Source organism: Gobio gobio (genome assembly GCF_949357685.1).
Source record: "Gobio gobio genome assembly, chromosome: 4".
NCBI classification, from domain to species: Eukaryota; Metazoa; Chordata; class Actinopteri; order Cypriniformes; family Gobionidae; genus Gobio; species Gobio gobio.
Genome location: NC_137100.1, coordinates 32,379,389 through 32,451,477, shown reverse-complemented (window position 1 = coordinate 32,451,477; position 72,089 = coordinate 32,379,389). Strand labels below are relative to the sequence as shown.

General features: G+C 43.3%; 1 protein-coding gene across 2 annotated transcripts; it reads right to left on the bottom strand.

Moving 5' to 3' along the window:
* Nucleotides 1–43,187: 43,187 nt before the first annotated feature.
* npr3 (natriuretic peptide receptor 3) lies at nt 43,188–70,384 on the bottom strand. 2 transcript variants are annotated; one of them, XM_079814351.1, is made up of 8 exons: nt 69,340–70,384; nt 60,470–60,592; nt 59,870–60,045; nt 48,038–48,173; nt 45,832–45,926; nt 45,553–45,673; nt 45,258–45,342; nt 43,188–45,055 (listed from the first exon to the last, which is right to left on the bottom strand). In XM_079814351.1, exons 1-8 carry the CDS (start codon nt 70,007–70,009, stop codon nt 44,944–44,946), a joined length of 1,518 nt encoding a protein of 505 aa, XP_079670477.1. In that variant the 5' UTR covers nt 70,010–70,384; the 3' UTR covers nt 43,188–44,943. The 2 variants fall into 2 exon arrangements, with proteins under 2 accessions (XP_079670477.1, XP_079670476.1); XM_079814350.1 differs by having other exon boundaries at nt 45,258–45,345; nt 69,340–70,334.
* Between the last annotated feature and the right edge of the window lie 1,705 nt (nt 70,385–72,089).

The following is a 72,089-nucleotide window of genomic DNA, read 5'->3' as shown; positions in this document are numbered from 1 at the left end:
GGGCCATTTTATGATTAATTGAAAAACATTTCTTACATACAGTTCCTTTAATTATGAATATCTGTGGTTACCAGCCCAGTAGTTTTCAGCAGGTGATTGTGTTTATAAGTGAATCCTTAAAGGGATAGTTCACCCAAAAATGAAAATTTGATGTTTATCTGCTTACCCCCAGGGCATCCAAGATGTAGGTGACTTTGTTTCTTCAGTAGAACACAAATTAAGAACTCCAACCGTTGCAGTGTGCCAGTCGTACAATGCATGTAAATGGGGTCAAATTCTATGAGAGTAAAAAAACATGCACAGACAGCTTCAAATTAAACCCTGTGGCTCATGACGATACATTGATGTCTTAAGACACGAAACGATCGGTTTGTGTGAGAAACTGAACAGTATTTATATAATTTTTTACCTCAAATACAACACTATGTCCAACAGCCTTGAACGTGCATTACTCACGGTAAGGGAGGTCAATGTACACGATATGGCGTAGAGATACTTGCGAGAAATCACTTCTGCCGCTTGTCCCATTGAGATACGCTGTATCGTGTACATTTGACCTCCCTCACCGGAATTGATGGCGCGTTCAAGACTGGTGGACATAGTGTTGTGAATTCCTAACTCCTAACTTCCTAACTTCATAACTCAATGAAAGTTAAGCTTACATAGGCATGAACTGAAAACGCACCAAACTGGACACACACTGTGCAGCCGTGAATGACTGACAGTGCGGCCATGAATGAATGCCAGTCGTCCGTGCTCATTTTAGTTTCAGTTTAAAATTAGTGCCATTTCGGGGCGGGTTGCTTGAATTGTGGGTTCATGAAAACACAACAACAAAACGGTACAATGACAAACTCACTTAAATAGGCGCATTTCGCTTTGAAACCAAATCTTTCACGATCATCTGGTCTGTTAACTCCTCTCTCTCCTGATGAATGAAATCTGACTCCTGCTGCGTTTGTGCTGTGACACTCATTCGGCTCGTGAGCAGACACGTTCAGTTTTTAATTGCAGTGTCTGTTCTCTAACTGAACTAAATGATTTTATTACTATACAAATCAAAATGACGGTGGGGTGGTGCCACGGTGGACAGGAGATGTGACCGGTAGGCGTTGTTTGGGATTGGCCTCGTAGGGCAGCGAAGAAAGTGCATTCTGGTAGTAGTTGTTTTTCATCCACATGAGCCAAAAATACATTTTCTGGCTTTTCTCAGTCTAGAAGGCACTAACTTCTAAAATAATTGTACATTTCTACTAAATAAATGACCCAATTTAAAACACACATTCATCTTTCCAGTGCTGAAGTACCCTTTTAACACTGGGGAAGTGAACCTAGTCCAGGTGCTACGGTAGCCACATCCTACCCGATGGAAATACACATATGGACTGACAGTGCTACATATGGAAACTACTGCCCAGGGAAAGGCATGGGTTTACCGTCAGGTAATAGACATATGGGATTACCAAGGGGGAATCACAACATATGGGGCATCTAGCCAAGTACAAGGGCTGACCGACGGCCTGGCGTCGGACGCCTCTGCCATGTCTGACTGCCTCACCTGGAGAGCAAAGAAGGCACTTGTATCCCCCTTAGAGGGGAGTGGTACTGCAAGCAAGACACAAAGCCTGATGACCAAGTCAAGTTTTCCATGAACTGCAACGTGAGGTTCCATAGGTCCGGACGTGGGCGCCATATAGTGCCCCATCCTCTTCATCCCCTAGTGCCCCCAAGGTCCTTCCTCAGGGGAATCCACCGGACAGAGGCTAGCTGTGTTCTAAAGTGTCTGTGCCAAGGGGGGCCTTGGTCAGGGAGTAAAAGAGCTGGCAGTGGGAGGACTCCTGGGAGGCAAACAGGTCTACCTGTGAAACGACTACCTGAAACGACTCCAGATAAGCTGGACCACCTGGGGATGGAGTCTTCATTCTCCCGGGAGCATGAGCTGTCATGAGAGCCTGTCTGCCACACAATTGAGCTCGCCCAGAATGTAGATGCCGGGAGTGACCTGAGCCACTGCAGACTCCAGAGGTGGAGATGGTGGGCAGGTTTAGATATGCAGCGTGAGCTGACACCGCCTGATGGTTAATATACGCAACTGTCGCAGTGTTGTTTGTCTGGACCAAGACATGCTTGCCCTGAAGCAATGGCCAAATTTTGCCGCAGGACGAGCAGCACTGCCATCAACCCTAGGCAAGGCAAGGCAAGTTTATTTGTATAGCACATTTCATACACAGTGGCAATTCAAAGTGCTTTACAGAAATGAAATTAAAATATTCGTAGGTGAATAAAATAAAATAAAAAAATATATAGTATAACACAGAAATGAAATTAAAATATTCGTAGGTGAAAAAAAATAAAACAAAAAATGATATATAGTATAACCCGTATCTGGAGTGGAAGAAAATGGAGTCAAAAATATTTTTAAAAATATTTGTCAGGTAACTGTGCATTTAAACATTACCCTTACAGACAAATCTTCCTGGACTGAACCACCAAGGCTATACAGATCTATCCATCAGAGCAGATCTAAACGGATCATCCTCGCGCCGGAGGGATTTCGATTTATCGCTCCCCCGTCTCTCAACTTCTTCCACCCAGACAGCCTTAACAAAATAAAGAATAATAAAAAATAAAAATAAAAAGTATAATTAAAAATAAAAATAAAATAAAATTGAAACATAAATTAAAATGCAAGCAGTTCGGACAAAGCACAGAGCTCATTCAGTAAATGCATAGCTAAACAGATGTGTTTTGAGTCTGGATTTGTCAATTCACATCTGATCTGTTCAGGAAGCTGGTTCCAGCTACGGCTGGCATAATAGCTAAAAGCAGACTCTCCTTGCTTTGAGTGATCAACCTTGGAATTTCTAACTGACTTGATCCTGATGATCTGAGTGATCTGTTGGGTTTGTATTCGATCAGCATATCTGCAATGTATTGAGGTCCTAGGCTATTAAGTGATTTATATACCAATAATAATACTTTAAAATCTATTCTGAATGTAACTGGAAGCCAGTGTAAAGACCTGAGGACTGGTGTGATATGGTCATATTTTCTGGTTCTGCTCAGAATCCTGGCAGCAGCATTCTGTATGAGCTGAGAGTTGTCTAATGGTCTTTTTGGGAAGGTCGGTGAGAAGACCATTACAATAGTCCACCCTACTGGTGATAAAAGCATGAACGAGTTTCTCTAGGTCTTGCCTGGAAACAAAGCATCTAACTCTTGATATATTTTTGAGATGATAGTATGCTGATTTACTTATTGCTTTGACATGACTACTGAAACTCAGGTCTTACTCCAAAATCACACCCAGATTCCTGACTTGATCTTTAGTTGTTTTACCCCTAGCTTCAAGGTATGCGTTCACCTTGAGAATATCATCTTTGTTTCCAAATGCAATAAGTTCGGTTTTGTCTTTGTTTAACTGATGAAAGTTTTGGCACATCCAGTTGTTAACTTCATCAATGCATTTGCAAAGGGAGTCAATGTGGCTGTAGTCATTAGGCGATAGGGCTAAGTAGATCTGTCAATTTGGTTCTCTCTCATTATTTGGCTCAGTGGGAGCATGTACAGGTTGAATAGGAGTGGTGCAAGAATTGACCCTTGTGGGACTCCGCTTGTCATGGATGTCCACTCAGACTTATGGTCCCCTATACTCACATAATAACCTCTTCCTTCTAAGTACGACCTGAACCATTTAAGGACCATCCCAGAAAGCCCGACCCAGTTTTCCAGCCTGTCAAGAAGTATGTTGTGATCGACAGTGTCCAATGCAGCACTGAGGTCAAGTAGCACCAGCACTGATAATTTACCTGTTTCAGTATTTAAGCGAATATAATTTATTATCTTTATGAGCGCTGTCTCTGTGCTGTGATGTGGTCGGAAACCGGATTGAAAATTGTCAAAGTATCCGTTTGAGCTTAAGAATTTGTTCAGCTGATGGAAAACAATTTTTTCAATAATCTTGCCTTTGAAAGGAAGATTTGAGATTGGTCTGTAGTTGCTAAATATGGTGTTATCCAGGTTTCTCTTTTTCAGGAGGGGCTTAACTACTGCGGTTTTAAGCGAGTTTGGAAAAGTCCCAGAAAGAAGTGAGGAGTTTACCACTTCTAGGAGATCTGCTTCTAAACAGTTAAACACACTTTTTGAAAAAAGAAGTGGGGAGTGTGTCAAGGGCGCAGGTTGATGTTTTAAGGTGCTGTACCGTTTCTTCTAAAGGTTTACCATCAATTGCTTCGAAATCAGACATAGTAACTTTCTGAGGTTGTGGTCTGATCTGACTCACCCCAGAGCAACTCAAGGATGTGCTGATTGCCTTTCTGATATTATTGATTTTCTCAGAGAAGAAGGAAGCAAACTCACTACATTTGCTGTCTGAGAGCATTTCACTGGGAATGTGACTCGGGGGGTTTGTTAGTCTCTCGACAGTAGCAAAAAGAGTGCGCGTGTTGTTTATGTTTCTGTTTATAATATTTGAAAAGAAGGTCTGTCTAGCTTTGCCTAGTTCCACATTGAAAGCACTTTTTAGGCAATTGATATGCCACCGCAGTCAAGGTCCCGTCCAGGAGCCAGAAACTGTGCTCGTTGCATACATGCCCCAACCCATTCTCAAAGTGTCTGTTGTCACAACAACGTGCCTGGACACTTGTTCTAAGGATATGGATTCCATATGCCCCAGGAGCCTCTGAAATGGTTTTAGTGGAACCACTGTTTTGCCCTTGAACATATTCAGACAGTTCAGCACTGACTGTGCATGCTCATTGGTGAAGCGCGCCATCATATTGACTGAGTCCAACTCCATACATAGAAAAGAGACGCTCTGCAAAGGGCAGAGCTTGTTCTTTTCCCAGTTGACCTGCCTGAGCACCAGGTCCCTGCTTAGACAGGGACAGCCCAAAGGGGAGAACCTTGTAGTGTACTGTAAGCCTTAGCAGCCAGAGCTGCCATCGTCTTACAGGCATAGAACGGGAGACAAGGAAGGACGGTTCTGCCAGGTTGCGGCACTTTGCGGGCACAAGGTTGGTTAACCATACTCGTGACTCTGGTTTGAGCAGAGGCAGCAGGCTGGGTAACATCAGAGGGGACTCTAGCCTTCACAAGGAAGGAGACCCGTGATCCACGAATGCCATCTCACCATGCTGAACTGTTGTGTAAAAGCAATATCACACTCGCAATCTCAAATTAAAAACTACGCTTGTTACTCTCTGTGGTCGTTTCCGAGCTCTTGTGTTGCTCTTTGACTATAGATCCATATTTAGGTTGTTATTCCTCCCATTTTCATGTCAAAACATTACGTTTTACTCTGAACCAACTCATTTGCTGACGTTTCATGTAATAAAACTGTGGCCATTATGACTAATTTTAATTTCTCTGTTTATCCTAAATTTCCTATTGGCTGCTTGTACAACCACAGACAGCACATTCTAGAATAAAAAATTGGTCAGTGCAGGTTTCTGACACTGTCTGTACTGATGGACCATTCTGAGCCTTCCAGCACTATCATCCCTGATTTGAACATGCTGCTGAAATATCTTATTACATGCAGCCCAGATCGATAAACACATACCTGTCAACACTTCAGTTACATATCATTCAGCAAACATTTTTTATCCAAAGCAATTTACAGTACATTTACTGACGGGCCAGTTCCCACTAGAGTAAATAATTTTTTTCTCTTTTTCATTTTAGAATGGAAAGTCAGTTTAAAGAGAGCACTGATATTATACATTTCCCAGTTGTTGTCCCTTCTTTCCTGTATAGACTGGCTGCTGGGTGATAGTTGTCTACCCAGTGGAGTTGCAAACATTTTTGTTTACAAATATTATGATTTGTCTGACTGGGGGGTCCCAGATCACAAAAGTAAATTTTTATGCAGGCTGTACACATTTTCCGTAGATTTGGTGATTTGTTTCTGTAGATTTTTATCAGCATATAAACAAAAATGACTCTTGACATGCTGTTCTAAATATTGCTTATATTAATAGGCTTCTATATCAGCACCAATCATCTGCTCACTATGAAAATACAATGACAGTTTCAAAACATGTACGCTTGAACAACAGCTACAATATGTGAAAACTACAACAAAAAGGTCCAGACAGGATTGTTCATCACATGATGGTCACAGATGTTTTTTCCCATTTATTATTATTATTATTATGAAAAACATGTGGCAAAACACAAACAGATTATATGTGACATTAAATTGTGAATAAACAGCTGGTGATCAAATTGAAAAAAATTGTTAAGACATACAAATTATAATTTTTTTAAGACAAATGTCTCATTGTTAAAGTCAAAACATTTTTTAAGGTTAATCTATTTCATACACAAGGCATTTTTGATTTGTTTAAAGCAATCAATGATAAAAATATAGACTTTTATTATTAGCCATAGTGTGTAGTAGTAGTGTATTATCTCTCAGATAATTGTTTATTATATTATAATTATAATTGGTTGCAATCTGTTGTTCCCATGAAGTAAATTGTACATTTCTGTCATTTTACTTGCCTTTGGCATCAAATATTTCTATTTATGACATGATTTTGCAGCATTGCTAAACACATGAAGACATCAGTGGTCAATTACAGCCAAATAATTAATCCCATCAATACTGATCTAAACACTCAATATAAACCAGTAAGGCACTGACATTATGTAAATAAAAGATTCATTCTCAGGACTTTTTTCAAGAACTGAGACGTTATGTCGAAGACTGGCAATCAGGGTCTCACTTGGGACATTTAACATCCAAGATGGCGGCGCGAGTAGTTCGCGAGGCTCTGGGTCTCTCCAGATTCTGCAATTTTGCGGTATTTTTCCTGCTCATCTCGGGTCTGTTCGTTCAGAATAGTTGTGCCTTAACATCGTACACCCGTGGTGAGATTTTGGATATTGGCTTGCGAATTTCCGACAGTTTTATGGACAATCTTCGACTCCTTCCTGAGATCGCTAGGACACCCGAGGCTATGCACTCTACCCGGCCGGGCGGAAGTGCTCGCAAGCGGCGCCGAGATTGTAAACAAAGGCGGGGGATACGAAAGCTAAGCTAAGGCTAAAGCTAAGGCTAACCCCACATTGGCTCTCTTTACCCAGTATTTTCCTTGCCAATGTACGGTCGCTAGTGAACAAAATGGAGGAGATTCGACTCAGCATTTCACACAGCAAGAAACTTTTGAACTGTAACGTCCTAATCTTCACGGAAACCTGGCTAAACGGCGGAATACCGGACACCGCTATTGAGCTAGCGGGATGCCACATGCTCCGGGCGGATAGAACATTAGATGGCTCCGGTAAGACCAGAGGTGGTGGATTGTGCATTTACATTAACAAAGCCTGGTGCACAAACTCTGCTATTGTTGGGAGTCATTGTTCAGCTAACCTCGAGTTTCTCATGGTTAAATGTAGACCGTTTTATCTACCGCGGGAGTTCACTTCCACCATTATAACTGCAGCCTATATTCCCCCGGATGCTGATGCCAAGCTTGCTATGAAAGAACTTCATGCAGCCATCAGTAAACAACAGACTGATCACCCGGAAGCTGCCTTTATTGTTGCAGGTGACTTTAATCATTCAAACTTAAAGTCAGTGCTACCCAAGTTTCACCAGCATGTTTCCTGCCACACCAGAGGATACAAAACCTTAGACCATGCTTACACAAACATGGCTGGCGCTTACGTTGCGACACCCCTCCCCCACCTGGGACAGTCAGATCACCTTTCTTTGTTCCTCATCCCCAAATATGCACCCCTCATCAACCGTGTGAAGCCATCAGTGAAGACCATCAAGGTGTGGCCTGCGGGGGTTGATTCCACACTCCAGGAAAGGTTTCTAAACACAGACTGGAGTGCGTTTGCTTCTCAAGCCACCAGTGGCGCTCACACAGACATTGACTCCTACACCTCCTCTGTATTGGATCATATCAATACCACCATTGACAGTGTTACAACCCAGAAACAGATCACCACATACCCAAATCAGAAGCCATGGATGAACAGGGAAGTGCGACTCCTGCTGAAGTCACGCAATACTGCACTCAGATCAGGAGATCCACAAGCCTACAGTACATCCAGAGCAAACCTGAAGAGGGGCATCAAAAAGGCCAAGCACTGCTACAAGCTAAAGATAGAGGGTCACTTTTCCAACTCTGACCCTCGACGCATGTGGCAGGGCATCCAGGCCATCAGTGACTACAAACCCACCCACTCCACCCCCGCAGCCACTGATGTCAACTTCCTGAACGAGCTAAATCACTTTTATGCTCGCTTTGAAAGAGACAACAAAGAAACTGCCACCAAGCTCAAACCCTCAGCTGACCCACCAATAACACTCTCCACCACAGATGTCTGCAAATCACTGAGCCGGATCAGCACGCACAAGGCTGCTGGACCAGACAACATCCCTGGTCGTGTTCTCAGGGCATGTGCGGAGCAGCTCGCTGGGGTTTTTACAGACATTTTCAACCTGTCTCTTGCCCAAGCAGCTGTACCTTCATGCTTTAAACGCACTTCCATTGTGCCAGTGCCAAAACACTCTAACCCGAGGTGCCCTAATGACTACCACCCTGTAGCACTCACACCCATCGTCATGAAGTGCTTTGAGCGGCTGGTCCTGGAACACCTAAAAGACTCTCTACCATCCACATTGGACTCACACCAGTTTGCCTACCGCAGCAATAGGAGCACAGAGGATGCCGTTTCCATGGCACTGCACTCTGTGCTCACTCATCTGGACAATAAAAACACTTACGCACGCATGCTGTTTGTTGATTTCAGCTCAGCATTCAACACTGTAATCCCAACCAAGTTAATAGCCAAACTTGGAGACCTGGGCATCAATACCTCAATGTGCAACTGGATTTTGGACTTCCTAACTGACAGACCCCAGAATGTTCGTTCAGGATTCACCTGCTCCACATCCATCACACTCAACACTGGTGTACCACAGGGCTGTGTGCTAAGCCCGTTTCTCTACTCCCTCTTCACCGCCGACTGCAAGCCTGTGTATGGATCTAATTCTATCGTCAAGTTTGCGGACGACACAACGGTGATTGGTCTCATCAGCAACAACGATGAGACTGCCTATAGGGAGGAGATCCAGCACCTGGCCACTTGGTGCACCGAAAATAACCTGCTCCTCAACACCACCAAAACGAAGGAGCTCATCGTGGACTTCAGGAAGGAGTCAAGAGGCACACACGACACCATCCACATCAATGGAATGGCCGTTGAACGTGTCTCCAGTTTCAAGTTCCTGGGGATCCACATCTCGGCGGACATGTCGTGGACGACCAACACCTCCAGCCTGGTCAAGAAGGCTCACCAGCGCCTCTTCTTCCTGAGGACACTGAGGAAGAATCAGCTCTCCTCGGCTATCCTGGTGAACTTCTATCGCTGCGCAATAGAAAGCATCCTGACCAACTGTGTCGCAGTGTGGTATGGGAGCTGCTCTGTTGCGGAGCGCAAGGCACTGCAGCGGGTGGTGAAAACTGCCCAGCGCATCACAGGGACTCCACTACCTGCCATCGAGCACATCCAGAGGAAACGCTGCCTGCATCGAGCTCGCAGCATCCTCAAGGACTCCTCTCACCCAGCCCACAGACTGTTTTCTCTCCTGCCCTCCGGCAGGCGTTTCAGGATCCACCGGACCAGGACCAGCAGACTAAAGAACAGTTTTTTCCCCAGAGCTGTCTCCTTACTGAACTCAAACCCCCGTTGATCCACTCCCCTCATATACTGATAACTCTCCTACCTCACATCCACCTTCACTTTGTTATTTGCACTACCGACTGTTTATTAGAGTCACAACTGTTTACTTATGCATTTTGCACTACCATACCATAACTGGATTATGCTCATTTGCACTGCCGACTGTTATTTACAGTACCAACTGTTTACATTTGTATTTTGCACCGTACTTCTAACTAGCACTCTAGCTTCTGTCCATAATTTATTGCATTACCTTAATCCACTGCCATATTCCTCATTTTAGCCTAACATATCATTGTATACCTCTATCTGTAAAATTCTGTTTATAGTAATAGCCATCTGTATGTTATATTATATTCATAGTACATATCCACCTGTAAATTCTGTTTATAGTATTAACCATCTATATATTATTCACTGTACATATTCACCTGTAAATTCTGTTTATAGTAATAACCATCTCTCTATTTATAGATATATTTATATATACTCAGTACATATCCATGTCCTGCACTTATGCAAACGTTGTATATCCTGCACTTGCTGCTATTGCACTTCTGGTTAGACCTAAACTGCATTTCGTTGCCTTGTACTTGTACTTATGTAATGACAATAAAGTTGAATCTAATCTAATCTAATCTAATCACCTCTGAGCTTTTGAAAAATGGCCAATGGAATTGGTGAGTGGAATTTTTAAGTCGAGTCACTCCACCATACATACAGGTATATAAGATGGCAGCACACATCTACACATTCAGGTTTATGCTGAGGAGCCAAGACAGGGGTCCCGGCCATTCAGCAGTGATTCAGGGTTGTGGAAGGAGAGACATAACATCTCCGTTCCCTCTAACAGGGAACGAGGGTTACATCAGTAACCAAGACGTTATCTATCTGTCAATCACGTTCAATAAAGACTGACAAATGGGGTCCCTATGGAAAGTTCCACAACCACTGAACTGTGTTATGAGTGTTGGAGACGCAGATGCTGGCAAGCTGTTCTGTGCCCTTTTGGCAACTGCTCACGTAAAGTCATAACCTACCCAGCATCCCACGTAAGCCAAAATATATAGTCCTCCATTCCAACAGGATGGAAGGGACCAGGCTTACTATAGAGATGGTCGTAGCTGCTGTTCCTGATATATTAGTACATCAGAAGTTTAGCTCTCTCCCTATTTCCCCTTACAGCCATGACCAGAGTTGTTAACACTGGGGAAGCGAACCTAGTCCAGGTGGAGAGGGATGACAGGAAGGCCACATCCTACCCGTAGTGAGGAAGTTGTGGAAATACATACATGGACTGACCCTAGGGGCAGTGTTACATATGGAATATCTCTGCCCTGCCTTGATAGGGATGGAACTACTGCAAACGCAGAGCAGAATCTGCCCAGGGAAAGACATGGGTTTGCTGACAGAGAAAACGCACCGTGGAAGAACATGACTGACCGAGCATGCATCTCAAGTCTGGGCCTGACATCGGATGCCTCCATCTGACTGCCGAAGGATGCTCGGAGGAAACTCAATCCAGGGTACATCAAGTGGAGAACTCCCCTGAAGAGCAAATAAGGTGATCATATCCCCTCCTTAGAGGGAAATGGTGCTGCAAGCAAGATAAGCTATAGCCTTACCCCACTTTATATGTTTGTACCCAACATACGGGAAGAAACTGGCTTAACCCGGAGATTGTAGAATCTTGCAAAGGTATTAGGTACAAGCACGTCTTGGGATTGGTACGCTAAGGCGATGGTATCCACTATCCAGTGGGCCAACCTCTGTTTGGAGACAGCCTTTCCATTCTGCTGACTTCCAAAGCAGACAAAAAGCTGCTCAGAGCTTCTGGGTCCACATAAATAGGACACAGCGAGGGCTGGGTCTACCTCTTCGAGGGGGCAGTGCTTGAAAGTTCACCACCTGGTCCTGGAAGGGAGTGAACTTTGGGCACATATCTGGGCCGGGGTCTCAGGATCACATGAGAAGAGGCCAGGCCGAACTCAAGGCACGATTCGTTGACCGAAAATGCCTGCAGGTCCCCCACCCTCTTGATGGAAGTGAGCACCATCAGTTGTACTGTCTTTATGGATATAAGAAAGATATGATCCATATCGAAGTGGCAGACCCAGCCCTCGCTGTGTCCTGTTCGCGGCCTGCATATTTATGCAGGCCCTAAATTGGTTCAAGTCATACTTGACTGACAGAAGCATGGCAGTACGATTTGGATCATATACATCGAGAGCGACATCGCTTATATGTGTTGTGCCTCAAGGCTCCATCCTGGCCCCCACACTTTTTTCACTTTACATGCTCCCATTGGGGGATATTTTTAAAAAACACAATATAGCATTTCACTGCTATGCGGATGATTTACAAATATATCTACCGTTAACTAATAGAAATAGTCTAGAACCTTTAATGTCCTGCCTCTCTGATATTAAAGCATGACTGACTTCTAATTTCTTATATCTTAATGAAAACAAGATGGAGGTTGTAGTGTTCGGCCCCAGAGGAGCTAAGGGCCCACTGTCAATGAACGTTAAAGAATGTGTTCAAACTTGGGCGTTTTTATTGATAGCTCTCTAAAGTTGAACACACAGATAAATCATGTTGTAAAGTCTAACTTTTTTCATCTGAGAAATCTGGCCAAGATGAAATCTTCTCTGACATTTAAGGGTCTCGAAATCGCAATTCATGCTCTCATATCATCAAGACTGGACTACTGTAATTCTTTAAATAAAGGAATTAGTCAAGCCTCTATCTTACGGCTGCAGAAGGTTCAATGAATATTAAAAAACATGAACACATCACTCTCCCTACATTGGCTTCCAGTAAAGTACAGGATTGGTTTGAAGTTACTTTTACTAGTATATAAATCTCTGCATGGCCTTGCACCGTCTTATTTATCAGATTTGTTAATTGAACATCAAACGGGAAGAACACTGAGATCAACAACTTAAAATGTACTTAAAATTCCAAGGACGAAGTTAAGCCGGATAGGGGATCGTACATTTGCGGCAGTAGCGCCTAGACTTTGGAATAGTTTACCCATGTATGTCAGGGATGCTTATTCTGTACACGTTTTTAAAATACAACTTAAGACACACTTGTTTTCCATGGCGTATCCCTCTTGTTGAATTTTTTTAAATTATTATTATGGTTAATGTGTGTATTGTTATTATTAATATTGTATTTATTTATTTTTATACCTAGATGTTGTAAAGCACATTGGTCAACATGTGTTGTTTGAATGCCGCAATGGCGGCAACATACACTTTCAAGGGGGAGGGGGACAGTCTCCGGTCCGACCCTTCTTGCAAGAAGGAAAGCACAGAGCCGATCAGGCATCACTGGGGCTCTTCTCTGCGGGAAGAGTACCACTTAGGTCCAGACGCGAGTGCCATATGGTGCCCTGTCCCTGAGAAAGAATGTCCTTCCTCAGGGGAATCGACTAGGGAGGGGCTGTAGCGAGGAGCATCAGGTCTGAATATCAGGTCTGGGTGGGCCAAAAGACACAACTAACAAGACCTGCTACTCATCCTCCTTGACCTTGCACAGTGTCTGTGCAATCAGGCTCACTGGGGGAACCCATTCTGGAGGCATCTGTTGTCACAACAACTTGCCTGGACACTTGTTCTAAGGGCACTCCGGCCCATAGAAAAGCAATGTCTGACCAAAAGCTGAAAGATCGGTGACAGATCGATTTGAGGGAGTGCAGATGCCATATGCCCCAGGAGCCTCTGAAACTGTATCAGTGGAACTGCTATTTTCCCACTGAATGTATTCAGGCAGTTCAGCACTGACTGTGCGCACTCATTGGTGAGACGTGCCGTCATATTATCAGAGTCCAACTCCGTACCTAGAAAAGAGATGCTCTGCACAGGGAAAAGCTTGCTCTTTTCCAAAGTTGACCTGAAGCCCCAGATGGCTGAGGTGCTCAAGCACCAGGGGCCGGATTCACAAAACATTCTTAAGACTAAAATGATTCTAAATCGCTAATTTCTTCTTATTTTATAACTTTTTTCAAAGATTGCTCTTAAGATAACATTTAAGAAGTATTTATATTCCTGAAAATAATGTTCTTAAAAATCATCGTAAATAACTTCTTAAAGTTAGGATAACCTCCAACCTATCTTAAATAACCAAATGTAAGATGTTTAATGAATTTATTGGGTTGTTTCAAATATTGACCATTACAACATAACAGCAGCTAGATAAGCCGCTGCATCTTGAGACAGGCTCTTTTAAAATAAAATTTTTAATGACACGGTGCATTAAAAACACGATGCCGAGTGATTAACTCCCGTCAAGCCAGTCATGACGAAAATAGTCTGCACACTTATTATGATATCTACGGTAATGTGCAGGCAGCACAAAAAGATGGCTTTGAGGTGTTTTTCATTCAGCGAGTCTTCAGCAATACACACCTTTCAATCAAATAACACCTTTCATTTTCTTCTTAAGTAAAAAATTAAGATGATGTTCTTAAGAAAATATTTGATAACTTATTACGAATTTTTCAAGAATTGCACTTAGGAACATTCTTATGAACTTCTTAGAATTTATCTTAAGAATTTTCTTAACTTCATTCTTAAGAAGATTTTCGTGAATCTGGCCCCAGGTCTCTGTGTTCACACAACAGATCTCGAGAGTGAGCTAGATTTAGCCAGTGTTCGAGATAGCGGGGCAAGGGCAGCCTCATTACTTTGGTAAAGACGTGGGGAGACCACCCAAAGGGGAGGACCTTGTACTGGTACGCCCAACCCTCGAAGGCAAAATGAAGAAGCTGTCTGTGTTGAGGCAGAGTTGAGAGGTGGAAGTCATGTTTATGCATTCGAATCTTAAACAGGAGCTTGTGAATGTCCTTGTTCAAGATCCAAGATCGTTTGTAACTGCCTTTCTTGGTTACAATGAAGTAAGGGCTGTAAAACCGACTTCATCTCTGCTGGAGGGACAAGCTCTTTTGCCTTCTTCGCCAGTAGGACCACAATGTCCATTCGCAGGAAAGGGGCGTCTCGAACCTGGGGGATGCCTGGCAAACTGAATCACATAGTCGAGCCTGATTGTTCGCAAAAGTTAGCGGGACAGGCAGGGAAGTGCTAGCCAGGCTCCGTGTGAGCGGCACCAAAGGGACAACCGACATGTCCACGGAGGGGTCAGTGAGGAGGAATGCTGGGGCCCAACCCAGGAAGCTTCTCGAAGTATAGGCAGTGACTGTGGTGTGACATTTACCTGGCTCCAAGGAGGGTTTGGAGGGTTTAGCAGCCTGAGGGACAGGCTGCGTCGCCTTTCTGCATGAAGCTTGACGCTGTGATAGCTAGCTTGATACTGTCAAGCTTGATACTGTCAAAAAGCACCTTCCTTAGGATGAGACGTTAAACAGAGGTCCTGACTCTCTGTGGTCATTAAATATCCCAGGAAGGGGATCAAAAAAGAGTAGGGGTGTAACCCAGACATCCTGGCCAAATTTGCCCACTGTCCTCCATCATGGCTTCCTAATCATCCCCATATACTGATTGGCTTCATCACCCTGTCTCCTCTCCACAAATCAGCTGGTGTGTGGTGAGTGTTCTGGCGCAATATGGCTCCAAGTGGATGCTGCACATTGGTGGTGGTTGAGGAGATTCCCTCCTTCTATATGTAAAGTGCTTTGAGTACCCAGAAAAGCTTTTTATAAATGTACAAATTATTATTATTACTATTGAGTGTAGTGAGAGTGGAGGAGGCTGCGAAGCGGCTTTGATGAGTAAAAGGTGCCTTCCACAAATTCTGAACCTCTTTATGCACTTCCAGGAAGAAAGGCACTGTGGTGGAACACAGCTGTGAACCACGTGCCGCACCCAGGAACCAACCATCCAACCGCAGGTGCTCAGGACAAGGTTGAGGGTTCCACTTGAGGCTGATGCCTGCGGCTCTCCGATGCAGATCATCAACATCTGGTCCTCACCCAGAGCGCTAAATGACATGCGGGGTCCCCCGTGGGAAGGACACGCGCCCTTATTTGTTAACTCGACGGCATACACCATGCTAGAGGAGCAGGAGGTCCTTGGGAACTGGCCTGGTGGTAACACTCCCACTGTAACCCTCAGATCTCCCAGAGTGTAAACCATGTTAGTGGCTCTGTTTTCTGCAGAAGTAGCAGGCTGGGTAACTGCAGAGAGGACTCTAGCCTTTACAAGGATGGAGAGTTACGACCACAGTGACATCATGGTCATGTTCTCGCAGTGAGGATTTTTTTTTTTTTTTTAATTGGTGATTGAATGATATTAATAAGGCTGTGTGGCCTATGTAGTTCCACACTCAAAAATATTTTAAAGAGCCCATATAATGCCCTTTTACAAAGTCTTGATTATGTTTTTGGGGTCTACTAGATTATGTTTTAATGATTAAAAGTAAAAATAAAAAAAAACATATTTCTGTTATTAATGCTCTGTTTAGTTACTGTCTCCTATGAAGCCCTTCCTTCCGAAAAGTGCAATGTACTCTGATTGGTTGGCTGGACCAGTGTGTTGTGATTGGTTAACTGCTTTGAGTGTGTTTTGGAAATGTCACGCCCCTTACCATAACTGCGAGTTTCAACACAATTCTTATGCAACTAAACCAGGACTTGCACCTTTTTTTTGCATATGCCTTGGGTGGGAAATATTAAAAGGGGGAATATTGTGGCATGTACATTCCCGGAAGAATAAATATTAAGAATATTGAAATATCAATAAATTGAGGCATTCCAGGGAGTGCAGAATGAATTTCTTGAAATTGACTTTTTAATTTTGCTGACCTATTCATGCTCAAACAACAACATTACACACTTAAGAAAGTTGAAAATGTAAAAACGCATAATAGGTCCTCTTTAATTCTTCTAATCAACATTAATCACAATACAGTGACAAGGCAAATAAATGACAACTGTGATTTAATACATTCATAATACATTAAGATAATACATTCAAAGTATAGAAGGGAAACTCAATAAAAAAACTGGCTATTTCAGGTAGTAGCTTATCTATAAATAGGCTTTGAATACTCTTTGGATGTATCTCAGCACACTGAACTTTACCTTGAAAAACATGGTGGTTCAGTTCATGTTTTGCTCAGTATTTTGTATGGAAAACCACTTATACAGTGAGTCTGTTCCAGTGTGTTTGGACTTAATGCATGAAACAGGAAGCCTTGATCAGTTTAGAGACATATCGTATCTGGTCAGATGTAGACAATGTAATAGTTAGAAGGAATTGTTTTTCTGTACTGAAATTCCTCATTAAAAGAGCAATGTTTTTGAAGACATTCTCAGAGAGGACTCTGGGAAATTGCATGTAGTCTAAAATGTCAAATAACCAAAGATTTGAATTAAAGTGCAGACTGATCTGAAAAGAAATAAATCACAAACTTCTAAGCAAGACCCAGCACAAAAGGGGCAGTGACACTTTAATTAATTTACATGGGATTGTGTGCAATTAAGGCTGGGCCAGTGTTGTGCTTCCAATTACCCCTGCTATAAATATTAATAATCGGGGACAAAGAAAGTTATGGATGTAATTTAATTGAAACATCTTGACCACTCCCAGGCGGTTCCCATGCACTTTTAATAAAATCCAAACCACGGCCATCATGGGAATGTGTCAGGTAAACCTTCCAAAATTTCAATCTACAAAAAAGCACAGCCTGGCAATAAAATAGGGTGGATCAGACACATTCTTAAAGTGTGAGTACTTTGTGGATTTTCATCCCATAATGCAGTTTTAAAGTCAGATGTTATTTGCTTTAGATGTTAAAGCCTGGTCTTTTCCCCCCAGGCTTCACTCTCAAGTATTTTAGGGGAGCAAGGGAGCACTCCTCAATGAAAATCTCAAATGATCTGAAGCAAATGGAGTTTGACATCGGAGTTGCTGTACCCACGAGATGTCTGATGGTGTGGCGTGCTGGTTGCTCTGAATTAAGATCATGTTTTAAAAGAACATTTCAAAGCTTGAAAACAGCCCAAGCTGAGTACCGAGACACGAATTGCATGACTCTCTATGGAACATTTGTGCATAAATCGAATTACATAGCCATGAATATAATTCCCATGTTTTCTTTTCCTCGTCTGAAGTCCTTTCCATAAGAAAATAAGCCATCTGAATCTTTGTTCCGTTTTGAAATGTCCATGCAGTTTGCTGAATGAGTTGTGCTTGGAATGCATAGATAATGTTGACTATTTCATTGAGGTCTTGCTTCTTATGTTTAGGCAAACTGAGAGAACTGAGCCAGTATGCTGATTTTAAACATGACTTATTTGTTTGAGACAGAACAATAGCCTGTCTAACAGAAACTACGATAACAGACACATTACTGTTCAAATTAGTTGCCCTTTGCCTAAATGTGTTGCCCTTTGTCTTCGTTGCCCAGCAACATGTCCACAAAGCTGGGGTGCATTTCTCAAAAGCCTAAGTAGATCGTAGAACCATTGCCACCAATGGTTTCTACAATCAACTGTGAAACGCAGCCCTGGTCATCACCTGAAGATATAGGCATAGGTGTATAGATTTATGGCTTTATTGTGATAATGTTATCCACAAATGCCACACATCCACTACATTAACAGATGACATGAAAGAAGATCAATAGTTTCAGTGTTAAAAATAAATAATGTCATTAGGACAGGATATGTCAATACATCACCTAACTCTTAGGGAATCCATATTAGACTGTTGATTTGCCCTATAAATGAGTGAGAACAAAATGGACAACTATTGAAGTTAGTTTACACCAAGAAAACGTCTCTGGTTACGTATGTAACCTATGTTCCCTGAGAACAGGAAACGAGACGCTGCGTCAGCTGACGCTACGGGGAACGCCTCCAGCGTGACAGGTGCCTGAAATCACAATTACAAAACGTCAATCCTATTGACCGGCGACAGCCTATGACGTCATCAAGGTGCAACCAGGAAGTATAAAAGGGCGCCTTGCCAACATGACAGTATCTAAACGTCTGAAGGGACTGTTTGGCAGGCAAGCCTTGCGGCATGGCAAAGCGACGCAGCATCTCGTTCCCTGTTCTCAGGGAACATAGGTTACATACGTAACCAGAGATGTTCCCTTTCGAAAGGGAACTCGCGCTGCGTCAGCTGACGCTACGGGGAACGATATACCAACGCCGCCATGCCGAAAGGAGTGCATGCCCACTGGCAGTGACAACTGTCAGGACAAGCAAATTCAACTGAAAAGCCTGAACCACTCCCCTTCTGGTCACATTAGGCTGTCAGTGACAGCGCTCCCTACGGTCAAAGCCCAAGCTATAAACCTGAGAAGGAAACTTCGCATACTACATGAAGTCCTACCCTGGCCGCTCGAAGGCCTGGAACCAGCCCGTTCGACACAACGGGTTCCTTTAAGGGAACGTGGCAGGGGGACCCGAGGGAACCCGCGCCAGTCACTATTCAGGAAGAATTCACAGAATGCCACCAGGGAGGCCTGACCTAGCGACCTCTATGTGGGACACGTCAGTTCGGCCAACCCCTGTCTGCTTAAGTACAGAGCCTCTGGTACTTGCCTCCGGAGAGACATCCTGCTAGGGTACTGCAAAAAGGCAGTGTCCTCCACCAGCCGGACCTCAGAGACGGGTTATCCTGGAGAGCAGCGCTCAGTGAAGTGCTTTCTAACCCTTGCTAGCGAGGGGAGTTTAGCCACTCGATCCTAGGATCTACCAAGCACTTATTTTAAAACGTGCTCAGGAGGCCAAACAGGCCTACAGGCTGATCCTTGCTGGGAGGCCTCGATGGGCCTACAACCGACGGATCAGTGCCAAGTGGCTATCAGCTCAGAGAAGACTCTCACTTGAGAGGAGCTTCCAAGCCTGCCTGGTAGGTAACCATGCTGTAGGCGATCTATGAGAGTCCCTTCCTGTAGGGACCGCATAGTAGCAGCGTCGTCTCGTCATGCTAGGGTATGAACACCGCCTTCAGGTGCTACCGGCTAGAAACCGGCGCCTGATAGCAGGTGACCACCAGCTGTCAGCGTAAAGCCAGTTATGTGTTCCCTCCTAGGGAACTCGTCCCCCAGGGAGGCCAGAAGGGGCCTCCACCTGGTAACCTGTGCCGACTGCTCGCGTGTCCAAACCATGGAGCTCGCCCTCAGGGAGGCCTAGCAGGCCTACCACCTGACCGCAGTCGAGCTAGCCCTCGAGGTAGCTGGGAGAACAGGGACTCGCTCCGTCAGGGAGGCCTAGTGAGGCCTACCACCTGTTTAGTCGTTGGGCGTTCCTTCAGGGAGGCTTAGTTAGGCCTGCCACCTGACAATAGGTGCGCTAGATAGCTTTTCCACAGTGACTAGACTCATCTAGTAACTGCGAGACCGGAACATGCCCTTAGAGGTGGCCAGGTGAGGCCTACAATCCAATAGCGAATCCCCCAGGGAAGCCCGTGCCGCTTGCTACCTGTTAGCAACCCGTGCTACCGTGAGGTACCGAAACTGGGGACCGGGGAACGATCTCAGGGAGGCTCGCCGCCACCTGATAGCAGAACGTGCTAGTCCTCCAGTGAGGCCTAGTGAGGCCTACTACCTGCTAGCACTCCGTGCTCACCGCCACAGAGACTGGGAACCGGGAACTTGCCCTCAGGGAGGCCGGGTGAGGCCTACTACCTACTAGCAGCTCGTGCTAGCCATCCAGTGACTGAGGCCCGGGACCAACCCCTCAGAGGAGGTCCAGTGAGCCTGCTTACCCCACAGCAGGCCCTTAGGGAGGCTTGGTAGCGCCTACCACCTACTAGCAGCTCGTGCCAGCCGTCGAGGGACTTATGCTCAGGAATACCCCCTCGGGGGAGACCAGGCAAGGCCTGCTACTCACAGCAGGCTCTCAGGGAGGCCTGATGGGGCCTACCATCTGAGCCAAGGTAACCCAAAAACGGGAGCCTACCCCTCAGGGAGGCCTGGCAGGGCCTACCTCCAAATACTGGTTGACGAGGTTTCTGCTGAAGTTGACGTCGACGGAAAGAATCCTCGGGGGCCCACCTATGGGCCACGACGTTGAGACTCCCTTGTCCTGGAGTCCGCTGCCCAGACTGCCCAAGCTGGCTACTCACAACCAGCTGGCCTTCATATGCCCGCACCTGGGGCTGGCTCCATCCCAGAGGCTAAAGGGCCTCCGCGATAGCGCAGTCTCACAGGGCAGTGCCTACAGACATGAACCTAATCACATTGCCAACAGCAGTGTACTCAGCAAACAAACGCTTAGGAACCCTCTAAAGCGAGGGGAGTACAACTTACGTCACCTGCTTCAGGGCGGCCGCCTTACTTTCTCATACAACAGTCTGCCGTTCGTGCAAGGACGTCAGCCATTGGTAATGCTCGGGCCTCAGGGGAGCATTCGATCAAACCGCCACTTTTTGCAGAAGTTTGCGATGTTCAGTACCATACTCCAGGATGAGGCCGGGGGCCACCAGAAGGTGGTGGCCACATCAGCTCTGAAAGGCGGGGCACAGCAAAACTAAAGTCTTGGACGCACACAGCGAAAGACGCTCAGCCCGGCCCCACGACCACTGGCAAGGTCGCTATCCCTGCTGCAACACCTACACTGCATTACTAAATAACCCCAGAACGCAGAGAAGGGGGCGGGCCTTGGCCGGACTACTCTGTAATAAGAGGAGGCTGACTCAAGGATGCAGAAAAACATGCACTGTTCTTATACTTAAAGACAGGCCTAGGGCGACAAACCTGCTTTTAAAGGAAGCGCCCCCCATCCTTAGCAAAGCCTAGGCCAAGTGGTGCGGTGCTACACCTGCACTAGATCTACCCAGGGCTCAGGAAAGAAATATTATCACCCCTTACATAAACAACGGGGCCCCGAAACCCATTTAAAAGCCCAACATGGCTGGGCGCAGATCTCACTACAGCTCACGCATTGGTACTTAACCCGGTCATAATGCTACTTTATACTTAAAGCTAGGAAAACAAACAACTCGCCCCCGCGCGCCACAAGCCCGCGAGCAAGAGCGGCAACACAAACACTCACATAAGTGATAGAGATAACACGGAGAGGCGGTAGATCTCTACTAGCTAAAGTATAGCATTATGCACAAACATATAATGTTGCAAAGAAGATTGTTCTTAGCTTACTCACGGGGAGCTGCAGGCCCTGCGATGTCCAGCGATGTTCCATAATCCCCCGAGCCCTCTCAGGAGAGCGAAAAACGGAGTCCTGAGAACATTAGTAGAAAATGTTTCACCCTTCTCGAGGGGGACTCACCACTCGCTCTTCTCGGCGCTTCAAACCAGCCATCAAGCTAGTATACGACCACCATCCTGAGGGGGGTGATTTCACCAAACAAACCAGGCGGGCCGTCAGAATCTTACATTTTCTGCTCATCATTGGCCCACCGGCCTGATGTAAAGCGCCCAGGGGAATTTCACAGGAGGAAGGGAAAAAGGCAGCGCTCATCTGCGCGCCCTGGGAGGCGGAGTCCGCTGCCTACGCTGGTTCCGGTTACCAGCACCGGCTTCCTTCCTCTTCTTGTTGCGGGTGTCCCGCCTTCTCTGCGCACCAGTCCTCCACGGAGGGGGCGCTCGAGAGGTGACGCTGGTTCGCTGGTCCCGTCTCCAGTCCTCAGACCGTGACGGGCCAGGGACACCCGGCTGCCTGGGCGCGGTCCCGGACCTCAGCGGGATGCATGTTCTAAATGCCGCCGAGCGCGCCTTCGCCTCCCTGAACTTTCCGACCACCGCCTCCACGGAGGTGCCGAAAAGTTCAGAGGGCGAAACCGGGGCATCCAGGAGAACGGACTTCTCTTTCTCCCCAATGTCCGCCAGGTTCAACCACAGATGTCTCGCCGTGGCTACCATCGCCGCCATCGAACGACCGATGGCAAACGCAGTTTGTTTGGCAGCCCGGAGAGCGAGATCCATGGTCCGGCGCAACTCGGTCACCGCATCAGGGGTTAGTCCCTCCCCCTGATCGAGGTCCCTCAGCAGGTCCGCCTGGTAGGCTTGTAACACCGCCATGGTGTGTAAAGCCGCCCCAGCGTGACCCGCTGACATGTACGCCTTGCCGTTCAACCGTGATGTTGTCCTAAGCGGTTTGGTCGGCAGGGTGGGAGACCTCAGTGTCGATGGCCGCCCAGAGGCGAGATAGTTCGCAAACGTCTCGTCCACGGGCGGCAACGACACATATCCAGCCTCAGCCAATCCCTCGACATCAGCGAAGTTAGCTCGCTGATGCCGATGGATGCGGGCTGAATACGGCTTCTTCCATCCCTTCGAGATCTGTTGATGGAGATCCGGAAGAAATGGAAGACTCCCGGGAGCTGGGCGGTCATGAGCGGAGAGAAACCGGTCATCCAAACGATTTGGACGCACGACCTCTCTCCTCGCGCGCTGCCACGGCAGCTGCAGTCTACCTGCAGCGCGCTCCATGACCTCCACCAGCTCCCCGTACATGGGACAGGATGGATGCGAGGTTTCAGCCTCAGCTGACTCACCAACCTCTTCATCCATCCTTTGCTCGGTTGGAAGAGCCGCAGACGAGGAGGAGGAGCTCAAATCCCGCTCCTCCTCCGATGTCTGCCCCTCGTGATCTGGATCGTCATCTGCGGGCACCACACCAGTCTCCAGACGACGAGCCAGATCCATCTGGGAACCCCAGGACTTCAGACGCCGCTCAGCCTCAGCTCGAGCGGGGCCGTCCCCAGATGCTGAATTCTCTCCCCTCGAGAAGAGAGCCAGACGAGAGCGGAGCGTCTTCAGGGGAAAACGCTCGCAGTTTGCACAGGAAGCTCCCTCGAGAATTTCCCGTGCATGCTCCTCACCCAGACAGTACACACAGAGTGTGTGTGTATCCTCAGGTGTAAGATACCTGGTACACAGGTCTACACATCTGCGGAAGTGGCGTTGTTTCTGGGCACACTTCATCTTTGATTGCTTACTTGACGCTTTACGTGAAAATCGGCAAACAGTCCCTGAAGACGAAAAGATACTGTCATGTTGGCAAGGCGCCCTTTTATACTTCCTGGTTGCACCTTGATGACGTCATAGGCTGTCGCCGGTCAATAGGATTGACGTTTTGTAATTGTGATTTCAGGCACCTGTCACGCTGGAGGCGTTCCCCGTAGCGTCAGCTGACGCAGCGAGAGTTCCCTTTCGAAAGGGAACTAAATCTTAATATTAAAACAATACCAAAAATTGAACATGATCTCAAAATTCACAGTTATTCACACAAGTAAAGTTTGATTCTAGTACACATACATTTTTGTATGTTTGCATACACATGGAAACATAGCTATATTATTAACTTTCTGATAGCATCTAAACACTGTAAAAAAAAATTTTTTGGAAAAATTTTGAAAATTTATCATTACATATTGGCCCAATAAATGACTTCCAAATAATTATCCCCATGCAAAAAGATGCATTGTACTAATCATAGCTTAAGGTCTTCACTCAAAATTAAAATGGTATATTCACCGAACATATTTAATTGTGTTTAGTCAATCTATGAAGTCGAAGTGAAAAATCTTCTCAGGTTACGTATGTAACCTCTGTTCCCTGAGAACAGGGACCGAGACGCTGCGTCAGAAAGACACAACGTGGAATGCCTCCAGCGTGACAGGTGTCTGAACTACTATCGAATCACGGCAATCCTATTGACCGGCAACAGCCTATGATGTCATCAAGGTGCGACCAAGAAGTATATAAGGGCGCCTAGCAAACATGACACCGCTTTTCGTCTGAAGGGACTGTTTGGCAGGCAGGCCCCGAGGCATGGCAATTAGACGCAGTTCTCAGGGAACAGAGGTTACATACGTAACCTGAGACATTCCCTTTCGAAAGGGAACTCGCGCTGCATCAGAAAGACGCCACGGGGAACGATATACCCACGCCGCCATGCTGAGGGGTGTGCATGCCTACTGGCAGAGACAACTGTCAGGATAAGCAAATTCCAGTGAAATGCCTGAAACACTCCCCCTCTGGTCACACAAGGCTGTCATTGACAGCATTTCCTACGGTCATAGCCCAAGCTATAAGCCTGAGTAGGAAACTTCGAACACTAGAGAAGTCCTACCTAGGCCGCTCAAAGGCCTGGATCCAATTCAACAGAAGGGGCTCCTTTAAGGGAATGTGGCGAGGGGGCCCTAGGGCGCCTCAGCCAGCCATTAATGCCACCAGGGAGGGCTGGCCTGATGCCGCTTCCGTGGGATACTTCGGCTGGGCCATCCTTGTCTGTTTGAGAACAGAACCTCTGGACACTTGCCTACTGGAGAGGCATCCAGCCCAAGGTACTGCGAACTGGCAGTGTCCTCCTCAGACCGGATCTCAGAGATGGGCATCCTGGAGAGCAATACTCAGCATAGCGCTTTCAACCCTTGCTAGCGAGGGGAGTTAATCTGCTCATTCCTAGGATCTACTGAGCTCTTATCTTTATAGAAACACTCGGGAGGCCAGATTGGCCAAAAAGCTGATCTAATCGGGAGGCCTCGCGAGGGGCCTACGACCGTCTGATCAGACCCCGGCAGCTTCGGGCTCACAGACGACCCTCAAAGAGAGGGGAGCTCAAAAAGGCTGCCTGGTAGGTAAACCAGGGTGTAGGCTGAATTCCCTCACTTGGGGACCAAGTAGCAGAAGCAACACTAGTCGCGCTAGGGTAAGAACGTCCTCAGATGCTGCCGGCTAAAGGCCAGATTACTGATAGCAGGTCCCCACTAGCTGTCAGCGTTATGCCAGTTAACAGTTCTCGATCTGAGAACCCAACCCCTTAGGGAGGCCAAGTGAGGCCCATTATCTGATAGCAGCCGAGAATCCAACTCAGAAACTCGCCTAAAGGGAGGTCTGGTGAGGCCTACTACCTGATAGCAGCCGAAGCCAACTGTCAAAATAGCTGGATAACAGAAACTCGTTTTCTCAGGGAGGCCTAAAGAAGGCCTACTACCTGATAGTCAAGCTACGCCAGTTAGCCGAGGATCCTGACACGAGAACTCTCCCTCAGGGAGGCCTAGTGAGGCCTACTACCTGATAGCAAGCTTTTAGGGAGGCCTGGAGGACCTACTACCTGATAGCGAGCTATGCTAGCTACCCGAGCATCCTAACTCGGGAACTCGCCCTCAAGGGAGGCTAAGTGAGGCCTACTACCTGAAAGCGGGCCTGCAGGGAGGTCTGGTGAGGCCTACTACCTCACAACAGGTCTTCAGGGAGGCCTAGTGAGGCCTACTGCCTGATAGCGGGCCTTCAGGGAGGCCTGGTGAGGCCTACTACCTGCCAATTGCTCATGCTAACCGCCAATTGACTGAAGCCCAGGAGCGTGTTCTCAGGCGAGGCCTGGCGAGGCCTTCTACCCAATGGCAAACCTTCAGGGAGGCCTGGTGAGGACTACTACCTGATAGTCCCACATGCCTGCTGCCAGAGGCATCCTGATCCCAGGGCTCACCCCTAGGGAGGGTCCAGGAACTCGCATCCAGGGGAGGCCTGGTGAGGCCTACTACCCGATAGCGAGCTCATAGGGAGACCTGAAGGGGCCTACTACCTGCTAGCAATCCATGCTGACTGTCACGGCGACTGGTGTCCGGGAGCCCATTTTCAGGGAGGCCTGGTGGGGCCTACTAAATAATAGCAGGCCTGCAGGGACGGCTTCCTGGTGGCAGGCATGAAAAACTGGCTGCTATAACCCTGGACTGACAGTAGCTTCTCTGCTGGCTGACAAAAATAACATCCAACTACTAAGTAGGGTTATTAGTTGGGAATTCTGCTACTTGAAGCCGACATCATTGGGGAGTAAAAACATATCGCAATACACAAGGGGCCGATTTTGCAAGAGGCCCACCAAGGCTGACTACCTATCTAGGTTGCAGCTATTAATTTGCTAACCTCCCCAAACGTCGGGACTCGCTCGCAAGGAGGCCTGCTGAGGCCTACTACCTGTCCTGGAGTCTACTGCCAAGACTGCCCAAGCTGGCTGCTCACAGCCGACTGGTTTTTAATATGCCCCATCCTGGGGCTGATCCATCCCAGAGGCCTCGGATTGACAAACGCTCAAATTATACAAACAAACAAACAACTCCATAAGAGCTGACTGTGCATGCTCTTGATCCCAAGCAGAAAAACACACGGCTCCTGTGTATACAATAATGAATTTGGATTACCTTAACTCAAAGCATTCAGACAGAACAGTCCCTGAAGACAAAAAAGTGGTGTCATGTTTGCTAGGCGCTCTTATATACTTCCTGGTCGCACCTTGATGACATCATAGGCTGTCGCCGGTCAATAGGATTGCCGTGATTCAATAGTAGTTCAGACACCTGTCACGCTGGAGGCGTTCCCCGTAGCGTCTTTCTGACGCAGTGCGAGTTCCCTTTCGAAAGGGAACCATGTTGGATGAACAAGTCCTACGTCCGAAAAACTGTATATGCATGTGCAAAATGCGCTTGAGGAAAACCGTTTGTGTGGAGATTTCAAATGCGGAGCATGGGAGCGCGAGCGCGAGCCGAACCAGCTGGTGCTGAAGACCGAAACAAACATTCCCAAGAGAATAGAGATATTCATCGTCACAAGATGTTGGTGAGTACTGAGCACTGAAATTATTCTCCAGAGTTTTGGTTCATGACCCGGTATGAAGTTTAAAAGACATTTTGTATAATCACGAGTTCATGCATTCATTGGTTTGATGAGTGTGTTCTCGTTTACCATATACACTGTAAAAAATAATTGGGGGGGGGGGGGGGGTTGTGAAAATTGATCATTAAATATTGGCCCAATAAATGACTTCCAAATAATTATCCCCATGCAAAAAGATGCATTGTACTAATCATAGCTTAAGGTCTTCACGCAAAATAAAATTCTATATTCACCGAACATATTTAATTGTGCTCAGTCAATCTATGAAGTCGAAGTGAAAAATCCATGTTGGATGAACAAGTCCTACGTCCGAAAAACTGTATACGCATGCGCAAAATGCGCCTGAAGAAAACCGTTCGTGTGGAGATTTCAAATAAGGAGCGCGGGAGCGGGAGAGCGCAAGTGCGAGCTGCAGAACCAAACCAGCCGGTGCTGAAGACCGAAACAAACATTCCCAAGAGAATAGAGATATTCATCGTCACAAGACGTTGGTGAGTATTGAGCACTGAAATTATTCTCCAGAGTTTTGCTTTATGACCCGGTATGAAGTTTAAAGACATTTTGTACTATAATCACGAGTTCATGCATTCATCGGTTTCATGAGCGTGTTCTCGGTTATCGCATATTTATCTAATGGTAGGCAATAGTTTTATTTTCCTCATGTCTTATATGTCTAAAATAATAGGTAATAAGTAAATTAAGTCATTTGTGTGATATGTGCCATGCGACCGTTGAACACGGTGCCGTTATTGCATTTGGCCTCTTTCAGGGCTTAAGTTATTGCCTTTTAATATCAAACACGTCAAGCTCGTGATTTTCTTATTCGTCCATTCATTCGTCTCATCCTCATTATATAATGAAGTAACTTCTGTTCTGTCACTTGCCAGATGTGATGCAGGGCAACTTTGTAATTAATGTTAATTTTAAATTTTATTTGCAGGTTTTTAGCCTATGCAGTGCAGCGTTTTCTTCACCACATTAAGACATCCTGTTATGCAGAAGACTTCTTGAATATTCAGAGTTTTTCCTTATTGAAAATAAGGTATTTTCACCAAATATCCTGTGTTGGAATTGACTTGTTAAAAAAAGTAATGTGATAAAAGGTCAACCCTGTTGTCTGTGTTCTGTATTTTGCTTAATATATTTATGTTTTTAGTCATTTTTGTCTTTTGGGACAGTGAGAAATAAACAATTGTTACTACAATTTAAAACATTTTATTTGACCAACCTCACAGTTTCACTGTAAAACATTTCTCCAGTTTAAAATTTTCTAGTGACTGGTCACATCGAAATTTTTTAGTTGGCCAAATTGAATTTTTGTGAATTAAATTGTATCAATTCACAGAAATTCAATTTGGCCAACTGAAGAATTTAGATTTGACCAGTCACTAGAAAATTTTTAATTGGAGAGGCCTGACATTTTTTACAGTGTAATTGGCTAATGGTAGCCAATAGTTTTATTTTCCTCATGTCTTATATGTTTAAAATAATAGGTAATAAGTAAATTAAGTAATTTGTGTGATATATGCGGCATGCAACCATTGAACACGGTGCCTGAGATTGCATTTGGTGTCTGCCTCTTTCAGGGCTTAAGTTATTGCCTTTTAGTATCAAACACATCAAGCTCGTGATTTTCTTATTCGTCCATTCATTCGTCTCATCTTGATTATATAATGAAGAACTTCTGTTCTGTCATTTGCCAGATGTGATGCAGGGAAACTTTGCCATTGATGTTAGTTTTTGATTTTTACTTGCAGGTTTTTAGCCTATGCAGTGCCACATTTTCTTCACCACATTAAAGGTATAGTTCACCCAAAAATGAAAATTAGTCCAAAGTTTACTTGATAAAGTTTTAAATATGGATATTTTTCTTACACAAAAGCGTCGATTTGCTTCAGAAGGTCTTTATTAACACCCCGGAGCCGCGTGGAGCAGTTATTTGACGGACAGATGCACTTTTTATGGACTTCAAAAACAGAGCAACTATAAATCCAATTCTAATGCTTGGATTAGCCTGGACTTTTGTAATATAACTCTGATTGTATTCGTCTGAAAGAAGAATGTTATACACACCTAGGATGACTTGAGGGTGAGTAAATTATGGGCTAATTTTAATTTTTGGGTGAACTATCCCTTTAAGACATTGTGCAGAAGACTTCTTGAATATTCAGAGTTCCCTTTCAGTCGGTCACGTTCGACGTACGTCGGAACTGACCGACAAATTGGGGATCTGATTTCACAGACCAATCTACTTCAAGTGTTAAAAACGAGCCAATGAAGATTGGCCTGTCATTCGCGCATTCCACGCTCCGCCCCGCGGCACGAGTATAAATAAGTAAGTGTAATGCCGAATCATTGCTTTCTACTTCGGAGCCGAACAGTGAATGTTTCTTCCTGTTTCTACGGAGAGTGTTTCTACGAACAAGTCTCGTGAGAAGGTCTACTGCTGTTTCCAGTGCGGGTGTGACGGCGCGCTTCAGCGGGTGGTCGCTTCAGAGAGAGAGAGAGAGAGAGTCTGTCGGTTGGCTGGGCGTTCCCTTCTGAGTGCTCACACAGGCTTGCACTTTTGAACTGTGTGAGCCGCGGCCATCTCCTGAGTGCTTCAGCACTATAAAAGAGCAGTTTCCTTTTCTAAAAGAGCAACACGGTTTGACCCTGCGGTTTTTTCAAGATGTCATTCAAACCGTGTGTTTCTGGATGCAGTCGATTTCTGTCCCTGGTTGACGGTCATGATCGTTGTCTCACGTGTTTTGGCGTTCAGCACGCTGAGGCAGCGTTCGTGAATGACTCATGTTCCCACTGCGGGAACATGACCATCGCAGTGCTACGGTCTAGGCTCCAATACCTCAGGGCAGGTGGAGTCCCATTGCGCATCCCCCGATCTAGTGGTCCTCCCGCTGCAAAGCAGAGGGCTGCTACTTTGGCTGATGGCCTTGGTGGAGACCTGAGGGTTACTGTGAGGGCTTCCCCGATGGGTCAAACAGCTCCTCGGGCCCCTCCCCCGTCCGCTGCGCCGGTGGAGTTTTCAGAAGAGCGCGCTGGTCCTTCCCATGGGGGGCCAGTCGTTACTTTTGGGGCTCCGGCTGGGGACATGATGTCGATTGCTGCATCGGAGGACGAGCTAATGGGCTCCGGGGATGAAGACTCGGCTGCGTTGCCCCCTTTCGGGTGAGGTAGCGTTGCCCGAACCGTGTCCCGAACCATGATTGGATGATTGGTTTCTTGGGACGGCCCGTGCTGGTTTTCAGCGCCCCGCCCCAGTACCTTTCTTCCCGGAAGTGCATCAGGAGATCACAAAGTCGACGACGACGCCCTACTGCGCCAGAAACCGATCGACTGACGCCTCCGTCCTCACTACCCTCGATTTTCGGTGCGACTAAGGGGGTAATCCCCCCAGTTTAGCGGTCTGTGGCGATGCAACTGTGTCCCAAGACTGCTGCGGACTGGCTCCGCGTCTCCCCTCCCGGGCATGTAAGTTCTCATCCGCACTAACGGGCAAGGCTTACACTGCCTGTGGAGAAGCCACATCATCTCTGCATGCCATGGCGCTCCTGCAGGTCCACACTTGTGGTCCACACTTGTGGTCCAGGAACGCCACCTGTGGCTGAGCCTGGCAGACATGCGTGATACCGACAAGGTGCGGTTCCTCAACGCCCCTGTCTGTCAGGCCGGCCTCTTCGGCGACGCCATTGAGAGCTTCGCCCAGCAGTTCTCGGTGGCCCAGAAGCAGGCGGAGGCGATCAAGAATATCCTGCCCCGACGACCTGCTGCTGCCTCCACCCAGTCGTTGGCCGCAGCGTCTCCGCCAGCTCGTTGCCGAGGGTGTCCCCCTGCGTCCGCCTCCGCCCCTGCGAAACCCAAGCAGCAGCCTCCATCCGGGAAGCAGGGTGCCGGACGTAAGGGAGGGATTCCGCTCAGGATTCCGCTTAACCCCCAAGCAAGCGGAAGGGCAAGTGGCCCTGAGACGGGCAGCCCAGGGAGATCAGGACCTGCTCTGAGGGAGATGGTGTCCGCACCCCTCCCCCACCCCCCGGAGGAGGACCGGGGGGCCCCGACTGGTTACAACATTCTGCCGCTGGCTCTCCGGAGCAGTTTCCTATTTCCCTGGGCCCCAAGAGGGCCAGGTTAGCGGTGCATGATGCCTCCGGGGCTTGTCACTCCTTTCCTCCCCTCTCTTCGCCAGGGGGCAGCAGTGTGCGGCTCGAGGACGCTCCCCGGCCTTCTCACCCACACTCTGCCCCACCCTGGAATACTCAGACAAAACTCTGGGTCGCCTCCGGGCCTCCCGAGTCGGGTCTGTCTATTCCACCTTGCTGCCCCACCCCGGGTACGTCTGTGGTGCCATTGGTCCCGCTTGTGCGGTCTCTGGGGGCTTGGCTACAGCTCCCCAGGCCGTCTCGCTGGCTCATCCGTACCATCAGACTCGGCTACACGATTCAGTTCGTGTACCGGCCGCCCAAGTACAAGGGCATCCTCTTCACCTCTGTGCGAAGCAGCGATGCTCAGGTCTTACGGTCAGAGATCGATGTCCTACCGGCGAAGGACGCGGTCGAGGCGGTTCCTCCAGCCGATATGAAGGCGGGGTTCTACAGCCCCTACTTCATTGTACCCAAGAAAGGTGGTGGGTTACGGCCAATCTTGGACCTGTGTATCCTGAATCAGTCCCTGCACAAGCTCCGGTTCTGGATGCTAACGCAGAAACGCATTTTCAAATGCATCCGTCCCCAAGATTGGTTTGCAGCGATCGACCTGAAGGACGCGTACTTTCATGTCTCTATTCTTCCTCGACACAGACCGTTCCTACGCTTTGCGTTCGAGGGGATATCAGTACAAAGTCTTGCCCTTCGGACTGCCCCTGTTGCCTCGCGTCTTCACGAAAGTTGCGGAGGCAGCCACATTTCCGCTCAGAGAACGCGGCGTTCGCATCCTCAATAATCTCGACGACTGGTTCATACTAGTTCAGTCTCGGGAGCAGTTGTGTGAACACAGGGACATGTTGCTCAGTCACCTAAGCCTGTTGGGTCTTCGGGTCAACCGAGAGAAGAGCAAAAGAGCAAGCAATTGCCTCGAGTTGTTTGCGGTACATCTGGCACTGCGCCGCCTCAAGGGGCCGCTACGTGGCAGGCATGTACTGGTCCGTACGGACAGCACTGCGGCCGTTGCTCCCGTCGCATGTTCCAACTCGCCCGTCACCTCCTCCTTTGGAGTCAGAAGCACCTGAGGTCGATTTGTGCCATTCACATCCCAGGTGCGCTCAACTGGACAGCCGACGAGCTCTCACAGCAGCCGACACCTTCGGGGGAGTGGCGACTCCATCCCCAGGCGATCCAGCTGATATGGGGCCTCTTCGGAGCCGCACAGGTAGACCTGTTTGCCTCTCCGGACTCGACCCATTGCCAGTTGTACTATTCCCTGACCGGGGGCACCCTCGGCACGGATGCAGTGGTGCACAGCTGGCCCCGGGATCTACGCAAGTATGCGTTTCCCCCAGTGAGCCTTCTTGCACAGACCCTGTGCAAAGTCAGGGAGGACGAGGAGCAGGTCTTGTTAGTTGCGCCCTACTGGCCCAACTGGACATCTCAGAACTAACTCTCCTAGCGACAGCCCCTCCTTGGCCGATTCCACTGAGGAAGGACCTTCTTTCTCAGGGATGGGGCTCTCTATGGCACCCGCGTCCAGACCTCTGGAAACTCCATGTCTGGTCCCTGGATGGGACGTGGAGGTTCTAGGTGGGCTACCACAGGCAGTGGTAGACACCATCTCTTCTGCTAGACCCCCCTCTACGAGGCGCCTCTACGCTTTGAAGTGGAACCTGTTCGTTGAATGGTCCTCTTCCCACTGGAAGACCCCCGAAGGTGTTCGGTTAGTGTCGTGCTTTCTTTCCTGCAAGATGGGCTGGAGCGAAGGCTGTCTCCCTCCACCCTCAAAGTGTACGTCGCAGCTATAGTGGTATATCACGACGCAGTCGAAGGTAAGTCCTTAGGGAAGCATGACCTAATCGTCAGGTTCCTCAGAGGTGCGAGGAGGCTAAATCCTCCTCGTCCAAACTCGTTACCTTCTTGGGACTTGGCTCTAGTGCTCAGAGCACTTCAGAGCCCTCCCTTTGAGCCTTTGCAGTCCATAGAGCTTAAAATCCTGTCAATGAAGATGCCCCTTCGGTGCCAGACGTTGCGGCCGTCTGATGCCAGGCCTGCACCCTAATGCTTGTGGAACGAGTTTGTAGGCTGGGTTCCATATGAAGCGGTTCCCTCATGGTAACCCCATATGTGTATTCTTCCACGGTACCAGCTACCCTACTTGGCTAGCCCCGTGTCTTTCCCCTTGACAGAGCCCGCTCTGTCGTCTCTGGGCGTGTTCTTTCCCCCCTGGAACCAGGTTGGAACCACCCGAGAGACTGCCATATGTTGCACTACCCTGCTAGGTTAGTCCTTATGTGAATTCCGCCACCTCTCCTTTCATTGAAGGACGTGGCTCCGCAGCGTACCATCTCCCAAGACGAGCACGCTTTCCCAGCGTTATCCAATAGTCACACTGAGTGGGCCTTACAGAAACAGCAGTGACTGACCTCCCTGCTTGGAGCCCTGACTTCCGTTCCATCTAAGACGGTCCAGTGCGCTCAAGCAGGACGCTGGAAGGGCCAGCATCCTGGCGTGTTGTTAGGATCCACAATTCGTCGGTCAGTTCCAACGTACGTCGAACGTGACCGACTGAAAGGGAACGTCTCGGTTATGTATGTAACCCTCGTTCCCTGAAGAAGGGAACGGAGACGTACGTCCCGTCGCCAGGTGCTGCGCTTCTGCTAGGGGGCCGAGTCACTAGTTCGGCTCCTCAGCAGAAAACAATGATTCAGCATTCCACTTCTTTATTTATACCCGCGCCGCGGGGCAGAGCGTGGAATGCATAAATCGCATGCAACTCTTCATTGGCTCGTTTTTAACACTCGAAGTAGATTGGTTTCTGAAATCAGATCCCCAATTCGTCGGTCAGTTCCGACATACGAGGGTTACATACGTAACCGAGACGTTTTTCCTTATTGAAAATAATGTATTTTCTCCAAATATCCTGTGTTGGAATTGACTTGTTAAAAAAAGTAATGTGATACAATGTCAACCCTGTTGTCTGTGTTCATTTTGCTTAATATATTTATGTTTTTAGTCATTTTTGTCTTTTGGGACAGTGAGAAATAAACAATTGTTACTACAATTTAAAATATTTAATTGGACCAACCTCACAGTTTCACTATAAAACATTTCTCCAATTTAAAATTTTCTAGTGACTGGTCACATCTAAATTTTTAAATTTTGCCAAATTTAATTTCTGTGAATTAAATTGTATCAATTCACAGATATTCAATTTGGCCAACTGAAAAATTTAGATGTGATCGGTCACTAGAAATTTTTTAATTGGAGAGGCCTTAAATTTTTTACAGTGAACACATTATGTATTAAGAAATGTTTCATTAAATATGTTTAATGCCATTGCCTATTCGGCACATTTACCTAATTTGACATTTCATACAATCTTTAAAAACATCTGTTAGCTATATTAGTAATACACTGTAAAAAAAAATGTCAGGCCTCCAGTTAAAAATGTTCTAGTGACTGATCAAAATTTTTCAATTGGCCAAATTTAATTTTATCAATTGTGGCAACAGGCCAATCAGAAATAATATGTTGAGCCAATTGAAAAATGCAATTTACCAAACTGACGTTGGTCCAATTAAATATTTTAATTTGTAGTAACAGTTGTTCCCATTCAGTCCCATTCACGCCACGTCGCCGGAGTATTGCATGTCTGGGCGTTCAACACGCTTAGGCAGCGTTTGTGGATAAGTCATGCACCCATTGCAGGAAGATGACCATCTCGGTGTTGCGGTCAAGACTCCGTCTCACAAGAGGTGGAATCCCTGTGCCTCTGCATTATTCCCGGAGGTGCATGAAGAGCTCACTAGGTCGTGGACGGCACCTTTTACTGCCAGAAACCGACCCAGTGGCTCCTCCTCCCTCAACACCCTTGATGGCGGAGCAGTAAAGGGGTACACGCAGGTTCCTCCCGTGGAACAGGCCATTGCTATGCAACTGTGTCCTAACTCCACCTCTAGGGGGAACCCGTGTCTCCCCTCACGGGCCTCTAGGTTCTAGGATCTAATTGGAAAAGCCTTCCAGGCTTGTTGGAATGCTGGCTCCGCCTTACACGCTATGGCGTTGTTGCAAGTTCATCAGGCCCAGGCACTGAAGAGCTTGCACGAGGGTGGTCACGATACTGCAGTTCTGCAAGAGCTGAGGGCCGCAACGGAGGTGGCGCGGGCAGTGGGTCGTGCAATGTCCACTATGGTGGTCCAAGAATGCCATCTTTGGCTGTGTCTGGCCGACATGAGGGATACCGATACATCCTGCCCCGGTGGTCAGCTGCTGTCTCCACCTGCCACCGGAAGGGCCTCAGCCTGCTCATCACCGTGTATGTCTTGCACTGAGCTGCTTCGGGGCAAAGATGTATTGGTCCGCATGGACAACACTGCGACCATTGCGTAAATCAACCGACAAGGTGGCATGCGCTCCCATCACATGTCGCAACTCGCCTGCCATCTCCTCCTCTAGAGTCAGAAGGGTCTGAGGTCGCTTTGGGCCATTCATGCCCCTGGTGTGCTCAACCGTGTGGCCGATGAGCTCTTATGAGCTGCCCTCCTATATACAGGCCTGCGCAAATATACGTTTCCCCCAGTGAGCCTACTTGCACAAACCCTGTGCAAAGTCAGGGACGACGAGGAGCAGGTCCTGTTAGTGGCGCTGTACTGGCCCAACTGACCAACCAGGTTCCCCGAACTAATTATCCTTGTGAAAGCCCCTCCCTGGCAGATTCCGCTGAGGAAGGACCTTCTTATTCAGAGATGGGGCACCTGCGTCCAGACCTCTGGAAACTTCATGTCTGGTCCCTGGACGGGACGGGACGCGGAAGTTCTAGGTGGCTTACCCCAAGAGGTAGTTAATACCATCACTTACCATTGGGCACCGTCTATGAGACAAGCCTATGCTTTGAAGTGGAACCTGTTCATCGAGTGGTGTTTTTTTGCCATCCTCCTGGGCACTGACACGTGGCACCTCGTCAGATATCTGTAGAGTTGTGGGCTAGGCGACATCCAACACGTTCGCTAGATTCTATAGCCTTTGTGTAGAGATGGTTTCCCCCTGTGTTCTCACCTTAAACGGGTAGAAACACTGAGAGGCCCAGGCTCTTGTCGGCTTGCTGTGCCCTGAACTATGGCGCTTATATTCTCCAGAGTAAATCCTGTGGAGTCCTCCACCACCCTGGGTGCTGGATGTGGTGGAGCGTCTGGCATCAGGGCAATTTGCGCTGAGTCCTTGAGAACCGGTATTAGGCTGGGTATGTATGAGTGACCCTGCGGGGCTCCCATATTTTTTCCATGGTCTGTGTCTTTCCCTTGGGAGACCCCCACTTCCGTAGGGCTGGAGCCCCCTTTTGCATTGCGGGATACTGCTCAGCACTTCTACCCCACATAACTCCTTCGGTGTCCGATGATGCCTCCGTAGTGTTCCTTCTCACTAAGAAGGTACGCTTTTCCAGTGTTATCCAATAGTCACTGATTGGGTCATGTGGAACAGCAGTGATGGACTTCTCTGTGTGAGCCCTGTCTCATCAGGTAAAAAGCTCAGGAGGCTCACATGGGGCACTGGAAGGGGGCAGAGGCCATGGCGCTTTGGTAGGGATTCCGCTAGAGGGCGTCGGAAGTGACCGACTGAATGGGAAAGTCTCGGTTACATATGTAACCCTTGTTTCCTGAAGGAGGGAACAAGGCTATGCATATAGTCACTGTCCGATGAAAACCACGTATGTCCATTTTGCCAATTTTGAGATTTTTCGACGGATTGAATGTCCATGTAAAGATGCCGTACCAAGTATGACAACGCTACATTCAACTGCTTTTGAAATACTGTGTTTTTTTCACTTCCTGAAAAGTAACCGTTTTGGACATACGTGAGTTTCATCCGGCAGCGACAATATGCAAAAACTTTTATGTTTTAGACGCTGTCAATATGTCCGTATTGTGTGTTGGTATATGTAGCAAGAAATGTAGGCTATGTGTAAACATTGCGTAAGATTGTTCAAATTGGTAACATGTTCTGCCATCACAAAATAATAACACCCTGAATTTACTAAAACAGACACTGGTCATATGTTATCATAGTTTCATTTGTATTTCAAGAGACCAGACACATTTCACATGGTTAGATAGCTGTGAAATGCCCTGCCTGCAAAAATCTACTACATTGATTCAGGATCTTTTTTGAGCCTGATGACTCTATGGTCCTATTTCTTGCCCATAACCTTACAGGGCTAATTCTTAAAACTACAAACAAGTCTCGTGTGGCCTGTATTTCTCAAAGTCTATTCAGTTACTTAAATCTGTGCTGGGAGTACCTAAAGGGAATGGACGGAAACACAGCTGAGAACCATCGTGGTTTGACACGCATCCAGATCTTTTGTAAGAAGGCCAAATTCAAGTAAAAACGTTTCCTTTGCTTGTGTAATAGGAGCTTCAGTTTTTCTAATTTCATTCTTTGTCAAGTCAGGTCCTGTCTGGAAAAAAAATTAAACAAACTGTGAATTAAGCGGTTAATACAGTAAACCATCATACTGCTGTCTGCACAGTTTTACAAAACCATACCCATGTTCAGACACAGGCTGGCGCATTGGTGGCACATTGTTGTTTGTTGAATCATTGTTTTATAACAAATTGTTTGAGTGAATGATTTTATGACTTATTCCTAAAACCAGTGACTTGTTTTGTTCCTGACTGAATGAGTTTTTGTCTACGAATTGGTTGAGTGAATTATAAAGAGAGTCTCTCTTAAATAGAGTCACTTGTCACCACCTTTTGGCTTGCTTACTTTATTTGTTCATATCATAATGTCAAATTTAAAGTCACCATGAAATCAAAATAGAAAATTCTTTTTTTTTTTATTATATTGAAGTATTTTTTATAAATGTATAATGCACATTATTATATATTTTATATTTTTAGTCCCACACGGGTATTTTCAAAACTGCAGCTTTTTCTTCGCAGTTTGGCTGTTCGTCCACACGCAAACGCAGTATCCGGTCATTGAAACTGAACTTTTTTTTAAACTCTTGCAAGGGTGAAGATTTTTAGAAACGAAACGGTAAAACCGAAGATTTTGGCTTGTGACGTCAGAGTGCGTGCTGTTATCTCCTTTGTTTGACATCAGATTGTGTGCCGCTATCTCCTTTGTTTACATGAGGCGAGTCTGTGCAGTGACGGACTTAGCCAAAATATTGCTGCTAATAACTGTGCTTATCACATGTATACAGATACATGCACAGTTCTCCCATTATATTGCGGAACAGAGGCATCAGAACGCAGGACACTGCTTATGACAATAACTTTTGTTTCAGGCATCTGATTGGCCAACGTGGCTTTACGGTTAGGGTGTTGGTTTGGCATGCTCTTGACAGCTTTCATAGCGTGTTTTTGCAGTTTCATGTGGACAGAGATTTTTTGTAAACCGTGCTTGTGTGGACAAGATTTTTTTTTCTAAATGAAGAAGGAAAATCTCTGTTTTAAAAATACCTCTGTACGTGTGGACAAAAATTATACTGTAAAAAATGTATGTAATGGAGAAAACACTGTAAGAGAACTGTAATTTAACCTTACATTTTGTGTAATTTTACAGTAAAATACTGTTAAATGTAACATTTTTGGAAGTAGACTTCACTTGTCACATATGATTTTTTTCTTATCAGTTATATACAGTACATTAGGGTTTTATGTTACGTCATATGTTGGTAAATGAATGTTTATGACATCATTTTAGTGTTACCATGATTGTGTTTTGTATTTGTGTAAATGACCCTGTGTGCTCCTTCTATATAGTATGTAGCTCAGCTTGAACAAAACAGATTTTAGTAGCAGTGGGACCTTGCTAATTCAGAAGACGAGCTGAAGAGCTGTTGGGTTTATCTGTTTAAAATGTAATTTGACATTACGTTTTAAGTTGTAAAATTCTAGGTTATTATGTGTTTACGGTTTTACTGTATATATATATTTTTTTTTTTTACTGATTTATTCTGGGAAACTCAGCTGCCAGGTTTTACAGTGTACATAAAGAGACCCTCTAAAATAGTCTTAAACAGTCTTTTTTCTCTGTGTGTATATAGTCTTTCCTTTATTGATCTCACAAACTCTTTTAAGGCCTATCTTTGTGTATTCTCAGCTAGGCCTATACCTGTTCTGACACTTTGATATTTGACATAATTTGTTCACATTATTGTAAATTACCTTAGTATTAAAGTGTTTTCTACAAGCATATACTACTGAATTACTATAATGCTGTATTTAAAAGAAAAAGGAAAGAGAGCACAAATCCCATTGCTAACCTGACACTGTTATCAGTAGATCCAGATATTGTATAAAGTATTGGCTTTGGTTCCTTGCACCGAGATTGCATTTCTCTTTTAACTCCAACAAGTCATTCTGATAAGAATATAAAAAAAGGCTGAGACGGATTGCTGGGCTGTTCAACTGTCTCTATTGCTATGGAAACAGGATAGCAAGCAAAATTTTAATACTTGCATTACATAATGCTTCATGCTTTGCTGCAAGCAGCTACTGTAGTGGCTAGCTTGGCTTCTCTAACCAAATCTAATGTTATGAAATGTTGATATTTTCCTTCTGATGTTGAACAAAGAGCAAATTTAGATTTGCATCCTCATGCATAAAGCCAGATTATTTTAGACTTTTTGCAGATGATTAATATATTAGCCACAGAGGTTTGGATTGCAAACCATTTTTAGCATCAGTCAAAACATTCAAGAAGACTGTGACAGACCTTAGAAGGTCATCGTGAGAAGTCCCAGTGGCTTGTTCCTCTGCCTGAACATCAACAGCGCTGCACAGCCGAGTAGCAGGAAAGTGAAATTGATCAGAGTTGAACAAGACTGATGAAAAAGGAAGCCCTGCATCAAGGAGGAAGGAAGGCTGAAATTGCTTCAAGACTTAAATGTGTATGAATTTCAAACAGGGGGCTCTGGGACAAAGAATCACAACTGATAAGGAAACTCTGACGTCTCTGTGAGGACATATTAAGGCCACAGGGGTCATAAGCAGTCTGAGAGGACTGAAAGAGCAATGGGCAGTGTTGATACTAAGGCTGTTTCAGAGAACTGTATTGTTTGTAACAGCACAGATGCTAATCTGGCCACTGAGTAAATTTAATGAAAGCATCCCTCACAACATCCCGCCTGGATAATAATATTTATCCAACATCACATGCAATTGTGCAATAAGGGAGAGCATTCCGGTGAGTGCTGAAGTTTAGTACTCTGATAAAATGTCATGGAAAGGGTTTTATAAAGCATTTCTTCTTAATTAAGCATCTGCATTGCATCTGTTACGATTTCAAGAATATAATTTATATAGATTTAATGGAGTTAAAATTCTTCATTACAGCCATCACATGACATTTCTTTTAAAAATCTGTTTGTGGACATGAATGATTACATGCAAATCTTACATTAAGATCTTTATGGTAATCAATATATTCAGCCAAAGGTAAAAACTAAATTGATTGGCCTCTAATCTGAATTTTGGAGGCGATGTCTATGGATGTCAGAGCTGCTTGCGGATTTTAAGCATGCTTTTATGTGCTGCATAGGATGTAAGATCAGTATTATTTATTTATTTGTTTATTTATGAAATATGCTTCAAAGCTTAAAAATGTTAAACATCTTTAAGAGTTACGATGCAAAATAACGGGCCTAAAAATAATTCTTCTAGCTATATGCTTAGGTATGTATTTTAATTCTTCAGGGAAAATATAAATGAATGAAGTGAATATAAAACTTGGTACAGAGCTGCTGCTTGTTTAGTTTATTTAGAATGCATTTATTTAAAATAAACTTATTACATTGATTTGGCAAGCTTCCATAGATTTTCTTTTCAGTTGAGCATTACGTTTCTGAAAATAGGTTTTCATGCAGTAAGAAGTGGCGTCAGGTATCTTCAAAACTTCTTCACAACTTAAGTATCTAAAAGGGGCTTTAAACACTTTCTTTGTCTGTATTTTTTCCTGCAAGTTTCTAATGAGTAATCTTAGCATGCATCTTTATAGTTTAAACTGATTCAAATAAACTGGATGTTTTTTTGTTTTGTTTAGTTTTTTACAGAAAAGGCATCTTGTTGCATTCATTTATTGACACTTTTGTTCAAGCTTCGTCAGTGGTATTTCACAAAGGACTGTTAAGATTTCACAAGAGAAAGAATATATTTTAAGGAATAAAAAAATGTTTGTTCTGGCCATGGATTGGGTGTGGGATATTAAACAAAAGTATGAGTGGGTATCGCTTCAGATCATAAACTATTATAACAGCCACTTAGAGCTATGTCAGGCTTTACATGCATACTAAAAGGAATAATGTATGACTTTTATGCCATATTAAATGTCAAAAAGAACGTTGGATTTCACTCAGGGGTCAAGGTTTGGCTGGATAGCACAGTCCAGTTAGCCTCTGCTGGCAAATGCTGTAACTACACCATCTGTCTGCAAAAGGCATCTTTCTCCTTCATTCAAAAGTAGACATGTTTTGTGACCAAAATATTTTATTATATCATAGGTTTGATAGTGACTAATTTTGTTGCTCAAGTGATTGACTCAAAAAATCATACAGAAAAACCTATACCAATATCATTTACCAGACAAGCAACTGCGCCATTGTGATGAATGTTAGCGTTCATCTCCCTGTATCATTTCACTAATCGCTACAAATGGCCATTCACTTTCCTGCACAGACAGGCACTGCATGATATTTAAGTATCACTCCTACAACAACAGCTGTAATGGCAGAGGCACTGAATAATGAATTCCCCTTGAAAATACTTGAACACCGGATTACAGGAACCCCTTGGATTTCTGAAAGGAAAAAAAACCTGCATTCCATCAATGTGTGCTGAAAATAGATCTGCTTCACTTGTGTTGAGACTAGGACAATGTAACAAGATGTGAAAAAGGAAACGTTTTACAATAGCTGTTTCGTGCATGTGTTGACTGAATATTGAGATTTTGAGCTGGAGTGTGTTTGTATACAGACAGGTACATTTTCTTCTGTTTAAGGGCATTTGCTTAGTCACCAGGTTCAGCCTCATAGTCTGTAGTCTTCTGATTAAGAAGCATTCAAGGAATTTTTCCATGTGGTTTTGCATTGCCAGATGTGAGGTCAAAGAATGACTTTGTATCAGCTGGGATTTCATGGTTCTTTGAAGTGCGTTTGAACTCATACTGTACTCCAATAGATATTAAGCGTCATGACTTTGGACTGTTGGTTCAAAATTTTGATGGTAATTCTAAGTGTGTCTGGTGAGTTAAACATTTAGGAGAACCTTAAAGGAACAATTCATCCAAAAAAGAAATCCATCTTTTATGTTTCACAGATGAAAGAAAGTTATACAGGTTTGGAATGAAATGAGAGTGAGTAAATTATACTTTTCTTTTTTTTTTTGAGTGAACAATCCCATAGCATTAAAATGTGTTCTGGAGGAGTTGTAGCCTACAGATGGACTAGTAATGGAAAAATGTTGTGTGAGACACCTGTTGTGATGAGCAGTAAAGGAAGTGAGTTGTGTTTACTTTGGCTACATGACCTGTGTTCACAGAGTGTCTCTGCAGTCTGGGATCATTTGCACACACTCTCTTGGAGATCTATGAGGAATTTCAGACCACAGCTTTGACAGTCCACTGAATGGACACAAGCTCACAGAAAACATATCCACACTGTTGGTTGCGAATTTTAGACACTAAATTACAAGAGCAAAAGATGTGCTGCTCCGGACTTCCCAGGACGGACCCGTTGAAAGTTGAATGAGCCCCTAGTTGTAAACACAGAGACTCTTTAATTTCATAAATTGTCTTTTTAATTGGTCAATATGTATCAATCTAAATAAGTTACAATTCTTCTGAGTGTTTACAAACAAAGCCTTGCAAATATACTTATCAGATAAAATTTGCTCTGACAAGGCAGATATACTGTTTACAAAAAGGATTCTGTATATTTCACACAAGAAACAATGTTAAAATCAACACTAAGAAAAATGAAACCTCTACAAAAATATCAATAAATAACATCACATCTTATGTTGATACATTTACTTACATCAGTATACAATTGCCATCATACCAAGCCTGAATAAACCTCTCTATATTTTTTTTTTGATGCACAAACCATAAAGATTGGTTTTAAATGTGACATTTCACATTTACATCTCATCATCATTACTGAATCATCACAAATGTAAAAAATATACTTTATAATATGCTATTAAACTGATAGATTATTGATAACCACCTCCTGACAAAGACAATCTAAAGACATAAAGTTCAAAAAATGTACATGTGCAATATAAACTGAACATAGCTTTTCAAAATGTTTCGTTGATAGGTAGACCGGCTTCTGTTGTGTATAAAATCATATTGTGACACATATATATATATATTACATAACTTCCTCACAACCTCCTTTTTATCTTTTTAAACCAAACGAATTGCTTGCCTCTGCAGTTCACCTTCACAGATGTAACAAAGTGCAGGGCGATGAAGAATCAGGCATGATTTGAGCAGAATCATCTCTTCTTTGAAACATTTTCTGGCATTCAAAAAGTGTGATGTTTTACAATAAAAAGTGGGCTGTACAAAAGGGCTGACACAAAAATGCAATGGTGGAGGAGGTCTAAGGCAGACATTTTTGCTGCTATTAAAGCACGGCAAGTTTAAAGCAGAAATTCTTTCAATTTTAAACATCTTGACATAAAGGGACACAGTTTACAACAGTCGGTTTTATCAATTGAATCCTGAAGCGAGTCAGACAACATTTGGTTATGAGGCACCCAGCAGCGTGTATGATACTGTACATGGCAGTGTAAATCAAGATATGACAGAGAGCTGAAAATATATCCGATTATTATAATTAGTGACTAAAACCTATTGAAGAAAATCTGAATTTATAATCATAAATAAAAACAGTTTCAGTGTTTCAGCATGCAGCCATATTTGATATATCAAGGCTTGCTGAGATACGTGTTGACAGAGAGGAACATCATTTTAAAGTTCACATCAGTTTTTTTATTCATCAGTGCCTCCTGACCAAGTCTACAAAGAAGAAAGAATGGATGTTTATCAGTGTGTTCTACAGGACATTCTCTAAATTAAGTAAAAATAGCGTAATGCCGAGATCACTGGGGAGATTGTTGCGTTTAAAGTAAGCTTAAGTTCTGAGTATCACTCTTACAGTCCTCAATATTTCATCACCGCTTCTCCCCACCGACCCAGCAGCTGACCGGTCAGCCCACTCTTTTCTACAAAACTGACAGGCTTCTACAGAGACTTCCTCAAGATGAGTTGGGCAGGGAAAAAAGTTCTGTAGCTAAATTTTTTCTTTACAGAGAGTCAAGAAGCCTTCGAGCACTTCTCCAATAATTCAACTTTCCTGAGTTTACGAATTGAAGAGCAAGAAACATTTACAAGGAAAAAACACTACAGCATGTCTATAAATATTTCTGGGTTCCAGGGATGGTGTTTGATGAGCCCACAGACCCATTTGAGATGCACCTTCCCCGAATTCGAACACCCCCAGCAGTCGACTTACAACTTCAGACTACGCTGCTGAGAAGTTGGATCTGATGGAGTCTTCCCGCAACTGGCGGTGTTTTCCAATGTCACACTCTTCTCGAGGTGTTCTCCGTTCAATGGTTATCCTGTAATTCCTCCTGAGGAGCGATCAAGAACAATTTCATGAATGTAAATGTCAAGTATCAGCAGTACTAATAACTTTCTGTTATCTCAACAAACATTTTGGCACTTCATTTTGGGGAGATAGTTGTAAAACAATAAAACAGACAATTATATCATTATAATTAATACATTAGCCTTTTTTGTGATTAAAAAAAAGAAAACGTTTTTGGCCTTTACCTAAAGAAGTAGAATGCTATGAGGAGAGCCGTTCCCAGAATTCCCCCTACTATTAGCCCAGTCACTGCCGATACACCAAGTCCACCTGCTTAGGAAAAAAATGAAACCATTTATAAGGAAAGCTGCACATAAATTATATATATATATATATATATATATATATATATATATATATATATATATATATATATATATATATATATATATATATATATATATATATATATATACAACTCATGCGCATATCAAGCTGTTACAAAAAAGTGTCAGTTTTCAAGAAGCAGAGGTAATTTACATGATGCTTCAATGTGTTTTGGGGCTGGAGGCTCTGGTGCTGTTCGCAAGGAGAACCATTCCCTCTTAAAGCCCGGCATGGTATTGAAAGTTCCATTGGTGCCAAAGTAGTTCATGATAGTCTGAAGGTATAAAAAACATCTCTTTCCTTACTTCAGACATAATTCTGGCACAAACATAGTAAACCAAAGTGTGCAAATTAGTTTCAAATGATTGAATTTCAGTTACTGTCCTGACTTTTTTTTGGTCAAATAAAGCAGAAATTATTAAGCGCGCATACCTCGTACGTCCCTGCCTCTGGGTCTGTCATCCTAATGACAGAGAAATCCCCATTTCGGTCACCATTGGCATCTAGAGACACCTGGCCAGCAATGCCTGTATAACGGAATTTGAGGAATGAGAAAATTAATTAGTTTGAAGAGTCAAACATTCCAAGGAAAACACTAGCAAGAGTCGGCAAATTCCGGGTGGGCAATACAACAGGAAATCTCATCTGCCTCCTGCCATTTTTGTTGGCTTTGACTGCAGAAATGGTAATTTCATCTGTACATCTGTGTTCCTGAATTCTTGAGATTTTTAAAATATTATTTCATTTAGCAGGAAAACATGACCCTGTTCCTGATGATTCTGGCCGAGCAAAACATTGTTATTTCATGTTTAGTTGTCTTGCTGTGGTCATTGAGACTGGTCTAGGCCGCAGACATGTCTGAGCACTTATTTTGTGAGGGAATTTTAATGAATTACAGTGGCAAGAATACTGTTGAACACTCTGTTCAGAATTACAATAATGGGAATCAAATGTGGTGAATAATAATAATGGGAATAAAATGGGACTTGGTCAGTGTTCGGATTCCACTGTTCTTTTTGCACAAAATATGCATTACTATTTTCCTAATAATAGGCTTAGTGAAAAATATCATTTCATAGGATGTCAATTTGTTAAAAGGACAAAAGTGTTGCCAACCCACAAACCAATTTGTAGGTTTTCGTAAAAATTCCTATATACACTACCAATTAAAACTTTGGGTTCGGTAAGACCGTTTTTACGTATGTGTTTGAAAGAAGTCTCTTAAGCTTGCCAAGACTGCATTAATTTGATTTAAAAATACTGTGAAAACAGTACTATTGTGAAATATTATTTCAATTTAAAATAACCAGTCATTTTAAAACATCTTTAAATGTAATGTGATTGCTGAAGCTGAATTTTCAGCAGCCATTAAGGCCTGTTCACACCAAGGACGATAACAATAAAGACATAGTTCTAAAAATCATTTTAAAATGTAAAAAGTCCACACCACAACTATAACGATAATGGCACAGATGAACAATATCGTTGGAATTACTTTCAGAACGATTTTTTCCCAGCTAATGAGCGATAAAAACTTTGACAGCCAATCAGAATCCATCCTGCTTTAAAGAGCTCACGCATTTAAAGTGACAGTGACATAACTACTGCACTTAGAAAAAACAGAACAATATCATGCGTTGGTGTGGACGCTAATATAGTTATCGTTATTGTTACCTTTATAGTTCTTGGTGTGAACGGGCCTTTACTCCCGTCTTCAGCGTCACATGATCCTTCAGAAATCAATTAATCAATCAATTAATATTCAGATTTGGTGCTCAAGAAACATTATTATTTTAAATTTTGCTTAATATTTTTGTGGATACCGTAAAAAATTGTCTTCAGGATTCTTTGATAAACCGAAAGTTTAAAAGAAAAGCATTTGCTACTGTCAGTACAGACAAATTTAATGCATTTTTGCTGGATAAAAGTATTCATTTCTGTAAAAAATAAAAACTTACTGACTTTTAAATAAAAGTGTATACAGTATATTTGCATGTTGATGGTAAATAAGTGGTCAAATCCAATTCAATTAATTTGTACAATTTAAATAAACAGGTCATTGATCATACTACAAACTGAGTGTGCATACTGTTCATGTTATATTGCTTCCAAACCCTTCCTTGCTAATGTTACATTTTGTGGGTACTCCCAAAATCTCATGTATAAAATTACTGCTTTTTAAATGCATTTTGGTTTGTTTGAACAAGAAATTTCTGTACCCAAACTTTCATACATAGAACGTGCTGTTATGCAGAGGTCACATTCATAAGGCCTTATGTTAATTTAATGCTGCATCCCAACCTTAGATGCACACATGCAAAATCAGCCTGATTAACCCAAGGGTTACGCAAGTGTAATGTTTATTTTTTCATGTAATAATCTTATTCTGACATCGTCTGGCTAGTGCAAAGTTTCACTTGATTACTGCAGAGTTTGCTGCCACTGTTTACCTTCTCCGTAGCTGAACTTTAACACAAAATTGAACCAGTCAATTCTCATGCTTCTGAGTATATATTTGCATTTCAGAACTACAGCTGCTAATACATTTTTGTTATAAAATGCAAATGATGTCTGCCCAAGTCCAGTGTCCTTGGTACTTTTGCTTAAAAAACAGCACAGCATTTTTTCTCCAAAATACCTTCAAATGTCCTGTTCCACATGCTGTGTGTGATTTCCAGTCCATCCTTTTTCGTCAGACCGTTACTCATCACCTCACGCAAGGCAATTGCATACAGAAGCAAAGCATCATGGAACCCCTCCATAAACATATTGACCTGCAATGCAATAAAAGAGCAAGGTCTGAGGAACATTAGGTGAAGACAGCAAACATTTCTCAATCAAAATAACGTTTGCTTCTGAGAGAGACATCTCTTTCCATCAGTGAAACAGGGCAATATCCAGGATTTAACCTGCCATTAACATATTGGAGTAAGACAGAGAAGCGATATAATCCATCCATCCCTAAACCTGTTAATCCTCGGCAGGGTTTGCAGGGATGCAGGATGCCCATCCCAGCGTCTCAGGCCACAGGCGGCGGACGGCCTGGATGGATGGCCAGTCCATCAAAGGGCTCACACAAATCACACTCTGTCTGTATTTTAATATTTTATTATTATTTAGATATACTTTTGGCATCTTTGTCTTTATTCTGATATGATAGTGTAAAGGACTGACATGAAGCAAAGTGGAAGAGAGAGGAGACGGGATCAGGACTCGAATTCCGTGTTGGCGTGCTGCCCACGAGGCTTTCGCCTCTGACAATATTTTATTATTCAAATAGTAAATAGTATTTTAATAAACTAAATGAATAAATCAAAATACATAATTACATATTTCTGTAATTGTTTTATAAATTAGTAAATTAATAAAATACATTTGATGATTAAATTGTAAAAAAAAAAATACATTGAATACATGGATAATTACAGTACACATGCATTTATTTTCCACAATTTCATATTTGGCCCTCTATAACTCTCTTTGTTTGCTGGACAAATGTTTCTCAAACTTTATTTACATAGAACAAAAGAAGACATAGTAGACAAAAATGATGAAGCAAAGGTTATCGTGAGAGAATCCAAGAGCAGTTAATCAATCAATATCATATTTTAGTAAAACTGCAAATGAATGAACAACTGCATACAGTGTCTTCTAACATCAAGAGTGAATAAGATGGAGAGGATCCATAAACAGCACTGTCATGTTCAATGAAATGTTAACCAATTAAAAAATAATAAGGGCTACCCAGCCGCCATGAATACTGAGAAGCACATACTAATGGGTGCTCATGTTATGATACGGATTAATGGTCCGGTCCTGCCACAGAGCCGCATGCAGCATGTGCACAGCCCAAGGCAAACAATAGTAAAACCTGGGGCTTAGTCAGTCTGCGGCCCGGGGGAGATTCGATATCCGGCTGCCAAGATTACTGTATATTTACATTCACCCTCAACTGCCTAATAAGAGTGAAACAGCAGGAAAAGCTGATATAGTCATATGACTGTTTATATACATATTCATTTTTGGAAGCGTGAACAGAGGTGAAATCTCCGAGCATTCAGAGCATAACAAACCCTGCCGTGTTTTCATACAGAGCACAGCTTGCGAGTCAGCAACACAATGTATCGGACTAAACATTCCTCAAGCAAAAAATGTCATGGTTTCTCATTGCGAAACAAACCCTGCTTATATTTAAGATAAGGCACTATTGCTAACAGTTTGTTTTAAACTGATGCCATCTCAGTTCAAGAATGTGATATGAAAGAGATATAGAAAGAGATTTTGATTACATTTCTATTATTCTAACTCAGAAGTTACAGTAGAGGTCTCAAGGCCTGTCACCCTCGTTGAGATTTGTGGTTTTCCATCACAGTTTGTAGCATCTTTAAACGATAACGGGATTTCTTATGTAACAAAAATAAATAAATACACTGTAAGGGTTTCTTCCCTCTTTTAGTGCCAATTTAGCCTGGCTATTTTTGACTTGAAGTCTCACAATCTTAAATCACTTGTTTATTTAATAAAACTTATAAATTAGACTAAAGTCAGTTTCTAATATATATATTATATATACATATACACACACACACACACACACACACACACACACACACACACACACACACACACTGAACAAAATTATAAACGCAACACTTTTGTTTTTGCCCCCATTTTTCATGAGCTGAACTCAAAGATCTAAGACTTTTTCTGTGTACACAAAAGGCCTATTTCTCGCAAATATTGTTCACAAATCTGTCTAAATCTGTGTTAGTGAGCACTTCTCCTTTGCCGAGATAATCCATCCACCTCACAGGTGTGGCATATCAAGATGCTGATTGGACAGCATGATTATTGCACAGGTGTGCCTTAGGCTGGCCGGTGTATATATATATATATACACACACCATTCTGATTGTCTGGAAGGTGTGCAAAAAACGCACACATATTTCCAAGTTGAATCACTGTTCTATATTAATGCACTGTTTTCATTGAAGCACGGACACACATATGTCACTCGCACACAGAGAGCAGAGATCATGCTGCGCACAAAGGCAAATGACCATGGTATAAGCGGGATAATCCACGGCTAGCTGTGCATTAAACGATTGTAATGCACTTTGCATCAGGCTGTTCTTTGCCTCCACATCATGCATAAAAATTGTTTAATGCACAGCTAGCTGTGGGTTGTCCCTTACATATAATAATTTGAATACATAATATATAATGTTATGTGCTGAATTCCTCCATAGTTATTGGGAGGGAAGAGAGAACTGCATAACGGCATTAATTCATAATTGGCCCAACTGCAGTCATTAGACTCAAACAAGCCCTGCATCATTAGAGTGAATGTAACTCATCCTCAGGGCTCACTGGACTCACTGTTTTTACCCATAAGCCCGTTTCTGTTTATTTGGGCTGATTAACTTCAGGCTCTGGCATGAAAAGGTGCAACCGCATGTCAGTTTCCTCACCCTGGTGAAAAATTACCCAGTGTAGTCTCACTGTCACTACCAGGTATGCTGCAATGACAGAAAGGCCAGAACAGAACTTTTAAGACACCATCTATGGGGAAACAAATATGAAAAATGAAAGAAAATATAAATGACCCAATGGGAAATAATGTTTATTTCACACTTTTTTTTTGTTAACTTGATTTATTCATTTCCACAAAAATCTGTTAAACATGAATTCTTTCACTTATTTTATCTGTATGTATTATTTGTTTTTACTTATTTTCATATTTGTATTTCTTCATAATGAAATGCAACGAGAGAATGAAAGACAATCAACTGTTCAGACATCTATTTTGTATGTGAAGAGCTTCTAGTCATTTAGAATTCAGGTGCTGCAGAAGGACTTTTTCTCGTTGATTGAAGACCACTCGAAACCTTACATCATGAAGCCTTTCAGATGATTGGTGAAACCTCTTAAAATGATAAGAATCAAAGTCCAATTTCAGGGACTGAGTCATATATTCTATGATGACCTGGTGTAAAAACTTCACAGAAATATACACATCTTATACTTATCCATGTACCACAACTAAATTATACTGCACTGCTTAAAGCAACAGGTGAGGCAGCAAAATGTGTTTAGTTCTCTTAGGGCCAGATTCACTAACAGCTCGCAAACCCTAAAAAAAACTACTGTCAGGATTTACTAAAGACACGCAGTGAAAAATTAGCACTGAAAAGGTGTGGACAAAAGTTATTTTTGCGGCTGACTTTATTGCATTTTTAGGAGTTTCCCTTTCAGAAGCAAATTTCTGGGATGAAAATGTATTTAAATGAATCACGCAAACTATAAGTTACTGGTATTTGTGCCATTATTTATGAAATAATGAAAAAAAGCACATCTTAAAGCTGACAGTAATTTGCCCTGCTCTTGGTAGATTGCTTTGGTCATTATGGAAATGATTCGGCTGTGTCTGTGTTCTTTAATTTGCTTGTCATCAGTAGATTGTGCGCTGAACTTTTACACTTCCATTGCACTCTCATGCTAATTTGCCCAGTTTAGTGAATCTGGCCCTTATTATATTGGAGGACGAAATACAGAAACAAATCAAATAATATATTTTTTTTTTTTAAATGCAGGAATTATTAAATTAGTAGTGTAAATAAGATCAGTATATTAAATTAAATGTGCAAAAAATGTCATGTATATTTTTTTTCATTTCATGCATGTATTTTTTCACATTTCCTCATTTATATATTTTATTATTTAGTCCTCCATAGCACCCCTATCTTTCTGAAAAAACATTCCTTGAGCATTATTTACAATCAATTATAAGATTATATAGAGAAATGCGATAAAGTAAAGGATGCCATGAGAGAATTTAATTGGCCGTTATCACAGGTCTGTTCTGAAAACAGTGACACCCTCCACTGTTGAACAAATAGAGATGATTGAAGCGGAACGAACTGTCTGTAATAAGTCTGTGACTTCCTTTGTTTGTCTCATTTTAGCCAATCGGCCACAGTGTGTTCAGATCCTGTGAGATGGTTTTAGGGACCCATAATGGTCAGCAAAGTGGTTAACTGAATATCTTGTTCTAGATAATGGTTGTTGAGAAGGAAAGGAAAGAAGCAATCATGGGTGGCCTTAAAATTCATATGCAGTCTAGTGTATTGAGTTTGATCATCTCTAATGAATGTGCCTTGTTGCTTCACTGATCCTCCTTTGAAGCACTTCTGCTTCAAAGTACAGACGGAAATATACATCTTAGAGCCAGTCGCCAAGCATTATAGCCTCATTATTTGAAACTTAACCTTAAATTGCTCAACTTTAACACATATCACCTGAATTAAGAAGCTGGGATTGGATTATACACACCTGAGGAGATAGGTATTTTAGAAATGCTAAATCTGTGCAAAAAGAATTAATAGAGATTATTTGAGCCTCAGTGGTTTTGTCATGCTGGAACTTGATAACCTGCCGTGATGCACAGAGAAGGGCAAGCCGAAATGACATGAAAATTAGTAACAGATAAACCAGATGGCCAACAGATGACAAATATTACTAAGTAAGATAAAATACAGGTCAGTCTGATCAAATTCATGGTTTCCTTCTTTTGAAGAGATGATGTTTCTCAACTAGAAAAAGTTAATGATGCTTAAGAATGTTGCCTGTTTTTAGGATCATTTCAAAACATTTTCTTCTGGGAGCATTTTGCAAGTGGAAAACAAGAAGAAACACATAAAACATAAAATATATTATACTGTAATACATAAAACATGTTCCTAATGACTGTGGTAATCCAACACACCCACCTACTGGTCATCAGTGCATAAAAATACTTAGCATTTTCCACAGACTCAGTCATTTTAGTCACTATAAGGACATTCTGTACACTTGACAGCACCTTTGGATCTAAAACAGCACTTTTTAAATTCACAAATCTTGAACAGTGGAGCTTCTAGAATGTTAACAGTGGAAACTGCCATTTATCCAGGAGATTTACGTTCTGCATATGGGGGGCTCTTTGCAAATGAGTATGGCTGCATTTCCTGGCAGCTAGTATGAATTGCTAAAATCTGGGTGGATGCTCATAAGAACACCACTCACTGTAAGCCAATTCCAAAAAATGTATCACCTTCCTTAATGAATAAAGTGAGCATTCTTCATCCATCTCATTAATTCAGCATGAACACCGGCGTCAGAAAAAAACTGAGCTGATACAAGCGGCAGCTACAAGCAGAGGGCCAAGTTTGTGAAACATCATATTAGCCTGTGCTTATGTCAGGTAATGTTTCTCTGGGAAGTGTGCGCATACAATGAAATAATGGTGCTTGGCACACTGAAGTCTTGACATTCATATTCGGATCGAGAATGGGCTTTGTCTGAATACATTTCTATATGGTAGTGGTCCCCCACAAAGGTCCAGCTCAAATCTTTTGTGGCTCCTGTTGATACAGCAATTGAGCCAGTCAAAAGTGGCAGGGCCCCCACTGAGGTTATTAACCATGGCACTTCGATTCGGCCACAGTTTCCACTGTCTTTCTTAGAAAAGCTCTGATGGCTTTTCAAAGGAAGCTGACATGAGGGGGACAAAGAGCCAGACCAAAATATGGGGCCTGTATGAAACGCCAAGTCACTCCGTTCAAAAGCACTTAAAGTGTGAATGCACTGTATTCTGACTTTAAACTGGGTGAATAAAAGTTTCATCTGCTCTCTGAATATTGCAGGCCACAAAATGGATGGAATTGCAAAAAAGAGAAAAATGTAATTGATTGATTGAATGACTGGCTGATTTGGCTGTGTATTGTTAAAAGATAGTGTGTTGAAAAAAATAGCCAAGAAGGTTCTGCAAATTTTTCATGGATGGAAGTTTTTAGGTTAATCTCTTTTGCATTCCACCCCAATACAGTGTTAATACACCAAGAACAGCTTTATCTTGGCCAGTCCTTCGGGAATTTGCCGCTGGTAGATAGTAGGGGTGGTTCTTGGTAAAAAAAAAAAAATTGAACCGTACGGTTCTCCACCCACAGTTCGGCATGCACTAGCACCGTGGATCATCTCAAATCTGATGATGCATCTATAATATGGTTTCTTAAAAATAGCAATGTGTAAAACAGACAGACAGAGTTAGGTTATAGTATGTTTCTGTCGATGGATACACGTTCTGGCTTCCCAATACATTACAACAGCAATAATCAAAAAGCGTGGACAAAACAGTCACTCTTGAATGCAAGGGCGTATGCTCGACCATGACCCGGTCCTTTACGGCGCCATTACCCAGGTGTTGATAGCGCGTGAGCGCAGGTGAGACTACACGTTGTGTTTAAACTAAACTCATTTAAGCCTTGCCAATTCAAAAAATTCAAGAGCAAGACGCGAAAGAGAACTTGTGCACGCTGAGAGAAGATTTGTGTGTGTACTCTTTCAGTGCATTATTTCTTAAAGGGAAATAAGCCTTTTCATGCTGTCTATGTTTTTAATGTTAATTAAACCACAAATGACTAAGAAATCGCTCACTGCTCTTGACTGAATAACTTTTGTAACTTCATTAATGATTCATCTTTATTTAATTTATACAGTCATGATTATAATTTGCAATGTTATTTTATATCTGATTACTTTACTCAATTTCTGTACCTGAAAACTATTGTTAGATACCTGAAAAAACTGAAAAGCACTGTTTATTTTATATGCATCTTTGCTCTATTGTATGTATTTGTGCTGAACATAGCACATACTGAACCATACCAAAACCGGGACCCTAAAATGATTAAAAAAACAGAGCCGTGAGTGATAAAAACCGAACCGTGAGTAATTTGAACCGTTCCACTCCTAGTAGATAGTGTTTAACATGGGGTAGAATTCATTTTGGGTATATCAAACAGGCAATCTTTGGTCTTATTAATCTATTACTTGTTCCAGAACAAACCAATTTTGCTACGGGCAAGGTTAAGTTTCATAACTTTATATTTTTATTTAACTGAAATCCTGTACTATAACTAGCGCTTTTTTATTTCCTACTGTACAAACTTTTTATACTTATGTATATAACCCTTGTTCCCTGAGAAAGGGAACGAGCACTGCATCGGAACGACGAATTTGGGGACACTCCCTAAGCAACAGCGTATCTGAAGTCTGAATGAAATCATGCCAATCTTGATTGGTGTTGCGTCATGACGTAGCTATGACGGCATACCCGGAAGATACATAAGGGGAGCCTGTGCATAGTAACGGCAGTAATCGCGATGAAGCATGTGCTCCAGGCGTGCCGAGGTGTGGCGACGAGATGCAGTGCTCGTTCCCTTACTCAGGGAACAAGGGTTATATACATAACCCGAGCCGTTCCCTTTTGAGGGAACTCGCACTGCATCGGAACGATGAATTTGGGGAACGAGTACCCACTAGGCCACACCGAGGGTAGCGCCTGCCCTAGTGTGAAGCCGGAGACCGGGCACAGCTAGGACTGGAGCACCCTAGCACCAGGCGTCGCAGGGAGGTGCAAGCTATAGACAGCTGTACAGATCTCCTGTGCAGACTTCACTAAATATACATTATAAGAGCTCTGACCGGCAGAGCAGGTGAAGTCTCCCTTCTTCTGCTGTCACGTGAGGGGGAGGATGAAATGCCTGAAGAACCAAAGGCCTGACCACGCTTGATGGCACCTTGGGCACATAACAGGCCCTAGGGTGTAAGATGGCCTTCACTTCGCCAGGGGCAAACTCCAGGCAAGTCGGCGTAAGCGCCAAGGCCTGAAGGTCCCCCACTCTCCTCAGAGAAGTGATGGCTAAGAGAAAGGCCATCTTAAGGGTCAAGCTCTTTGGGTCTGCTGACTCTAGCGGCTCGAAGGGGGCCTCAGCCAATCCTTCGAGAACCACTGCCAGATCCCAGGTTGGGACTCTGGAACGAGCCGCAGGCCTCATCCTCCGAGCCCCACGGAGGAACCGTACAACCAACTGGTGCCTACCCAAAGGCCCATCACCCAACGGTGTGTGGAAAGCCCCAATGGCAGCCGCGTACACCTTGAGTGTGGACGGGGTAAGCCCTGCAGAGAAACGCTCTTGGAGGAACTCCAGCACTGGGCAGTTAACTGGGTACACCTCACGCTCTCTACACCAAGTGGAAAATACATTCCACTTGAGGCTGTACAGTCTCCTCGTAGACGGAGCCCTGGAACTGAGTAAGGTCTCTATCACCTCTGCCGATAGGCCAGCCTCTAGGTACCCGGCCCCCTCAGGGGCCAGACCCAAAGGTTCCAAATCTCCGGGCGGGGGTAAAATATCGTAACCGCCGCCTGAGATAGGAGATCCCTCCTCAGAGGAATCTCCCACGGCTGACCAGCTAGCAGAGCTATGAGAACCGAGAACAAAACTCGAGTCGGCCAACGTGGTGCTACCAGAAGTAGGCTGACCCCGTGTCGCCGGACCCTTCCAGGACTCCCGGGAGCAGAGCAATCGGGGGAATGCGTACAGACGCAGCCTCGGCCAAGTCTGAACCATGGCATCCAACCCCAGTGGGGCTGGATGCGTGAGGGAAAACCACAGTGGACAGTGGGACGTCTCTAGAGACGCAAACAGGTCCACTTCCACTGGGCCGAACCCCTTGCACATGGCCTCCACCACCTCTGGTCGGAGTCGCCACTCCCCGGGCCTCAGCCCCTGCCTCGACAGGATGTCTGCTCCCTGATTTTGGACCCCCGGGACATACCCTGATGGACAACAGTTTCCCTTGGGACCACAGGAGGATGTGATGCGCCAGTCTGCATAGAGGGCGTGACCTCAAACCCCCATGATGCCGTGCCCCAACCAGTGAGGGAGGCGTCTGTTGAAACGGATTTCCGGCAACAGGACGCTCCCAACACTGGCACCTGGGACAGAAACCAAGGTTTCTTCCATATGACTAGGGAACGAAGGCCACTGCGCGTTACCCTGATCATACAGAATGGATTTCCCCTCAAGGAAAGCCACCTGGTTTACTTCCGTATCAGGACATGGTGGCCGTGGAGGTCCGGGAAAAAGCTCCTCAGAGCTTTGTAGACCGCCAGCATTTCCAGGCAGTAGATGTGCCAGGAGAAATGCCGGGTCTCCCACAGACCTCTCGCAAAGCGGCCGCCATGACCACGTCCCAGCCAGTGAGGGAGGCGTCTGTTGAAACGGATTCCCGGCAACAGGACGCTCCCAACACTGGCCCTTGGGACAGAAACCAAGGCTTCTTCCATATGACTAGGGAACGAAGGCATCCGCGTGCGTGCGCGGGAAATCAGTGAGGCCCGAAGCGTCTTTGACGGCGGGAACACAGCACTGATTTCCCGAGAGCTCCTGGGGGAAAACGACCTCGGTCGCTCCTCCCGGGAGAGGGGGCTGGCCAGCAGGGGCCTCATCTAAGGGAGCAGCTCGACAGGGCCGCAACACTAGGGCGGACACAGCGAATAGCAATTGCCTGAACCTGATGTGTCCCGCAGGCCACAAGGCGGCGAGAACGACACCAACTTCAGGAGGGCTCCATCTTAGATGAATATCCAGTTCACAAGTTAAACACGGTTGGGTGACAGAATTAAAGTATCCAACTTATCAAAGTCGGATAACATGACACTCAATTCCTCGGAATTAAAATGCCATCATAATCACCAAAACCTGTGCCACCTGATCTGAATGACAGGCTGAATAAACTCCTCAAAGTCAGATAATATTTTAATTTAATTCCTCAGAATTAAATGCAGCCAAAATAAGGTGAAACATAATCTGAATGATAGGCTGAATATCTAACTCCTCAAAGTCAGATATTTAATTTAATTCCTTAATCATCAGACGACACTGTTTTATTTGTATTCATTTGGACTCATAAACCCTGCGTTGCCTCAGCAACGTGGTTCAAGCCATCATAATACAATTGGCTTTCATCCCTCGAGAAAAAAGCCAAACAGTATCAAACAATACGGTGAAACATGGTCTGAATGACAGGCTGAATATCTAACTCCTCAGAGTCAGATCATATTTCATTTAAATCCTCAGATTTAAATGCAGCCATAATCATCTGACGAAACTGTTTTATCGTACTATACGGACTCGTAACCCACACGTTGCCTCAGCAACGTGGCTCAAGCCGTTAAGCCAACCAGTATCTCATGCACACTGATCGCGTGTGTTCACTTTAATTGCAGACCCATAACCTGCGCGCTGCCTCGGCAATCGCGCTTATAGAATCTTGCATACATATAAAAGTGCTTATAACTTCGACTGCCTCGATGCTGAGCACGTCTAATTCCTCAGAATCAGACCGCTCAAGCATCGGGTCCTCCGCCCCGGGGGAAGAAGCCGTAGCGCGGGCTTCCACACGGGGAAGGAGAACATCTGAACTGTCAGACAAAGACTGGGAAGATGCCTCAGCAGTCCCAAGTCCCGCTGACAGTCCATCCGTGAGCCCCATGACTCACGAGGCTGGCCGGCCTCATCGAACACAGCCAGCCGAGAGCGGAGCAGCCTGAGTGTCAGCTTTCATATAATGCTCGTAAGCGGCTCCCTCGAGAGCCGCCCGAGCATGCTGAACTCCTAGACACTGCACACTAAGCAGGTGTGCATCCGAGCCCGACATGTAACGGGGACACGGATGCACACACTGCTTAAACTCTCTCACTTTTCAGTCGCCATTTCACACACACTTTCACTTTTTGACAAACAACAATAAATAGACAGACAGTTTCACAGAGAGCGCTATGCTGAAGAGCGATAACTGCCGTTACTATGCACAGGCTCCCCTTATGTATCTTCCGGGTATGCCGTCATAGCTACGTCATGACGCAACACCAATCAAGATTGGCATGATTTCATTCAGACTTATGATACGCTGTTGCTTAGGGAGTGTCCCCAAATTCGTCATTCCGATGCAGTGCGAGTTCCCTCGAAAGGGAACACAACATATTTGGTATTGAGAAAGGGTCCGTTAGTGATTGTGATTTTTACTTCAGTGAAAGTTACATACATTATTACACCATTAGATGGCAGCAAAGACGGTCTTCTTTATGAGTGAGTCAGTAGCAAAGACTTTAATACTAAAAGGGACTGAAACAAGTTTGTAAACAATAAGACATACCTTGAAAATGACTAGCACTGACAAAGACAAAGATATTGCTTTCCTCAGTGGACATTCAAACTGATTTTGTGATCATGAATATAAGATTGACCTGAAGAATATCAGCTAGATGCAGGTAATGCACTCGCTTAGTCAATCTCTCTCTCATAATACGCTATTCTACATAACACAAAAGTGACATTTTAGAATTAGTAACCGAGGCTTGGGCTCAACAGTTAAACTGTCAACTTGAGATTTGGACTGGAGATCTGAGTCCAATATGAACAGATATAAATAAAAAAGAAACAAAGATCTTTATATCTGCAAAGACCAGACCAAATACATTTGAAATCCAATAAAAGTCTTATATTTGGCTTTTGAATATGAAAGTATTCAATATATATTTATAACATTATTTTCAGTAATTTTGTTTCAAAGACTCACGTACAGCACTGCAGTCTTCACAAACAGGGATGCCCGACTGCTGTAGTGACCTTTTCATTTCCATGGAGAAGTCTTCAAACTCTGGTTTAGTGGACCGAAGCAATGTTACAATGTTAAGAAAGCTGTAGGCAGCCTTGGCCTCATTGTCATATTTGTCTCCTCTCATCCAGGATCCATCCCCTGTGAAATAATGTTGTGTTTTTATTGTATTAAATTCACCTTCACATAAACATATTGCAAGATCTGCTATAGAAAAGTCCATCTCTCAAGATAAGGACATTATACAAGCATGTTTGCCTGTGTCTACAGATAAAACCTCAATGACAATGGGTAAAATATCTACTCTGTTACTTTTACTGCAACAATGAGGCTTTTAGATATGCACAGTAACATCCTGGACCTGGACACTAGACAATATCCAGGCGCTATTGTGTTGAGCCAAAGATCTCTTGAATGTAATCTCTATGAAGCAGAAGAGCTGCAGATAGCTTCATTGTGCAACAGGATCATAGGACATTCTCGTCTGACTATGGCTCATCTTGGGAATAGAGATAAGCTCTGTAATCAGTGCACAACAACTATGAATACAGCAGTGTAGCTTTACCATAGGAAGAGGAGTTGAAGAGCTCGATGTTGAAGAAGATGTGGCTGTCGCTGGTTAATTTACGTCGATGAGATGCCAGCATAAGCTCTCGTACTGTGTCCGCCTTGGCACACATAATCACCACTGCAAAAGGACAAGGAGCAGAGTGTTATTTGCAATTCAAAACAACAACTTTCAGCTACCATCACCACCTAATGTATAATGTCAAAAGCCATTTATGTATAGGGTGGGGAGCCCAAAAAATAATAAACAAAAAATAAAATAATAACGTGACTGATATTTATGGCATTCGGTTCCTGCATGTACCTTCCACTGATAACGATGGAACACTGTACTAAAACACTCTGAAATGTTAGTCAGCACAAAAGATACAGAGCTCACAGTAAGCGAATTACTCTTCTGAGCAGGTTCTTTTTGCTGAATACAACACAGAGCGTGACCAGTGAAGTCTGATCAAGTTGGAGCAGTTTCTCAATGAATCGGACTCACTTACTGAACCAAATGTCATTGATTTTGTCATTTAGAACTCCAAAAACTGATACAATGTTAAAGGTGCACTGTGTAAATTTAAGCGGCATCTAGTGGTGAAGTTGTGAATTGCAACCGCCAACCACTCGCCCCTCCCTTTTGTCCGTTTAGTGCTACTGTAGAAAAAAATGGCCATTTCACTGTAAGGGGACCCGCTGTGTATGTAGATAGAAATGGCTCATTCTAAGGTAATAAAAACATAACGGTTCATTATGTAAGGTCTTTATACAACACTGAAAACATAGTTATTTATATTATATTGCACATCTGTTAATAGATCCTCATAAATACTACACACTGCACCTTTAAGGCTTGTGAGACCTAAATCAGTTACTGGCTGGTTGTTTGTATGATAATAGTGTACCGGAACCGGAATCATTAATTCCCTTACGTTTCCCATTTCTATTTATAAAGCACTGTGACCTCATAAGAGTTTTACCATGAATCCAACATGCATATTAATAAAGTATTATCGTCTTGATCCTGAGATGTGCTCAGTGCTGTTCATTTACAATTTATTATGACCTTTATGCTACTGGCCAGCTTAACAAGAACATGTGGCATTGATTCAATTATGTAAGCACAAGCCTTTAAGTACCATAGAATAGCTTATTTTTGAACTGGTCTAACAGAAATACAGTGTCAGGTACGAAATATTTTCCCAATGGAGCAAGGAGGTCAAGAATAAATAAATAAACAAACAAGCAAGCAAACAGAGTTTTTTTTTTTTTTTTTAAGGTTGCAAAGTGTCCCATAAATAGGAAGATTCAGAGGATTGGAACTTTCCCCACAGCTCAGTCAGTGTAATGCGCTGCTTGAAATATCCTCAGCTGAGTGGGACAAACTTCACCTCAGTATTCCTGCACTATAGCACCCTTTAATTACAGAGCGCACAGCACACTACAGGCCCTGTGTTGGCTTTCCAGCGATTCCATGGGGTACAGCTTCAGCCAGCAATATTTCAAAAATCTGGATTTTCCCACTGACACTAGTTACAAATGAGCTGAGGAATGCAAAGGGGCAACACATGGCACACTTACCGTTGGTTGCGCCGCATTTAATGCACCTGGGGGTCTGTATAGACGCATAGTGTGAACGTGCACATGGAAATAATATCGCTGTGCAAACTTGTGCTATATCGCTACTGAGTATAAGGGTTTACTGTCTTGCCCCTCTGTCTGACTTTGGCAGCATGGCACAGAATGCAAAATAAGCATGGCTATAATGACATATATCTGGCTTAGTAAATTCCCTCCCTGAGGACCACTCAGCCAGTTTGCGCTTCTGTGCTCACGTGAGTCACGTCATTCACTGTCAAAAAATTGCAACACAATATTCCATCCTCATTTAGCATCGGTGTGGAGATCTGACAAAATAGATGTTTATATACGTTTAGCTTAGACATATGATGTTATAAAATAGTATTTATTATAATAGTGATTAATACATCTACAACTTTTATAGGTTACACATTTTTCACGCTTTCTAAGCACTCTATCAGATGCAGATGATATTTAAGACATATTGGACCCACTCACTTTTACCGTCTCTAATTCAGCACGTTTGTTTATCTACCCCAAAGCGTTAAACACGTTATTATTAAACACATGTTAGAAACCTTATTTCCACTTTTCAAATATTTTCTTAATATTTTTTTTTATTTTTAATAAATGCCTTTCCGGTCTGATATGTGATGGGAAAAGGGAGTAGAGTGAGTTTGGCAAAAGACGGATTCGAACCTCGGGTCGATTTGCGTCAAAACTTTCTTCCATGTGCCTTACCCCTCCACTATTGCTGCTGTATATAATTTGGTGTCTTCTGTAATTTTGTCTGGCCAGACGTTTAGTAATCAAGGTGGGCTATTTGCACGTAATGTAAATATCATCTACTCCAGTAAAGATTTTCTTGGGGAGGACCCACCCACATTTTTTTTGGCTTCCGACGCCCATGTCCACACTTAAATCTCAGATGGCCAGTGATTTATCTTTTATGAATCGTTAAAATATTGGTGTCCGGAACACTGAGCCCAAAGTACACCTTGTGTTTTCAAAAGCTTAGCTGAAAACTGTAGGCCTATTTCTTATGTCATGACTTAAGCAGATTGTTGACACTCATCTTTCCATCATACCTGACTTGTATTTGATATGGAGCACAAAACACTCCCACTCTACAGTCTTTCAATAAACAGGTGATAATTCTTTTTTTTTTTTAATCAGCGCTCGTGCAGGCTGGGCCATGTCATTAAAGTTATCTGTATTTTATTAGACTTGCCTCAGCTGTGCCAACCGACACGCCGCAGCCTCGTGCAACAGGTTTAAAACTGCATAACGAAGACTGACACCAACAAAAACAAGGGCTTTGCAATGCCCAATGAATCAAATCAGGCGTCACGGGCGCTGGAGAATGTCCCAATGACGTTCTTTAAAGATGACTGCAGGCAAACAAAAAAACTATTTGGCAATCTGTACTGGATTCTTTTTATGAAAAACTGTGTGAGAGAGTAGATACTGATGAATGCTGTTATTATAAGCAGCCACATAAATCAACTTGCTTACAGTACATGCTTGTTTCACTGACCACTGAACACAGTTGCAGTCTGCATTTTGAAGTTAAAATTATATTCCGAAAAAGAAAACAAGCCATCAGTAGTGAAAAGAAGTAATTAAAATGTACAAACTCATAATGTAATTTATTCGTTTGACACCCAGATACATTTAAGCATCTTTGCCATCTGTACTGTATCAGTTCTCACTACTACAGTACTTACACCACTGCAGCCTTTCATGAGCAGCCAAACAATGAAGCATCTACCATGCCTGGAATACTAATTTCAATGCCAGCAATCTACCTCATGGAACAGGCTGCATAATTTAGCATACAAATATATGCTAATTTATACAGTGGCTATGTCAGTAATTTATGGTAATATAAACACAAACTTTTATGATAATAGTGCTATAGCCAACTATCTGGTCACTTGTCACAAAGCTTTCAAAAATGTAATTTTTTACATGATGTTTCCTTTTTGAAGCTCTTTAAATAACAGTACTGAACTGCTGCTCTATGGCTGTGTTCTCAACTGGTGGGTCACAAGTCTGTTGCTAAATCCCAGTAATACAATGCAACTAACCATATAATCATTCATGTGCACCCTAACATTTTTAAGCTAACTGGATTTGAATGTAGCTTCCAAAAGACAAAAAAATAAGATTGTTACATTTGATAACAATCCATTTGAAGCATACGATCACACCGGTGTGATTAAAATGTTCAGTGCGTCACGTGACAACTGCTAAATGCACATCTGCATTCGCGTTTTGGCTGGCGCTGAGCCAATTTTATGCACTATTTTAGGTTTCTGACATTTAAATACAGATAAGTACTAGCAAAAAACATTTATAGTTTGTAAAATATACACTGATGTCGACAATAACCCTTTCAAATAAAATGACGTTACGTGTTTTATTGACATCTGATATTTTACACATCACGTAGGTATCTACGTGAGTTTAATATAATCTTAGAATATTACAAAATTAATAATGCTCCAAAGTTGTCGTCTTTTGGTGAATTTCTTACTTTTGAAGCTAAAATATGTCCCACAGCCTACATGATTATGGTGCAAAACCATAGATTTTGTTTGTGTGAGGGTGGTTTGGGGAATCGGTCCAAAATTTTACAAAATAAAAATGTTTAGCCTTCTATTAAAATTACTTTTAGGCCTACTAATAGATAAACTCAGTGTACGCTAGGTAATGGAGGACGTTAGGTTTGCAGGACATCAAAGAACAGCCTCTAATTCACAAAATGGCCTGTACAACGCTGAGTTAATGTGCAGTTTGCCTTGAGGTGTCAGTGCTTATATGCTTTAAATTTGTTTCTATAAGTTACAAAATTCGTGGAAGACTGAATCGATACAGGTATTATAGAGCTAAATATTCGTAATATTCCATAGCGACAGTAAATGCTTTAATGTATGTTCACGCTTCGATCATTCAAAAGTAGGCTATATTCAGATATGATGACATATCAGTAGATAAGTATTACAGTTAAAGGGTTAGTTCACCCAGAAATGAAAATTCTGTCATTATTTACTTCCCCTCATGTCGTTCGACACCTGTAAGACCTTTGTTCATCTTCGGAACACAAATGAAGATATTTTTGTTGAAATCCGATGGCTCAGAAAGGCCTCCATTGGCAGCAATGTAATTTGCACTCACAAGACCCATAAAAGGTACTAAAGACGTCGTTACAAAGTCCATCTCACTAGTGGTTCTACAATAATAAAAAAAAAAAAATAACGACTTTATTCAACAAGTGCTTGTCTTCCGTCTAGGCCTCAGACGTGAACTCACGAAGCACCACAACGCATGTGTGAGAATAGAGCCGGCGTTCTGACACATGACCCGGAAGCGAGGAGCTTTGTTTACGAGCAGAGGAAGATGCGCCATATCTAAGCTGTTGAATTCTACATTGATCGTGCTTTAGGTCTTGGCGTAGTGGTCAAAATGGGGCAAAACTGTGCATTTCCTGGATAGCCGAACGCCGGCTCTACGTCATATTCTCACGCATACGTTGTGGTGCTTCGTGAGTTCACGTCAAAGGCCTAGGCGGAAAACAAGCACTTGTTGAATGTCGTTTTTTTTTTTTTTTTTTTCGCACAAAAACTATTCTCGTCGCTTCATAAAATTATTGTAGAACCACTGTAGTGAGATGGACTTTAAAAAAACGTCTTTAGTACCTTTTATGGGTCTTGTGAGTGCAAAATACATTGCTGCCAACGGAGGCCTTTCTGAGCCATCGGATTTCAACTAAAATATCTTCATTTGTGTTCCGAAGATGAACAAAGGTCTTACGGGTGTTGAACGACATGAGGGTAAGTAATTAATGACAGAATTTTCATTTTTGGGTGAACTAACCCTTTAAAGCTAAAGTACATTTTTATTGTACATTTTTTCATTTTTTCAACATGAAACTAAATTTGTGAGCTTGCAATTGAGTGTATGAAAAGGGGTGGAGTTCAAGAAGACTAAATGATTGGACCTTCGTCACAGGGTCCCCAGTGAAGATCCTGTGGACAGGTTGCTTGAAATTCCCACATCCTTGAAAACCAAGCGTAGCGTTAGTTCTGGCAGGTCACATTAGTCAAGCTCGCAGCAGCTGACTGTCAGCTGATCACGTCTACCTATAGGAATATGATGCCTATCACAGCATGCATATATAAGGTGTGTTTGACATCGGCTGCTGCTGGATGTATCCGATCGGTGAGAGTTGCTGCGTGCAGGCGAGGAGGAGCTGCAAACGGAGACGTGAGGTCGGACACTTTGTGCTTCCCCTAGTGTCGCTCACGTTGTGTTTGCATACCTTATCACAGCTGAAGTTAAATAAATGCAATTATATTTGTCAAATACACAGATGTTTCAGATACATTTTTATTCAATACTTTAATGTACTGCTTAATACAGTGTCTGTTTGTACAGGAAAAAACTTTAACATACAAAAGCCTACACTATCAATGAAGTGGGGTCTGCATTTTTATCAGTTTTATTTATATAACATCTCTACTACATGAAAAGAGGTTTTACTGTAATAAAAAAAATCAGATTTGTGAGCATTAGCACACGTAAATGTTGTAATGCGGTGAATCCGGCCAATCGTGGAACAGCTTTGTCGTCATCAGAGCTCGTGCAATCGCTCTGTAGAAGCTGCACAAAATGCACTAGCTGGCTGCTCTCGAATCGCTCTCACTGCACTTTGTTGACATACGTCACTGTCACGTGGCGTCGGCGCTACCTCAAGTCGGACAAAATTTCTAACCGGCATGCACTGCTTCAAGTCAGCCGCCAATTGGTCTGCGCATCACTGCGTTAAGTTGAACAAGCCTATTAGCTCCTTCAGTATTATCAGCTGCTATCGCGTTTCTCTGGAGCTAATTACCCATCTCCATCCCCAGCTCCTCCTCTCATCAGTCAGGATTTGGCATTCTGATTCCCCCTGAATCACACTAATTAGGTGGTACATTTTAATATTAAATATTTAATATAGAACCATACTGCCAATCTAAACTATATGCTAATTGTCTATCATCTTTGACGATAGTGGTTTTGATAAAACTATGCATACCATACTGTAGTTGGAAAAAACATAAACCAGACTACAGTAAGAAATTTTGGCCATACTGCTCATTTACTGTAAAGTGTAAACAATATAAAAATTCTCGTGAAATACTCTTTTGCAGAGAAATTACACCTTGGAGTGTATTCTGTGACTGTAAATGTGGACGATTTCGTATTTCACGGTACAGGTGGCAACCCTACAGAACAGGCTTGAAACAGATGTCACATTTTGCCCTGAGTGTTTGGGTGGTGGCCTGAAAAATGCATCCCATCACTGAGATTCCGCATTCAAATCTCTGCACGGCCTGTGATGGACAGATCAAAGGAAGCATATGTCATTATTTGAGGAGCATTCCATACTTGAACATTCATAGTTGCTGAGGGGGATCACAACATGTCGAGGACCTCTAGGTGCTGTGAACTGGTAAAAAAGGGAAAGAATTATAAAAAGCCTCAAGAGCTGTTACCCTGTCAATGTTAGTGTCAAAACAGCCTCAAGACAGCATTAACCTCCTACCCCGTTTCAGTCATTCCATACTGACATTTTCAGAATTGGTGGAACATTCCTTTAATGACCAGCGTTCACGCAATATGCAATATTCGCTGAAGAAACCTAAGATGTTCATTTCAATGCACGGGACTGTCTTAGGAAAGTGATACTGGGCCCCTGTATTGAGGGATGGGTGTATATTTTCTAAAATCGACAACATCCTTGCTAGGAATGTCAGAAATGCACTGTTTATGAAACAGGATCAGTAAGGTGGTGCACAGTCAGACTTTCTGTGAAACACCACTGATTTGGGGCAGACGGATATGATGTTTGAAAGAAGAATAACAGCAGACAGTTCATAGTTTTGACAGCAGGCATATCTTTTAGCGCCACGATGTATCCAACACCAATAGTAGCAGTGAGCTCCAGGGAGGGTGTATCCTCTCTGGTTATTGAGAATCAGCCAGGCAGACAGCGCATGACTTTACTCGCCATGAGAAAAGCTGTTAAAAAGTGCTTGAGGATGTCTAGAGGAGCGCTAAAGCCTACAATTGCTCCCCAAAATTCCGACTGCTCTTGCTCAGTGTTGACCGCCTGTCAAAATTTTTATCATTTTTTCCACAGGCTCTCTTATGCACTGCAACTGACCTCTTTACAGACGGGGAGCTCGAGGAGTTCAAAAAGCCCTAGTTAGGAAAATATATGCATTTGACATGTTTGTATATTGCTCTTGTCTGTTGCAATATGCTCCAGATTGAGATTGCATTATCATTTGTTATTATACAACGCTTGTTCCAGTTTAAACTAAAAGTGACTTAATAAGGAAGTGTGTGACCAGGAGCAATACTTTGCAAATCCACCCTTTTGACCTGTGAATACCTGAGTTGAGTCACAACTTACTGCAGAGAACAAGCTACTGGTGAAAAAAAATTCTTGACTGCAAAGAATTTTTTGAATGTTTTTCAAGCTAATATTCTCTATAATGTTTTTCAAGCGTTTGGTCGGTTACGTACCCCTACAGTACAAACCTTAAGTACCCCTTTATCAACACCAAATCTGAAATGTGTCCCATTTACATCATATTAAACAAACTCCTTCATTTGTAAACATGCAATCTTATCTATTTCGTATCAATGTGGATTACTACCACTTGTGGTGAAGTCTAATAGTTAAAATCTTGTCTAGTAATTGAAATGTGTCTCTCCAGAGACCTTCACCTGTTTGGAGTAATTGAAAGATACCAGGCGCAAACCCAACAAGTTGCCATCCATTCCACTTGTGCAAATTATCACATGGCAAGAAACTTCTCCAGGGGATTGTGCTTTTAACAAATGTACTGTAAGACACTTTTGGCATCTATGGCAAGCCGTTTTATTCCTTAAAACTATTAATCGGTAGTGCTTGTAAAGCCAAAGTATTGGGATATAAGAAAACAGAACTAGCACCTATTGAATAGTTACTAGTAAAACTAAAATAGGCACCAGCAACAATAGGAATTGGAAGTATGAAGTGAATGCTTAATAACAGAACCACAGATCCCAATGCAATGCAATGCCAAAAACGTGCAACTTTTTACATGGATGCATATACGTGACTAATTAAATACATACTAGTAGCCTATCTATAAGTATTAAACAAATAATTTTTTTATTTATTTACAGAAACAAAATAGATACTGGTTCGTCTTGGTGAATACATGTTAAAACGGCTTGCCGTAAAGCATTTGGTACTCGTACCTTCGCTCCCGTAGACGGACGTGATGATCCCGTCGGCGTCTGCTCTCTCCTCGTTCGAGTTCAACACAGCGAAATCTGTGACGATGTGGTACTCTGAGAGCACCATATAAACCCCCTCCATCGTAAAGTAACAGTTTCTCTCGTCTTTATCATCGTCGTAAATCAAATATGCCGTTCTCCAGGCGAAACGCTCGAATAACGCCTGAAATGTCTCAGCCATTTTCGGGTAAGTTGGTGCGATTCGTGTTAGATGAGAGAACTCGCTGTTTTTCCTGCTGAAGCCGGTGGCCAGAGCACCTGCTGAGATCACCGGGATGTTCCAGTGGGATGCCACTCTCGTCACCGACGCTGCCGCGTACTCGCACACCGGACCGAGGACCAGGTTGGGGCGCTTGTCTCTCTGCTTGTCCACGAGCGCGTAGAGAGCGTCCATCCCGCACGCGGAGTTCTCATAGCGCACATTGAATGTCAAGCCTGCAAACAGCTCTGTTCTCTCGAGGGTTTTTCTCGCGTACTCAATAGCCGGAGAAACTCTCGCGAAAGAGAACAAGTATGTGTTGTTGCGAGGCAACATGACCATCACGTCGATGTTGTCATTCAGTGCACTTGTCCTGCCAGGCATCATGAGCACTACCCAAATGGACAGACATAGTGACATGAAACATGACATCTTTCACACCAATGAACGAAGTAACTTTTTTTTTCTTTTTTTGCAAAAAGCCAAAGCTTTTTAAAGATTTTTTCTCTCCCAAGTAGGTTGCTATATAAATTAAGACGTATGGCAATTAACTTAGTATGGCAAAATCCCACTCTTTCTGTTATAAGTGTGTTATGTCGTGTGTGTCTCTCCTGCAAGTCTCTTCAGAGCCCCTCTCTCTTCCCCTGTTTGGAGTCCTCTTTGGGTCTCTGTCTAACTCTCCGCTTGCCTGTGTAATTACTCTTGTTAGGATGTGTGAAGTGTGCGGCTCGGCTGGTCACCACACACGCTGCAGTTCAGGAGGAATTTTCAAGCATCCTTTAATTATTATTCCTGCGTCATCACTGTGCAGCCCGCCCCCCTCCTTAAAGCTACAGTGTCGCAATTCTTGACAGCCCACAACTTCAGCCTGGATTAAATGATCAAGGTATAGTGCACAAACTACAATTACAATTACAATTTCATTTTATCTATCTATCTATCTATCTATCTATCTATCTATCTATCTATCTATCTATCTATCTATCTATCTATCTATCTATCTATCTATCTATCTATCTATCTATCTATCTATCTATCTATCTATCTATATTAATTATTCAAATGCGCATTATCCACATTTAAAGCCAACACAGGTTGATCAACAGTGCTGTTCAAGTTAAGCCATGCCATAAAATACAGTCTTTAACCCAACAATAAAATCGGAGGCCTAATCAGTATTAAAAGGCACTGAATAATATGTTTTTATAATAAGTGAAGGGCTCCCCCTTTTTAGTCCCAGTTAGAAATCTGTCCGTAGCATTTTGCACCAGTTGTAATCGATCAAGTGCTGATTGTGGTAGCATAATGTACAGTAATCATTGCATAACAGTGCAATGGCAAACACAAAATCATACTTCACAGCATCAATAACAAGTATACATACTTGCTACTGCATTTAGTTTGACAAAATGTTCCATATTATCTGTATTGTGGACTATGTGACATATACTCTACAGGGAATAGTGAATGAGTGAACGATTTTGGGCACAACAAATGGTTGCCCAAAATATTTTTTCTTGGTTAATCTATAATTGAATGGTGAAATAACACTTGTTGCTTGTTGCAACACTGCAACTTTACGGTAATCATTTGAGCTGTGAAGCAGTAGCCGGCAGTAATCAGTCTCTGGTGTGCATAAAAAACGTCTGTACACAAGAAAGACAGCTAGAACACAAGTAAGATGTCCCGCTTATCATGCAAAATGTCCTTAATACAAACGTCTGGTTATGTAAAACCAGAATTTGCTCCAAAAGATGGACTTCAAAAAGGGGGCTCAGGTATTTATGCCCATGTAAAAGATCTACAAACTTTATTAAATTTAAAGAAACATTAAGTCATTAAATAAACATTAACTCCTCAATCAATTATCTTCTTATCTCATGTCTTATATGTCATGTTAGATTTTTGATAGGCATCTGTTCTCTGTCTGGACCTCATATACATCTATGCAAACTATTTAAGCACTATCATGACATCTAGTGGTAGAATTACCGCAACACATCACAGATTTGACAAAATGATACGCAGGTTTTTGAAAAAAGATGTAATGTAGTTTGAAATAATATATATAATGTATTTGTATACAATGCTTAAGATTGCTCTGTATAACCATAACTGTAATAATTAGAATGTTGTCTAATAATGCAACAAAAGTGTCAATTTAATGGTAAGACTCAGAGTAAGAGCAAGCACATTTCAGAATAAGAAAGCCTTATAGCAGGACAGATATAGCAGCAGATTAAAAATGACTCAGCCAAACTCTCCAGACAGAATATGTCTTATTCACGTCACTGCTAAATGGTGCGCTGAGTCTGTGGCTTCAAGTCAATGAGACTGTTCTGAATCCCAGCTCCTTTGATTGCCCCCATAGGTATTACACATTCAGGCTGAATAAACAAAATGGATATAAAGATAACAGCAACTAAAAGATCCATTCAGAGAACTGCAGTAAAGTACATCCCTGTAATTATTTAATGGCCAAAGTACAACGACAGTCCTGGCAGACCTACGG

Excerpts from the sequence above, each read along its gene's own strand:
- npr3 (XM_079814350.1), bottom strand. The coding sequence starts at position 70,009 with ATGTCATGTTTCATGTCACTATGTCTGTCCATTTGGGTAGTGCTCATG. Across the intron at positions 60,046-60,469 it reads CTTCAACTCCTCTTCCTATG|GGGATGGATCCTGGATGAGA; the intron begins GTAAAGCTACAC and ends ATTATTTCACAG. Across the intron at positions 45,346-45,552 it reads AAAACACATTGAAGCATCAT|CAGGTGGACTTGGTGTATCG; the intron begins GTAAATTACCTC and ends TTTTTTCCTAAG.